Consider the following 72,089-nt stretch of genomic DNA (forward strand, 5'->3'; position numbering starts at 1 on the left):
CTGCTGACCTTCATTCCTCTTCTCTCTAGAGCATATCTCCACCTCTCCAGGGTCTCTTCAACCTGTTGCCTACTCTCACTACAAATCACAATGTCATCTGCAAACATCATAGTCCACGTGGACTCCTGTCTGATCTCGTCTGTCAACCTGTCCATCACCACTGCAAATAAGAAAGGGCTCAGATCTGATCTCGTCTGTCAACCTGTCCATCACTATTGCAAATAAGAAAGGGGTCAGAGCTAATCCTTGATGGAATCCCACCTCCACCTTGAATACATCCATCACTCCTACTGCAGACATCACCACTGCCACACTGCCCTCATACATATCCTGTACCACTCTTACATACTTCTCTGCCACTCTCGTCTTCCTCATACAATACCATAAATCCTCTCTAGGCACCCTGTCATATACTTTCTCTAAGTCCACAAAGACACAATGTAATTCCTTCTGACCTTCTCTATACTTCTCCATCAACACCATTGGAGCAAACATTGCATCTGTAGTGCTCTTTCCTGACATGAAACCATACTTCTGCTCACTAATCATCACCTCCCTTCCTAACCTAGCTTCCACTACTCTTCCCATAACTTCATACTGTGGCTGATTAGTTTTATCCCTCTGTAGTTACTACAGCTCTGACTGACTGCCTATGGTGAGTTAACCCTTTCCTTTTCAACATTACTTTATAGTTCTCTCTGTTATTCATTACAGGTGAACTGCAAGCATTTAATCATACTTGCCAACAATACTCTTTCCAATCCAACTCATCTTCAGCATCCAATCTTACATTATAATTAATAACCTGATCTATAACAGAAAATTTAAAACATACTTTATTTCCTTCATTTTTATGCACCTGACCAACATATTTTGATAAACCGTTACGTAACTCCATTTTTTGTATAGCTTGTAAATGCTCATAAACTCTCATGTGAAACTCCCTTATGGTTCTACCTATATAAAATGCAGAACAAAGTCCATACAGGGCAATATAAACAACCAACTTTGATTTACAATTATATGTATGAAATAATGTAATTTCATATTTTCTTGTTGCTACCCATATTTTGTCTCCCTCTAAAATATATTTGCAAAAATTGCAATTGGTACATTTAGCTGAATTTATTAGACTGGAAAATAATTTGTTGAAGTTAAAAATTATTCACTGGGACATTATGTTTTTTGAAGCACGTTTGGCAGTAAAAAGGGTTCCTAGAGGATTGAGAGTACTCAGAATACCAGCAGGTGAACAGTTTTCCAGTGATTTAGTAGAAGCATGGAAAGCTTTAAATGAAGCCAGAGGTCTGCAGTATGTTAAGCTGTTAATGGAAGAGCATAAATGGACCTTAGCATATTTAAATAATGCAGTGGTTACTTCCTATAATAATTTAAAAAGGTCTTAATTCAATGAACAATTCTGAAGTTAAGTTTGAAAGAATTTCAGACCAAGTCTCAGTAGAAAATACTATTCAAAAGAAATAGAAAATGAAAAAGTTTTTAAGAGATAAGAAAGATTATGAAGAAGGGTCCAATTTTGTTTTAACTCAGTGTAGCAGTCCTAGGGGGAATGTAGGAGGAGAAAGACAAGAAGTATCTTCTAAGTGTGTGAACCTTCTGATGAGTGATGTTTTCAGTGTTGATGACAACAATAGAACAGAGAAAAGGATGAGAATGAGTTCTAGGGAAGTCTCGGATAACCCTTGAGAGAAGGATGCACTAGGTCAACAAAGGCAAATGAGACAAGGTTTTCACTACAATAACTCTCAACAAAGAAATCAACAGTTTTCCAACAGGGTTTTTATAAGTTTATCAGGACGGAGGGACAGGAACAATGACTTGGGAGTAGGTAACAGTGCAAACTCCATAATGCCAGAATCAGAAGTTAAAAGGAAATAAGTTTTGGTATCAGATATCAAAAGAAATAAGTTCTTCTTTTCCAACAGAAGGTACTGTAACTAATTCCTTTAAAATCATTAATCTGTCCAGTATGGTCCTAAATAAAGACCATTTAAATGTTGTAAGTAAAGGTTTGACTTTTGTGTCTTCAGGCAGGACAGATTTAATAACTACTATTAATGGTTTGAGAGAATATGTTAGAAAGTTAAATTTAAAATATTATAATTATGGTAATAGTACATATAAATGTGAGCAGCTTAAAAAAAACAAGTGTGTTTAACCCTCCCTTAAGGTCTGAATTAGAAGCATTTTTATTACCATGTGAAAATGATGTTAGAGGCATGTTGGGTAAGAAGACTAGTTCAATTTATTACAATCTGACTAAAAATGAAAAAGATACTCTTCTAGATTTGAAATATAGTAAAGAATTATATATTACTAAAGCAGATAAAGGGAATGCAGTAGTTATGGATGTAGATTTTTATTCTGAATAGCTGAAGATAATTTTGAGCAATGAAAAATTTTATAAAAAAGTGACATGGCCAGATGTTATAAAATCTTATAATATGATTGATTCATGTATTGAAGAATGGCTGATAGAAGGACTTACTGATGTTAATACTGCAGAATATTTTAGAATTTGGAAACCAAAACTTGGGAGAATTTTTGGTCTACCCAAAGTTCACAAGAATTTGGATGTGCCTACTTTTAGACCTATAGTGGTCAGACAAGGGAACAAAACAGAATCTATGGCCATTTATGTGAATACATTTTTGCAAGTTTTAGATAGTTAAAGTGATTCATATGTAAAAGATACCTTCAAATTTAGAAATTGTATTTCTGAGGTAAAAATTTAAGATTCCATGATATTAGTTACTCCATGTGTCATATCTGTATACACAGTCATTCTGAATGAGGAAGGGCTGGAAATTGTGAATAGAGAGATGCATATGTCAGGCCTTTTTACGATGGAACAAGTAGGGTTGTTCACTAAAATATTAGATGTGATTCTGGCTTATAACTATTTTGGTTTTGATAATGAAATTTAGAAGCAGGTTAATGGTGTAGCGATGGGGGCAGCTATGCCTCCCAGTTATGTCAATATTATCATGATGGGCTAGAAAACAGAATATATTCATAAATCAGAATTTTTTTAATATGTTGTAGTATATAAACATTTTACAGATTATTTATTTATTTTATGGGATGGGACTGAAGAATTATTACTTGAGATTATGGCTTACCTGAATAATGTGACTGAGTATTTGAACTTTATGTACAAAATAGGAAAGGAAAGTATCAGTTTTTTGGATTTAATGATTTACAAATCTGCCAACAAATTAAAGGTAAGAATTTATAAGAAGGATCTACAAAGTAATGGTTATCTTCATTTTAACAGTATACATAATTTAAGTCTTAAAAGAAATATAGTAAAAGGGCAATTTTTAAGCTTGAGTTAAGTTAACAGAAGACCCACATTTCTTTAATATGGAATGTGAAGCTTTGAAAATTAGGTTTTATGAAAGACAATACCTGACTGTAATTGTTAATAGTTTAATGAATGATGTGAAAGAGGAAAGCAATCAGGGTATTACAGGACATAACCGAAAGTAAAACAAGAAGAGTGAACAGAAATGAGAAAGATTATTCTTTAGTTTGTTTATCGGAAAATTCAGTTGATGAAAATAACATTAGAAAGGTTGTGAGAAATAATAGGAGATTACTTAAGAATTTCCAAGACTTGAAAGGTAGTATAGGAAAAAGCCCTGTTTTTGTATCTAAAAGGGGTAAAACATTTAAAAGAATATTTTATAGGAGTAGTTTTAAGAAAAAAACACAATGAAGAACAAAATAAGGTAATGCTAAAAAGTACCAGTTGCATTTTTTTGCAAATATATTTTAGAGGGAGACAAAATATAAGTAGCAGCAAGAAAATATGACATTAGATTATTTCATACATATAATTGTAAATCAAAGTTTATTGTTTATATTACCCTGTGTGGACTTGGTTCTGCGGTTTATGTAGATATTACTATGAGGGAGTTTCACATGAGAGTTTATGAGCATTTATGAGTATACAAAAAATAGAGTTAAGTAACAGTTTATCAAAATATGTTGGTCAGATGCATACAAATGAAGGAAATAAAGTATGTTTCAAATTTTCTGTTATAGATCAGGTTATTGATCATAATGTAAGACTGGATGCCGGAGATGAGTTGGATTAGAAAGAGTATTGTTGGCAAGTGCGATTAAATGGTTGTAGTTCTCTTGGAATGAATGACAGAGAGAACTACAAAGTAGTATTGAAAAGGAAGGGGTTAATTCATCATCATCAGTCAGTCATGTGATTTTTAGAATTTATTTAAGTGGCTTTTAATTTGTTGCAACGTATTCTGATGAAGTTCTACGCATGAAATGAAAATGCTTGCCAATTGTTATTTTGTTGTTTTTATGTATTGAAAATTAGAAGTCAGTTTTAACCATTCATGTATTTATTTAAATAGAAAATAAATAACTGGAAAATTGGTTTGGCTCTCTGTCAGAAATGCATGTCTGAAAACTCTAGTTATGAAAAGTACAAAAAATAAACTGTGATTTTTAAAATTAGTCTTGGAATTTGCTGTTACAATATTAAGGTATCTTTGCAGGGGGAATTTACCTTTTGCACTCCCCTGCCATGGGTGAATTTGACCTATCACACCCATGGTACTTATATTTTAACTGTGTGATAACTGTATCTTGCAGTAGGAGAGGTATATAAGAAGACATTTACCTTTAGCCTTGGGCTTTTGCCTCCATTCACATTTCTAGTTCTGCTGAACCAAGGACTATAGTAACCAGAATGGTTATTGTTATTTCAATAAGCATCTAAGGATTTTACACAACTTAAAAGAACTAATCCACATTGTCCAAAATATACTGCATATCTGCCTGTTGATCATGTCTCCCATAATCTCTTCCCATCCAATTTTTCAGTACAAAGTTGCATTCCTCATTTCGTTATATTCCATAAGATGCATAATTGTATCTCTTTGATCTAGATCATCCATTTCTATGTCTGCATGCTGTAGATTAAATGTGACCTAAACTGTACATAGAACACATGCCATTATAATGCACATCTCTTGTACAGTCTCATTCACAATCACCATTTCTGTACATCACATATCCTAAAACTACATTTAGTCTTTATGTTCACTTTTATTTATTTACTTATTTACACTTGTTTCCTGGGTAAGTGAACTGGTCCAGAGAATGGACCACCTTCACACATGACCCAGGCTACAGGAAAGACACAAACATTAATGCATTAATAATTGTAAAATGAGTATAAGTCTACATAAAACTGTGGAACATCCATATGGTTGTTAATTGTATAAATAAACAATAATAATTGAGTAAAATGTAGTTGCAAATCAATCATTTTGTACCATAGACTAAAGTGAAGGATACAAAAGTAGCATGTTCTTATATACCAATATCAAAGTTATATGCTACATTTCTACTATATATTTTTTAACTTTGTAATATTTGTAATATGTGGCACAGGTAAAAGCTGCATTGTCCAAAGCTAAGAATACAGCATCCATGGGACCTGATAATATCCCTGGCTGCATCCTACGTGAGATACAACATGAACTGGCACCACATCTGTGTGCCCTGTTCAGTTACAGCCTTACCTCAGGGTATGTCCCTAATGAATGGTGTACTGCTACAGGCATCTCACTCCATAAACGGGGAGCAACTACAGACCCTGGGAATGATCGCCCCATTAGCCTGACAAGTCTAGTATGCAAAGCTATGGAGCGCATCATCATGGATCTGCTTAACAAAGATATAGGCAATCTCCAAACTCTTGACAACACACAGCTTGTCTTTGTCAAGGGGAGATCCTGCCTGCTGAACTTGGTTGACTTCTTCGAGGCAGTCACCAAGGCTGTGGATGAGGGCAAGGCAGTGCATACAGCCTACCTCAACCTGGCCAAGGCCTTTGATACCATTCTACACTCAGGTATCATTGATAAACTAGGATCATAAAACAAAAAAACAAACTGCAAAAAACAAACAAAGAAGCAATGTGGTATGCCAGACCTTCCAAATTTATTGTTAGCGCTTTCAGGCGTAACAAATGTATGACCTTTTTCAGACAAAAAACATGAAAGAAAGAACTTTTTTGGTTTAAATAAACCACCAACAGTGACATCATCAAGTCATCAATTCAAAATTAAATAAACATTTACACATAACTAAAACATAATATGTATGTATATATAAAAACACACACACACACACACACACACATACACACACACATATATATATATATATATATATATATATATATATATATATATATATATTTTTATGTTTATATAAATAAACACCTTCTCTAGAACATATAATTATAAACATTAAAAATGAATTTAACTACAATATGAAAATATTATATCTGTCTCCATGGGAAAGTTAAAAAGCAGGTTCTTATCAAATTAACATCTTTCTAAAGATTTTAATCTTAATAAAGATTTTAAAGAGTATGACTCATTTAATCCTAGGTACATATAAGCATTGGTTAAAACTTGCCACCAAAATTCTCTTTGCTCTAATAACAAATGCCATGGCCCACCCCTGATATTTTCTTTAACCTGCTCTATAACAAGGAATAAGAAGGAATGTCCTGGATATTCATTTACATGCTTTGCTAATGCATTATTGCAATCCTTCTTATGTACGCTGTACTGATGTTCATAAATTTGTTGCTTCAGTTGTCTTTTGTTTTTTTCTATATAAAACCGTGGGCAGCTTTGGCACTCAGCTGAATAAACCACTCCAGGACTGATGCAATTATATCCGGTGCTTATATGTACCCGGGATTAAATGAGTCATGCTCTTTAAAATATTTATTAAGATTAAAATCTTTAGAAAGACGTTAATTTGACAAGAACCTACTTTTTAACTTTGCCATGGAGACAGATATAAGATTTTCATATTGTAGTTAAATTCATTTTTAATGTTTATAATTATATGTTCTAGAGAGGGTGTTTATTTATATAAACATAATATATATATATATATATATATATATATATATATATATATATATATATATATATATATATATATATATATATATATATATATATGTGTGTGTGTTTATATATACATACATATTATGTTTTAGTTATTTGTAAATGTTTCTTTAATTTTGAATTGATGACTTGATGATGTCACTCTAGGTGATTTATTTAAACCAAGAAAGTTCTTTCTTTCATGTTTTTTTGTCTGAAGAAGGTCGTACATTATTACACCCAAAAGTGCTAACAATAAATTTGGAAGGTCTGGTATACCATGTTGCTTCTTTGTTTGTTTTTTGCAGTTTGTTTTTTTGTTTTATGATACTGGTTTTAACATGGCAAGTGGTTTTGACCCAGACTCATATTTTCCGTTCTCTCAGGACAAGTCAAATTTTCAATCTGAATGTGGAACAAGCTCCATTGGGAACCTGACACTACTAATTCAAAACCTGACATCTCGTGTGGATGAGCTATTGGTGAGAACAATTTCTGCTACACAACATCTCATGTGGCAGAATCTGCTGTTTCAGAAACTAGGGATAACTTGACTTTATCCAATATTTCTCCTGAACCTCTTCCTTTAACTGTTACTACTGGATTACCTAATGCTTCTGCTCCATCTACAATTAGGCACCAGGAAAAAATTCAAGTTCAGGGAACTAATGATACAGCCCATAGTACTTTACCCTCTCTTATGGACTGCTTGAATTCAACTATTCATCTTACCTATAGTGCTGCAATATCAAATGATATCATGCACACTAATAACCAACTTACTGTTCATAATATTGTTGAAAAACTAAAGCAATTTGATCTGAAACTGTTTAAATTCAAAAAACTACAACTTGAAATCACTTATTTATGTGAATGTGTTTCCTGTTCACATATACCAAAGGGGCTACAACAGTGGCGTTTTCCTTCTAGACTGGTTCATAATTTATCTTTTTACAAAGAACTACTTAGTCTTTTTGACAGGCAGGGATGTGAGTTCTTAACTTTGCTTATTACTAATTGATCCCTGCAGTCAGATGCATTAAAGAATTAATTAATGGACCTAGAAAGAAATATTAAAGAAGATACTGATTTTCTCAGGTATAAATATGATTATATCTGTATTTATACTAGCATTGAGCAGACACTGGATAAAGTGAAGGTTGTGAAAAATAAAAAACTCCAGCGTGATCAGAGGGAGTATACCAATGGCACAGCCTATCCACCTCCCCCCCTTGGCTGGTGCCATTATCAACCATTCATTTGTTGAATCTGATTCGCTGAATAACTTAGGGATTCCAGTCAAGCATTCACCCCTTCCGGCTTAACAGCCGACATGCACTGAATACACCAGAATCTGCATCTGTTCTTTCACTTAGATGCAGTCAACGTATTTTAAATCAACAAGGGACTAATTCTCATAATTCCCATACTTCGGGTTTTCAGAACCACCGGAATGTGAACAATTTGGTGGCTGCAACAATATTTTTCATTGCAACAAGAAGAACAACAGATGCCGGAGATGATTCCTGTGCCACTACTAAGTTCTACTGTTACTGGTGGCGAGGGACTTTACCCTCAAATTCTTTTAAACCAAACAGGTGAATTTAAAATCTATAATTTCACTGAATTTGATATACCTAATGAAGTTATAGACATTTTAGCTATGGAACTATCATTTGTGCCTCCTAAGCATATGAGTCTTGCTAATACCTTGTTAAATTTGTTTGTTCATAAATTGAATTTAAACATATTATTAGGTAACAGCATTAATCCTATTGCTAACCATTGTATTTCTAGTATATTTAACCCCCCCCCCCTTCACAATTCACTGTTGTTGTTTGAAAAACTGTATGAACCTGACTTTAGGAATGTTATGCAGGGACAACTTTATAGCAATAAGAATACCATATTAGAGAACCAGCTAAATGCTCTTGATTTTTTTTGAGCAACTTTAATATTAAGATTCTTAAGCCAGATAAAGGTGGTGGTATTGATGTTAATGACTGAGGAAGATTATTCTAATAGAATGTCAAGTATTTTGAGCTCTGAAAATTATGAAAAAGCATCTGTTAACCAACTTCATGGAGCTTATCAACGTATTAGGGCATTATTAAATGACCTATTTATTGATTGTATGGTAGATATAGATACATATAACTACTTGACTATACCAGCTCCAGTTACACTCACCATATTTGGGCTCCCTAAGTTACATAAGAACTTAAATAACCCACCGCTCCAGCCTATTGTTGATGGTCATAATAGAATTAAGTATGTATGTGCTAAAATAGTTGATGCTAAATTGAATAAACACCTTAAGGGTCAGTCACAAATTTGTCATGTCTTGTGGGATTTCCTTAAAAACATCAATGACCTGGACTTTAATACTGAATATAACTTTTAACCATAGATGTCTGGGACTTATATAAAGTAATCCCACAAACTTTAGGAATCATGTGGACCTGAGAATTTTTATATAAACTAGGTGTTGTAGGTGAGGAGTTAAACCTGATTGAATATCTGCTAGATATTATTTTGACTAATAATTACATCTTATTTGGGGTGATATATACCTTCAAAAATCAGGGATAGCTATGGGATCCCCCTGTGGGGGGAGCTTTGCTAATTGTGTCATGGCATATTGGAAAAATGAAATATTATTCTGCCATAACTATTTTAAACAGCATGTTATATGGTATACATGCTATCTAGCTATATTTGTCGTGTTTAATGGTGATGAAATTCATGGTTCTGAATTTGTTCTGATATTGTCAGAGATGACCAGCTTTTTAAAATTTACATTTGAATTTAACAGTGATGTTATAGCATTTTGGATGTGTTATTAACTAGTCAATGTTACTCTGCAAGAATATATCATAAACCCACATATTCAAACTGTTTTTTACATTTCGAAAGTACTCATCCATACTACCAAAAGCAGTGTGTTGTAAAAGGACAACTTGTATGGGCAGCCCAGATGACCACACTAGAACAAGATTTTTTTAGATGAGTGTTTTTGCTTAAAGAAATGTTTCTAGCCCGTGGGTGCCCACTAAAATTAATTGATGAATTGATATCTGAGGTTACCCACAAGCGCATATCAGGTTGGTTTAGACCTATATTATGTAGTCTTGCACAAGTAGAAGAAGAAAGGCTAGGCAACTTAACACTATCTAACAGTTTTCAAACTGATAAAAATTATTGTAATTTTACATTAAACTTTAGTACCCAATTTTCACTTGATGCAAAACAAGTAACAAATATTTTATGTAAAAAAATTGGGCCGTGCTTATTGATGATGCCAAATTAGAGACAAAGTCCCAAAAGTACCTAAAATAATTTATAAAAGAGGCTTTAATCTTAAAAACTTTTATTGAGAGGGACTTACATAGTAATTATAGAACTGTGGGTATGTTGAAATGTGGAAGTTGCAATTATTGTAAATTCATTAAAACTTCGATCAGGTTTTCAATAAGAAATTTTACCTATTCTATTAGTGATAGCTATAACTGCAACAGTCCTGGAGTGTTTTTTTTAGCTGAGTGCCAAAGCTGCCCACGGTTTTATATAGGAAAAACCAAAAGACAACTGAAGCAGTGAATTTATGAACATCAGCACAGCATGCATAAGAAGGATTGCAATAATGCATTAGCAAAGCATGTAAATGAATATCCAGGGCATTCCTTCTTATTCCTTGTTATAGAGCAGGTTAAAGAAAATAGCAGGGGTGGGCCATGGCATTTGTTACTAGAGCAAAGAAAATTTTGATGGCAAGTTTTAACCAATGCTTATATGTACCCAGGATTAAATGAGTCATGCTCTTTAAAATCTTTATCAAGATTAAAATATTTAGAAATACATTAATTTGATAAGGGCCTACTTTTTAACTTTGCCATGGAGACAGATATAAGATTTTTCATATTGTAGTTAAATTCATTTTTACTGTTTATAATTATATGTTCTAGAGAGGGTGTTTATTTATATAAACATATATATATATATATATATATATATATATATATATATATATATATATATATATATCTGTGTGTGTTTGTGTGTTTATATATATATATATATATATATATATATATATATATATATACATATTATGTTTTAGTTATGTGTAAATGTTTCTTTAATTTTGAATTGCTGACTTGATGATGTCACTGTTAGTGGTTTATTTAAACCAAGAAAGTTCTTTCTTTCATGTTTTTTGTCTGAAGAAAGTCATACATTGTTACGCCCAAAAGCGCTAATAATAAGTTTGGAAGGTCTGGTATACCAGGTTGCCTCTTTGTTTGTTTTTTGTAGATCATTGATAAACTCACCAAGCTAGGCATCAATCCTTACATCACTGGGTGGATTGCAAATTGTCTCACAGACAGGACCCACAGAGTGAAAGTTGTGGATTCCAAATCAGACTGCCAACCAGTCATGAGTGGAGTCCCACAGGGCTTGGTCCTGGGCCCCCTCCTGTTTGGCATCTAATTTTCAGAAGTCCAGGCCAACACAGAAGGACTTTGGCTGACCAAGTTCACTGATGACTGCAAGCTAGGAGTCATTATCAACTCCCCAAGTGATGCAGACATCCTACAAAAGGCCCTCTCTGAGACCAACGACTGGTGTCATAACCATGGCCTGAAGCTTAATGCCAAAAAAATGCGTTACCTCCCCCTTTGGAAAAAAAATCAGTTCCCATGAATTTCCACGTTGGTGGGAGCCCACTGAAGACTGAAGGGGCCATAAGAGATCTGGGCACCCAGGTCAACAGCTACCTCACCTTCGACCACAACATTGCCACTGTGGTCAGAAAGTCCTTCTATTTGGCCCATCTTATAACCAAAGGTTTTGCATCCAGGAAGAAAGAAGTCACCATCCCTCTCTACTCATACCTTGTTAGACCAGTCATCGAATATAACTTCCAGTTTGGCATGTACCTGACCAGAAACTTACAGCAGCTGGAGAGGCCACAAAAGTACCTCACAAAAAGGATTCTAGGCCTTAAACACATGTCCTTCATGGACAGACTCAAGAAACTTAAGCTGTTCTAAGTCTCTTATCGTCTACTTAGAGGTGATCTCTGCTTGACTTACAAAGCCATGTCTGACCCAGCCCTACTTGAAATGCTACACCTAAAGAAATCCCAATCCCCCTGAGCTACACGCTCCAGAGATCACAACCTCATTACCACAATTAACAGAACATACTGGAGGGACAGGTTCATCTTCCAAAGACTCACATACTCTGAAATAAGCTTCCCATTCATGTCAGGCAGAGCACCTTGCAGGCCCTCTTCAAGAGAAATCTTGACGAGTGGATGGGTAACAAAAAGTTCACCCCAGGGATCATTCCAGTTGCTCTACTGAATAAGGGCACTGTGAACTAACATCAGGTGGCACGGTGCCTGGGCAATTTTTTTGGGCTAGGCTTGTAAAGGCCCCAGGGCCATTAGCTTAGTTCACACCTATGAACCCACGAACCTATACCCAGCATCATCCTTCTCCTGGCTTCTTACTAACTGTATCCCACCCACCAGTTCTCTCTCTCTCTCTCTCTCTCTCACTGTCCTGAGGATAGCAACACCACCACTTTCTTGCAAATTTAAAAGTCTGTATGTTTTGACTTTATTGTTTTTAAATCTTCACTGTAGACAGCAAGCTTCCCTATTGTTTCACCAAGAAGAAAAATGTTGAAGATTCAACTAGCAGAAACAAACAAGTTAAAGTTTCAGTTCTTATTACAGCATTTAATTGGATAGTCTTCTTCTTCTTCTTTTGGCTTTTCCTGGTTAGGGGTCGCCACAGCAGATCACCTGTCCGCTCATGATTGGCAGTGGAGTTTTACAGTGTTGAGTTGCCAGCCCAGCACCCAACCTTCCACAGAAGGCACACACTCACACCTAGGGCCAATTTAGAGTGTCCAATCCACCTACAGCATGTCTTTGGGATGTGGGAGGAAACTGGAGCACCCAGAGGAAACCCACGCAACCACAGTGAGGATATGCAGACTCCGCACAGAAGGCACCCTAGCCAAGGATTGAACCGGAGAACCTCTTGCTGTGAGGCAGTAATGCTAACCACTGCACTACTGTGGCTGCCCATTTAATTGGATAGTAATGTCCATAAATTTAATTCTGCAATTGCTTAATAGTTTTCCGTATATTGGGAGCCTCAAACTCAAATGACCTTGAGGAATGTATGAGGACTAGTACACATAGCCAATGGTCACAAGCTTCAAAACTAAAAGTAAGGTGCATGTCAGAATGAAGTAGAATAGCTTCCAGGTGGATAGTAGTTGAGGATCAAGGGCCACAAGCTTGAGATCACTGCCCTATATAAATACATTGCATAATGTTGCATATACTACATTTTTTGAACAATGCATACATATTTCAGGTTATTGATAAGATCTACTGGTAGCATCATTTTAAAAATACAGGCTGTCATAAATAAATCTGTATTTATAACAATTAAATCACATATACATCTCATTTTATTTTTACTTCTTGGAATGCTGACACAAATTTTTCAAAATGGTCTTACGAATTAGAATGCTTTTTTGTAACAAATGCGGCATAATCTCCTAACACCTTTTTATCAAAAGGGTAACCATGCAACATCTTCCAGTTATTCTAAACAGTATTCTTAATAGCGTCAATATCTATTAAAACTCATGGTTGATATGACATTTTCTTAAAGCTGAAACATGATTTACAGTTTTTTCTATAAGAGAAACAGAGTAAACTCTTGTAAAAATGTATTTTCAAATGTCTCGTTCCATTCTCAGGAAATTCAGTATCTGCTGTTGATGTTCTAATTTGAACTGCTTGTGCATGCACTATATTATTTTTGTTGCCAGTATAGTGTGGGGGTATGCTGCTATAGAGCAAAATTGTGTTGCTAACAATTAATTTTCTATATATTCCTGTCATTAACATGTTTTTTGTGCCATCTTACATACACATACATAGAGAAGATCTATTTATTGAATGTGGTTCATCAGAGTAAATGTTTAAATAGTGAATTATCTGTCCAGTATTCTATGAATAGCTTCAAGTCATACAAGGTAACACTCCAGAAGAAGAAAACATTGCTATTAATTAAACAATATCCAGTTGTATTTCTAGCCAATCATTTAAATTACTGCAGTCTGCTCCCAATAACTCATTACAAGATCTCATAGTTAGGCACCATGGTAGCACCCATACACATGCCTTACTTCTGTTTGCAAATATTACCATACACAATATTTATTTAGTAAAACGATGTCTAAACATTCAACTATCAATTTCACTTTTTCCAATAAAATTACATTAAAGAAGCATATATAAAATCCTTCCTTAGCCACTTTTTATGAAATAAAAGTATACAGAGACTCATCATCTACTGTTATTAAAATTCCCTGTTTAGTTGACACTAATATTTTTAACATCTACTGTTATTAAAATTCTCTGTTTAGCTGACACTAATATTTTTAATCTTCTGAACAGAATCAATAACAAAAGATTCAGTTGACATGACAACTTAATTTACCATCTATTCAATAAATATTGACATACTCTCTGCAACAGAGTTTCCTGATGCAACTATTAGTCTTACAGATAGGCTACCAACCTTTTAGTGCCCTTTTGACATACCAAATAGTCTTCAGTTTAGGAAAATCCACCATAAAATATTCTGCCAACCTACTGCCAATGCAATCAGCATCTTTTGAAATGAATGAATGTTCCTACAGAATTTTGGCACTTCTTTTGTAGTCACTCTTTCATGGGTTGATATATTATCCAACAACTCTTACCTGGTTATGACAGAGAATAGCGTCCATAAAAATATACCACATTGCTTGTCCATTTTCATCATTCTGGTATTTTTATTAGACTTAACTTGTACATGCTAAATTTTGAGTTTCAATTAGATTACAAAAGCATTCATGGATGCTGTCAATAAATTCCTAAGCTATGTGTTTTAGCTTTTTTTTGAAATCCTATAAGGCAGTGGTATGAAATAGGATTAAACATATTTGTATTTTTGCATGTAGTTGAAATGTGAAAATATAGAGTACTAAGAATGCCTGATGTTCTGGAAGGCTTAATTCAAGGAAAATTATTAACGTAAAACTGGATACTGAAGCAGAATGAAGCATTTCTTCAGAATCTACATTAAAGCACTGATGTTGCAAGGAGTAGAACTGAATCAACATTTATTTACTGTCATATTCTAGGTATAAAGTGAAGAACATGGGTCAAGGTTTGCTTTCTTGTGAGTACAAGCTTAAGAAGTACAAAATCACAGTTCAAGCTTTGTTGATGGAAATACAGTAAATTAGCCACATATAATAGATCACTTAAGATGTGAGAAGTTTGATATGGTAGAAAAAAATACAGATGCAGGGTAGTTTTTGTGTCACCAGGCATGATGAACACAGATGTTTCCACAACAAGCATTAGGAATATTAACCTGAATATTTCTTCTAGGTGGTTCCATAAAGTTCCCACTAAGGCTATTCATGTAGACACTATGAACAAAGCTATGAACTGTGTAACTGGAAACGCAGCATATGTCATAAATGAATTTCTTAAAAAGCAGTGGAAATGTCTGGTTCGATAGGAAAAATATCTGCATGTTTTTTCACTCATTGCCCCATAGAGACTATGAATAATATTATAATCTACAAGTGGGAAAGTAACATTTATTACAAGCAAATGACATGAAAAGCAGTGGAAATTTATTTAGAATTAGAGTTGCAACTGACTCATGTTAGCTCAAATAACAGCAATAAAGCAAGTGAGTAAAAACTGGGAAAAATGTGACTGTTTCAACCTTGTATGATAAAATGGTGAGATGCCTCTTAGATTGGTAATAAATTAATTGCATTTTAAAGTGTGAAAATATGCATTTGGGTAGAAATAAATTGCCAGAGCATATGAGCATTGGTATAGCCTGCACGGGGGATACTGCAGTATTCTAAAGGAGGGGTTATGATAAATGAAATTGCGTGAGTAGCTGGTGTGAGCATCAGGACAAATTGAAAGCAAGTGATAAAGAAATTTTTTTGATGGATAAATGGTAAATATTGCTATCTGTAATAAAAGTATTAAAGTATGTAGCCAGAATTTGAAAATTGTGCTAATTTGGCGATTTTGAAGTGTTAAAAGTATATTTTACATTCGGAAAAGATATAGTGAGAGTGAAATATATTCAAAAATGATGTGCCTAGAATCACAGTAAAAGAATTTATTAAGACTTTAAGAAAACAAGCTCTCATGCTTTACCATAGGTGGCTGTGGTGGTGCAGTGGTTAGCACTGTCAATTCACAGCAAGAGGTTCTCCAGTTCGATTATTGGCTGGGGTGCCTTCTGTGTGGATTCTGCATGTCCTCCCTGTGGTCACATGGTTTTCCTCCAGGTGCTCTGATTTCCTCCCACATTCCAAGACATGCAGTAGGTGGATTGGGCACTCTAACCTGGCTGTAGGTGAGACTGTGTGTGTGAGTGGTAGGAATGAACTACCATGGCAGGGCTAGCCACCCGGTAGTGTAAACCTTGGCTCGAGATGATTGTCACTGTGGAAGTGACACCCCAACCCCATGGGAAAAGGGGTTGAGGATGAATGGATGCTTTATCATATCTAACCTGGAGTGAATAGATTGAAACTGTGCTGGAAAAATGCAGATTTTATTTCATTGCAGTGAGATGGAAAATGGTATGGTGTTTTTAGATTGTTAAATATTGCTGTTTACTAGAAACAGGGACATTTGTTAGGCAATTTATAGGGCATGGAATGTTACATAGATCTTGCATATAAATGTAACCAGAAGGGGAATAACTTATTCTGGGGATGTCTTTAACAAATTACTCTAAAACCAACCTGCAATAATCCCATGTATTTTGACAATGGGCAGTAGTAAATCAAATGGTAATTGCAACAACCAAACTGAAGTAAATAAAGATGGATGTTATTCCCCTAGTGTGCAATTATGATGTTATTACAATAAAATGCGGTGGTGTTTTAGACTATTAAATATTGTTGTTTATTAAAAATTGGGACAACATTTATGTAATCTACAAGAAATAAAGCTTGAAATATATCTTAAGTAAGAGAAAGAGTAGGTCAATATTTAAGGCATCTTATCAGAGGTAAACTAAGAGATGATGCAGTGTGATAAGGCAGTAGAGTCAGCAGGAAGTAGCCCTAGGGAAAGAGGAGGAAGCTTGTCTCCAAGGGTTCAAAGAGTCACAGCCACCCAATGGGGGAACTAGGAGACAAACGATCTATGCAACAATGGGACAAATGCCCCCACCTTGGAAGGTTAAAAATGTTTATTTGCATGTAGTGTCTATTGCTTATTAAAGAAGGTGTTAAAAGCTAAATGGGAGGACAAGGATCCTATACAAGATACACATGGAGGAAAAGTGGAGCATAATAGAATGGTTTAGTCAAGGTATCATAAGAGCAGTTTTGTTGCTGAGTTTTATTCAAAAGAAAATATTTAGGAAGGGAGGAGTTGAGGATAAGGACAGCCAGATGTCAAGGTAGAGTGTAGTTAGGGATATAAAATGAACACAGTAATGGAAAGAAGACAATTACAGGCAATATCATGTGGTGTAAATGGACTGAAGACTCCTGTCAAGAGGGTCAGAGTACTAAACATGGTGAGAAAGTAAGGAGCAAATATAGGGTTAATCCCAAAGATGCATTTAAATAGAGTGAAGTATGATAAACTGATGAGAAAAGGACTGGTCTACCTGACTTATGCATGAACCAAAATAGATTGCAGTTTTAGAAGATAGAAGTACCCTTATGGAGGAGAGAAGACTTTATTGAAGGAAATTATGGCTGCCTTATGGGTTGGAAGTGTGAGAACCTGGCACAAAAGTTGCCAGTGGTTTCCATATATGCCTCCTCAAGACTAATATATGACAACTTAGGACAAGGGTGAGGTTAGTGATTCATTTTCAGGAAGCCGTAAATATATTAACTGGAGAATGGAACATAGTTTTTTGAAGACCCAATGTGGCTGAGAGGAAGGAGCATGTACTGTATAGAAATTGTCTATAGTAGAAAGAGTGAGCGATATTCTACATCTCCCCTAGCCCAAACCCTTACTAACTCTAACCACTCCATTATCTAACAGTCTATAATATAATTACTACTTTGCAATCTCTAACTATCTGATTATTCTCTACCCCTCTCCACTGCTGTCTCTATCTCCCATAGATACTTCTATTACCTGGACCTCCTCAATTCTCTTTCATAATTTGTAATAGTTTTCATTCTATAATTCCTTCACTGTCTCATACTTAGTATCTAATTACAGCTGATTCTTTTTTGAAAATAACTAAAATCTGTATTCTTGTTTTGATTAATTGTCATATCATTACTATTCTATGTATAAACATGCATTATATAAATATTTTATAACTGTCTTCTACTCATTCTGTAAAATGGAGCATTTCTCCCTGGGTCTCAGCTGAAAATGGGGCTTGTGCCCACTCAGATTTTCCTGGTAAACAAAAGGAATGAATAAAGAAATAAACTGTTTAATTGGGATACTAGGCTTAGCACGCATATGGGGAAATGACAAAGGATTCACCTACTGTTGCCAGAGCTGGAATAGCTGGCTGGGATTAGATAAAATTATGGTTACAGATGAACACATGGAATGCTTTGTAGATATAGATGGGGGACCACTCTTGATCATGCTTTTGTAAAGGCCCACATGCTATCATATAGCATAAGACCTTGGGACTATCACTCAAGGTTCCCTGCTTATAGAATGGAACTTCCCACATACGTGGAATGGGTAAAGAGACAGTTATCAAGGATGACCTGGGTGGGTGAATGGACTTATGCCAGGTAGGAAAAAAGTTAAACATGACTTAACAAAGGTTGTACAGGATGATTCATATATGAAGGGAAGGAAGGAAGGAAATGACATGAAGCAGATGATGCAGGAATTAAGGGAGAAAGTTCATGTAGGAAAGTGGAGCTTAACCTCAGAGGAAATGATAGAGCGAGAAAATTAAAGGAAGAAATACATAAATGGGAGGATGAGGGAATATTAGTGCAGAAAGTGGCTGAATGAGAGATGTATTATACAAATGACAGTGGTGCAACTGAGTCTTAGCAGCAAGTTTAAGGTAAAAGGAGACAGAGGGACACTTTTTAAACTGTAGGATCAAAATCACAGAATAGTGGAAGGGCACAAAATATACTGGAACATTTTCACAATGGTATGCATGCCTCTATAAATTCAAAAACCTATCGGAGGATACATGCAAGGCTATAAGCAATTATCTCCAGGCAGTTGTTCTCTCTAGTTTGTTATTCCCGCAAAAGGGAAGACTAGATAGGAAAATAGCAGAGGAAGAAATTAGTGGGGTAGTAAGTAGGTAGAAGACTGGTTAACTTCCAGGTAAAAATGGAATTCCTATAGAAGAATTGAAAGTGGGAGGAGATGTAATATTAAAGATCTGGAAAGACATTTTTAATTAGGTTGGAGTGTTGCAGCAGGTGCCCCCTACTTGGAAGCATGAGATAATAGTGGTCATCCCTAAAGAAGGTTGGGGTTAATTAAAGGTCATTCCAGTTCCCCTAATTTCCATACTAAGCCATCACTGTAAGGTTTTTATGATTATCTGGGCAAAGAGACTAGGTCTCATAGTTGGGAAATTGATAGAGGGGGACTAGTGTTGATTTGTGGGAGAGTAGAGAATGCTTGATAACATATTCAGGATGCTCATGATTATACAGCATGTTACTAACAAGCAAAAGGATTGTTCTACTGGAAAACCCACTTGAAAGGAATCTTGGACGCTGCTTTAGATTGAAAACTTTTCGTTCTTTAATTAATACAAACACAAAGAACTTCTTCTGAATATAAAACATGAAATATACTAAGCTGTTTTAAAATGGTTAGTCAAAGGAAATCCAGGATGAAAGCAAGGATGCTTGCTTTCATCCTGGATTTCCTTTGACTGTTTATTTTTGAGGTTGTTCGTACTTTTTTGGATATTTCAATAGGTGTTTTAAAATGGTGCCAAAAATCACATGATTGATGAACAACCAATACAATTATAATTAAAAGAAGGTGTTCTGTTGAAGAAACAGTGCTAACATTTGCAACAAAATAACTATACATACAATTCCTGTGCTGAATAATTTAAATAGAAAAATCATATAAATGTTGAATTAAAATAGTCAAAGCTTCTGGGCTAAAAGAAAACACTTGATGTTGACAGATTCATGGAGGCCAGGTGTTTTATCAGTTCTCAATTTAATCTTCCACAATGATTCATGGCATTCTAAAAGGACTTTAAAGTTCCCAGAGAAATTGTCATAGTTAACTGAATTTAACACAAAAAATAAAACTTTTTGAAGTCTAAACATGTCCGGGAGTGCTTAGCTAAAGCAATAGTATCAGTTTTTTTTCTGATGGCAAGAGTGTGTACATAGATTGCCTTTGATAGTCTTCTGATGGTCTTGCCAATGCAAAACTTGGGCAAGATGCACGTCACCAAATAGACCACACACCCAGAGTCAGAGTCATATCTCCTTTTTGCCCATATATCTAGGTCTAAGGAAGGAATGAATGCATGAGATGTGTTACTTATATAGTGGCATTGGTTGCACTTGGCACATTTATAAGTCCCAGGAGTTGTAAGTGAAGATGGAGGATCAACAGTTGGACGTTCAAGAAATTACTTGATGTTATAAGTTTTTTTGTAAAGTGAACATCCAAAATGTTAGCCAACTAAGTATTCCCCAAAATAATCTTCCAATTGTCCCTGCTAAGCATGTCTCCGATTAGGGACATGTCAGTATTAATAGGAAGGGGAAGGCTCCTTGGTAACAAATCACATTGGTCTGTTGGACTGCAAATGTGTCACAGACAACCAGTGAAGAAACTGAAGAGCTGCGGTGGAAGAAAGGTCTAACACAGCCATTTCTGAGTAATATAACTTCCTGTTTAATTTCAGTTAGCCAATCATACTGGTAGCCTTTGTGCTGGAAAAAGGACTTCAGAATGGCCATCTCCTTTAGGAAGATTTGATTGTCACTGGTCCACTTACTCAGCCATATATACTGTCCCTTAATAACTCCCATCTTCATCTGATAAAGATGCTGGCTGTCTCTGTGAGGATACTGGTTCACAAAAGTGTCTTTGCAGAAGATCCTGCTGAGAAAATGCCCATGGACATTGTCAATGGAAAGACTGAGGTTTAAAAAGTTGATATTCTTCCCAAGCCCACTCAACACAAACTTAAGGAAAGAGATACTCTCATTGAGAAAAGAGAAGGACAGGTCAAATTCTTCAGAGGTACCATTCCAAACAAAAATCAAATCAACTGTGCACCTCTTGTAGAACACTAGCTTATTAAAGAAGTGGTGGGTTTTCAAGTATGCCTATTCCCACCAGCTTATGACTAAACTGGCAAAAACAGATGCCACCTTTGCACCCATCACTACACCAGTGATCTGTTTGAAATATCTTCTTAAAAAGACAAAAAGAATTGTTGTCCAAGATGATCTCCAACATTGTGTACACACTGTTTATCAGACAATTGTTGAAATCTGTGAACCTGCTGAGGTATCTTTTTACAAAGCTGATGCCAGTTTCCTGTTCAATGCAAGTGTAGAGTGACACTATATCTGCGAAGACCCATTCTTCTCAAATGTTCCAATAAATGCCATGAATCATGATGGTAAAACTCAGAAGTCTGCACCACAGGGTTTAAAAGATGGTCAAGGAAGATAGAAATTGGTTCAGTCTTATAATACCATGCAAAGGCAATTGGTTGAAAGGGAGAATTATGCTAATCTTTGTGCACTTTAGAGATACCAAAGATTTTAACCATTTTCAGAAAATCAATTTGCAAAAACGTACAGGTGTCGTGATCAATATTGCCTTGATGTAGGTCAAAGAGCATGCTATCTATCTCGGAAAACACCTCTGAATTCTGTCAATGGTCACCTTTTCATAACAACTTTGGTCACTAAGTAAAAGAAAGATGGCTTGGTTATAATCACATACATCCGTAAGTGCTATCATCTCACCCTTGTCTACCTTCATAACTCAGACATTCTTGTTTTCTGATACATCCTTTAAGGCAGACATCTCTGCTACAGTGAGCTTACAGAACTTTGGTTTAGTTCCCAAACTCATCTTTGCAGAGGTCATGAAAGATGTGCAATATATTGTGAAGGGTGGGATTATAAGTGCTTCCTTTGGTTGGTAATGTTTTTTTCCCTGGAAAAATGCAGAATGTCATGTAAAATATATTGAAGGTCTAACTAGTGGACATATAGCTTGAAGTCAACCGAGACAGTTGTGATGTTAGCTGACCTAGAAGGAATAAAGGAGAATCCTTTAGACAAAACAGGGGTGTTCAATTCATTCAGAGTTAGATTACTCAGGTTAAGAATATTGATACAACAGCTCAGTTTTTCTTTTTGTTCTTCCCCCTCTTCCCCCTTTTCCTAGATATATTCCTACATTCCCAAGTTACTAGTTCCTACATTCCTACATTCCTAGATGTTACTAGTTTAAAAACAGAGGTAGCAATATTTTCCCCTGATGCAGAGAGGACATTTGATAAGGTGGAATGGGCTTAATTGTTTAAATGTTAATGTGAATGGAGTTTCTGGAATAAGTCATGTCAATGTTATAGGAAATTTTTAAGTGAACAGAAGCACAGAGTAAAATAATGGGAGAGATGTCAAAAATCGTACCATTACTGAAAGGTACATACCAAGGGTGTCTCCTCTTGAAATTATTATTTGCATTGCATTTTGAGACCCTGGCAATGGGTATCAGGCAATCAGCACTGAGAGAGAATATCAGTTGGGAGACTTAAAACTGAAAATTGCATTATATGCTGATGATACCATATTAACACTGAGAATCCAAGTGAGGACTTGGAAAAAGTTTTTGCTATGCTAGGTCACAGTGATGCAGTGGTTAAAGTTGTTGCCTCACAGCAAGAGGTTCAATTCTCGGCTAGGATGCCTTCTGTGTGGAATTTGCATGTTCTCCCTGTGTTTGCGTGGGTTTCCTCCCACAATTCAAAGACATGTGTCTGGAGCATTTCTCCCCGGGCCTCCACTGAAAATAGGCTCTTTCCTAGTTGGACTTTCCCAGTCAACAAATGATAAATAAAATAAAAATAAATAAAATATGTCAAGTTTGAGAGTCTCTCTGGATATAAAGTAAATCAGGACAAAACTAGAGCAATAGGGATGCATTTGGCTTGTCTTTAAGGTTTATGGGATTCCTATCCTTACATGTGGGAGACAAGAGAAAAGATGCATTAAAATGCATGGGGGTCTGACTAATGTATACATATGAAGAGTTGCTAAAATGTTCTTATGAAAACTTCTGAATAAGATGTAACATAATCTCCAGCAGTCATCCCACTTAGACTGAGATCTAGGCCAAAGGGATCAAGTGGTGCATTAGCGTATATTACCTTATATGCTGTAGTTAGAGCAGTCATTTGGACTGAACCAGATCCTAGGTACTTAGGGAAGATAAAAGACTCAGTGAGACTCTAATATGGGGAAAGTAGGCTGAGAGAAACTGTGAGTGGTTGCGGTACCCAAAACATCAGTGAGGAGTAGGAGTTTCTGACATCCCACTATACTACAGGGCCTTGCAGAGATGCTTCTGGGCTTTGTGTCTGTGATGTCCCCCCTCGGGGCCAGTAATCAAGGATCCTGAGTCCTCTCTACTGACACTGGAGAGGGATATTCACTTGGAACAAAAATAGATACACACAATATTTCCAGATGCAGCTCTCTGCATCAAGCACAATTTCTCCTAAAAGCACACAGGGAACACACTCTGTCTGGAGTCTGGGTTTTCCTATCACTCTCTCTCTCTCCAGGCACCCAGTAAGACTCTCCACTGGCACAGCTGTGAAGCTGAGTCCTCAGCTGAGTGTACCAGTCTTCGTGTCCCCATTCCAAGCAGCTGACACACACACTCTTTGAGATTTGATTTTTACACACACACACACACACACACACACACACACACACACACACACACACACTGGGAAAGACTGGCACAGACCTACTAGTTATGGCCCCTTCTACCCAGACTATAAGGTAGTTATTTACTGCCAAGGGTAAGCAATTATACTAAGTGAAACTAATATTAATATCAATGGTAGTGTTTGGCCAATGCAGTAAGGCTTTCAGGAGTGGCTACAGAGTGACCAAATAGATATAAGTACTCTCAAAGGTTAAAATATTCTCTAAAGAACCAGCCACAATGAAACGTTTAAATATATTTAATAATGAATAATAAAAGAACATGAAAATATAGAATATCTATTTACAATAAACACCACAGTTTCAATCACAGGAAATATTAAAATAACACAGATGCATAGATTCATACAGATACCGAAAAACAGTACTTAACTAATTTCACTATATTTTCCTGACTAATCTAAAGAATTACTATTCCCTGGTCACTTACTAGAGCAAGGCAACATAAAGCAGATGAGGGGTCTTTCTTTGTCAGGTTTCAAAAACAGACTACTATGGGACTTCTATCTCATCTAGTATTAAAATATCACTACAGAGCTGGCTTACAGAATGGCATTGCACACATCTGGTCACATGACTTCTGGTTCCCATACTACCCCCTTGGCCAAAAGCTGAACCATAATCTCACACATATGTGTTAACATGCACACAGCTAGAGCTTTCCTAAGATGTATTATAGCATCTGGAAACCATAACACCATTTCAACACTTCCACTCTTCCAGGGTAGCAATCAGCTCACAACTATGGATAATACAAAAGGATTCCTAGTCCTTGTTTTCACAGAACTTTAAGATACTATCTTTATGGCCTACCAGCGAATTAATTTCAAACTATTTTTCAAAGTTAGCTGGACTGAAATTAACCTCTTCTCTTCTAGTATCCTCTGTTACAGCAGTTACCATATAGTCTCACATACACATGCATTTCTTTGTCTGTCCAGCAGGACACACAAGCAGCTTTACAAATACATTTTGAACACAAGCATCTATGCAAAGTTTGATATACAAATGACATATCATTATTTACAAAACTCCAGCGAGCTGTACTGGCATATGTTATACATCCACTGCCCTACTTCTCCTGGCATAGTTGGCAATACCTCACATCATCACAGTGTCATTTGGAAACTTATCAAAAAATGGAAAGATATGTTAACAGAAAAATATAGATGGCTGAGGATTGGATTAAATCAAAATACAGTAGGGAAGCTCAAAGGATGGGTTCCCCAGTATTGGATATAGCCACTAGAGAGGTTGGTTCATAGGTTCATAGGTAGGTACTAGGCTATTAGCCCTAGGGCCTATATAAGCCTAGCCAAAAAGGTACCCTGGCTTTCGCCATCCAAGAAAACTATTTTCCTGTGCTCCTGTCATGCAGAGCCACAGAAGTGATCCCCGGGATGAATTTTCTATTTCCCCATCCAATCATTAAGATTTTTCTTGAAGAGTGCTAATGATGATCTTTGTTTGATATAGATAGGTAGTTTGCTCCAGAGTATGGGAAGTCTGTTTGACAGGAATATATCCCTCCAGCATGTTCTGTTTATTGTAGAGACAAGGTTTAGGTCCCTAGAACATGTAGCTCGGAGGGATTGGGATTTCTTTAAGTGTAGCATGTCCAACAGCTCTGGGTTTGACATAGCTTTGTATGTTAGGCAGAGATGATCACCTCTGAGTAGGTGATATGTGATGGAGTAAAGCTGGAGTTTTTTGAGACAGTCTGCATAGGGCATCTGTTTGAGGCTGGTAATCCTCTTTGTGAGGTATTTCTGTGGCCTTTCCAGTTGTTGTAGATGTCTTGTGAGGTACATACCAAAAGGGGCGTTGTACTCTATAATGGGTCTAATGAGTGATGAGTAGAGGGGAACAATGACCTCTTTTTTCCTGGATGAGAAACCTTTTGTGATGAGGTGTGCCACATAGAAGGATTTCCTGACTACTGTGGCAATGTGATTGTCAAAGGAGAGACTACTGTCCACCTGTGTCCCAAGATCTCTTATCACACTTTCAGTGTTAAGCAGACTACCACCTATGTGATAGCTCATGGGTACAGAGTTTTTACCAAAGGGGATGACAATGCTCTTTCTGGCACTGAGGTTGAGGCCATGGCTTTGACACCAGGCATCTGTCTCCATGAGGCCCTTTTGTAGGATGTCCACATCGTTAGGAGTTTCAATTATGGCTTCTAGCATGCAGTCATCTGTGAACTTCATTAGCCAAAGACCTTCTGTGTTAGCCTGTACTTCAGAAAAGTAGATACCAAATAGGAGAGGTCCCAGGACTAAACCCTGTGGTACTCCACTTGTCACTGGTTTGAAGTCGGATTTGGAGTCCACTACTTTTACAGTGTGGGTTCTGTCAGTGAGCCAGTTGGCAACCCATCTTGTGACATAGGGATTTATACCTAGTTTAGTGAGTTTATCTATAATTCCAGAGTGGGGATGGTGTCAAAAGCCTTGGCGATATCTAGATAGGCTGTGTGAACCACCTTACCCTTGTCTACGGCTTTGGTGACTGCTTCAAAGAAGTCTATTAGGTTTAGGAGACATGATCTACCTTTTACAAACCTGAACTCACTGGGGTCCAGTGTCTTTGTGTATAAGATCCATGATGATACATTCCATGGCCTTGCAGACCAGGCTCGTAAGGCTAATGGGATGGTAGTACCTGGGGTCCGTGGTGGCTCCCCCTTTGTGGAGTGGGATAACCATTGCTGTGTGCCATTCAGTGGGCACAAAGCCTGAGGTGAGGCTATGCTTGAACATGGTGCTTAGGCGGGGTGCCAGTTCATTCTGCAGTTCATGCATAATGCAGCCTGGGATGTTGTCAGGTCAATAAGAAAAAAACAACGAACAGCAGGTCCCATGGATGCTGTGTTCTTGGTTTTGGAGAGTGTGGTTTTACCTGTGCAGCTGTGATTACAGGAACTTTGCATTCTTCCATTTTAGAGATGGGCCTTTTAGGGGGTGAGAGGGGCATAAAGTTAGCACTGAACCTATCTGCCAGGATGTTGACAATATCAATTGGTTCTGTATATTTAGTGCCATTGTGCTGTAACTCAGAGCAGATCTGAGTGTTGTCATTGAGTTCTTGACAAAGCTATAGAATGCTTTGTGGTCGTCTTTAGAATCAGTGGCAATTTTGTATTCGTAACTAGCTTTGGAGGATTTTATGAGGGATCTCATCTTCTTACTGAGGCTGACCAGGGAGTTCCTCTAATCATGGAATTTTACTCTTTTTTTGCAACAGTTTCTTTCTTCTGTTGTAGAGTTTGTTTATGGCAGGGGACCACCAGATTGGCTTCCTTTCTTTGGAGGATAGCATCTTGGTTCTGTTAGGGATAGCATGATCCATGCACTCGTGTAAGTGCTTATAACGTGCATTTGTGTAGGATTCAGCAGTCATACCTCTATTGTACATCTGCATGTGTGTTGTGAAGTTTGCCACTTCTGTCTTAAGAAGCGTGAAGTTGGCTATGGAGAAATTTTTTACGGTGGTTTCCCTAACTGGGGGTGGGGGTGGGATGTGGATGTCTAGGGTGATTAGCTTGTGGTTGGATCTGACCAACGAGGAATTGACCTTTAGTGTGGAACACCGGTCACCCATGTTGGTAATGACCAGGTCTAGGATATTGCTGCCCCTGGTGGGGGTGTGAATAAGTTGATCCAAGGCACTGGAATTTATGAATTCCAGAAAACGTTGAGCAAAAGAGTTGTTACATGAGTAGTTTTCCCAGTTAATGGTGGGGTAGCTGAAATCGCCCATTATTAGGGCGTTGGGTTGTACTCTAATTTTCCAGTGTATCAAGAAATGAGGAGTAGGAATCCTGGGGCATGGTGGGGGATCTGTAGCAAATTACAATTTGGGTTGTGGTCTTGCCCAGAGTTAGTTGCACTTGGATAATTTCGGATGCATTATGCTGAGCAACTAGCCTGGAGGTGTGGATATCCTTAATGAATATGGAAACACCTCCACCTTTAGTGTTTCGATCCAGGTTAGGAGGTCGAAAGTTATGGTATGAATTATAGACTGATAATGCAGGGGTGCTCTCTGGAGCCTTGAACCAGGTCTCTGTCACTGCACAGATGTCGATGTTCTCCATTTTAAGGACTGCCTCAAGTGAATGCATTTTGAGGTTTGGACTTCTAGCATTGAGTAGCATTACCCTCAGATTTTGCTTGTACCTGTTAAGGTGGTGAATTTGTCATTTGAACCTTGCCTAAAAAAGGCACTATAGGGGTGGCAAGAGCCTTAGCCAGTATCCAGAATTCCAAGGGCAACAGGTGCAGGCCATCTCTGGCAAAGCATTGTGGTTTGTTAATCATGTCATCCCAGGCAGGCAGATACTGGATCCCCTTAGAATGACACCAGAAGCTTAGTCAACTGTTGAAGTCAATCATTTTGTCCTTGTACTGTGGTATCATTCTGGCTGATGGCTCTCCCTCAGGGCTAGGGTCATACCTTCCTGGGCTACAAGATCAGAAAGCTCCTCCATGTCTCTTTTCATGTCATCCAGGGAGGTACGTCTCAGGTCATTCACACCAACATGGACAATGACAGAGTCATATTTGTACTTGTTGTGAAGTGACCTGAGTGCTTGCATTATGTGGCGGATCCTGGCACCCGACAGGCAGCTGACAGTAACTTTCTCCTTGTTTAGCCTAGTGAGTGGAACTTCAGTGTGCCTAACTATAGAGTTACCTATGGAGTGTTGGGTACGTTGTTATGCCTTGTGGGCTGTGGTTGAGTGGCACACTGAGTTTGTGGGCTATGTGTCATTTGGGTTGCATTGGGAGGTGGAGGTTGCTTGCGTTTTTGCATTGGAGGTCTCTCTTGCTTGAGCAGATTTTTATTGAGAGCCTCCACAAATGTAGATGTGTGTTTCATGTTTCTATGTGTGTGTTTTGGTGGTGTAGGTTTTGAGGGACTATGTGTTGAGTGTGGTGTGGTGCAAGTGTTTACCTTCTCCTCTTGACTGTTTAGTCCAGTCATGGGTGAAGAGAGCTTTGCTTCCAGTTTGGCTATATAAGTGCATCTCTCACAGGTTGTAGTGTTGGGTGGCAGGAGGAGGGGGTTCTCTGTGTACATGAGGCAATTGCTGCATTCCCCCAAGATGCCCAGATTCATAAGGTAGACAGGAGAAAACACTGGTAGCTGACCCTTAGACATGCCTGGAAAGCTATTTCAGGGAGAAACATTACAAGAATGGAAGCAGGATTTGCTCTCATTAGGAAAGAGATTCAGAGATACAGGGGGTATGACACCGTCTGAGACAGAGAAGTTTAAGAACAGGTTTAAAACTGAGGAAACAGATAGTTGTAGGATAAAGAGTACTAATTTGGGAGGCGGTAAGAGAGAAATGTAGTCCTCCCTGGGTGTACAACTAACATATCAAGCCTTGCAAATAGAAGCAAGAGACATACAGACTTTTTTAGGTTGGAACAGGAATAATAATCTGGTTCATGCAGATTAGAAAGTTCCAGTGTATAGAAAGGGGTATAGTGGTAAAAGTGGGAAGATTTTTGCTGAAGAAAGAACAGAAATTGGCACAAAGATTATGAGTTGGTTGGACTGGGATAGTAGGGAAGGTAAGTTTTGAAACCAGTGCTTGCATGATGCCTCGGGGAGCTATAAGGTCAAGAAAGTTTAAAATATTTGAGTGGAAATGCCTTCACAAGTATTTTCATACTGTCACTAAGGGTTAGCAAAAATATTTCCGGAAAATTATGAAGGTTGTTGGAGGTATGAAACTGTGATAAAAGGGGATTGGTGAATATTTTCTAGGCCAATGTGAAGTTACAAAGCTACAAACAAGACTTAGTGAAAATGGTGCAAAGTATTGGCAATAATGTTAAAATGCTAACAATGAGAGGTATTTCTTAGGGACTGAAGATGGGGGTAATGAGAATCATTTAGGGTAGAAGAACTAAACTGGATAATCCTGCTTGTAGCAAAGAAAGTGGAAGAGTAGATACCTCTCCTATAACATTTGAGTTACAAAAACTGATAGACGAGGTCAAGAGAATGGAAGAAAGTGTAAGGGGCAAATAAGATGAAACATGACAGTCAGTAGTTCTTGTGGTTACAATAGAGGGAAAGGTGTCTGAACAAAGACCATTGATAAGATGCTGTTATGTATTTGACATCAGAATACATTGTCAAATGAATAACAAACTAATCTGCCTTCCTCATTGAATATGCAAAGGTACACAAAGCACATATTTGCATGCCTAGCCTTACTCATAGCTACAGAATGGTGAGTTTTTAACTACTCCCATCTTAAAGCTGTAAATAAAGGGTATTTACTGGGTATTCCATACATGAAAGCACAGTAAAAGCAGAATGAATGAATGAATAAATAAATTAATTAATAAATAAAAACAGAATAAACAATTAGCTTATTGGTAAAGTGTCTGCTTGGTTCTCAGTCCCCCAGCTGCTGTGCATTCAGCTCTTATAGCATTAACTACTTGTAGGGTAACTCTCAAAAGGTTATTATGTTAGTTAAAAACTCCATGCTCAAAACAATCAAAGGTATTGGTGTCCATCAAAACAAATGTAGCATCCAGAAGTTTTATTTTAAATCATAGCCTACTAAAAATCAAACTGTTAATTACATTTAGCTAGACAAATTGGACTCCAGTGTGTGCCTTCTCCATCCAGACTTATTAGGAGACTTCTCCATTCCCATGACAAGAACAGATACAGGCAGCATTTAAATTGTGGTTTGTAGCAATAATTATTGATAAAAAATGCTTCAATATAGCAAATTTGTATTATGTGTAGCATTGGTGTTTGTACAGCTGAACCAAGAACAGGTAAAGTCATTATTTGTATACTATGTTTTATATTTGTCTTCCAAGCACCTATTTGTGTTTCATGTGCTCATCAATAGATATTTGAAAAATATAATCTAGTCTGAGTTTTGCTGTGGGTAGTAACTGATCTCACTTGGGAAGAATAAATGAAAGAAAATAAACTAGCATAACCTTTATGAGAACTATTGTATTTCACCTGGATTACTAAATTAAGTTGCACATTGATTCTTATAGCACGACAGTTGATATTAAAACGTGTTGCACCTTTGCAGTGCTAGCTGCTGCTATTTTTGTTATGCTGTTACATAATTAGAAACCAAACTCATCAGCAATAGCACAGTATAGCTCATTGCCTTCCTGGTAACTTTTTCTTTTGAAAATAATTGATTTATCATTGAAAGAGTTCAGACTTAAGAATGACAGGTCTATTTTTAACTAGAGCCTGGGCTAACAGGGGGAAGAGTGATCCGTTTGTTAACAATAAGCTTGAAACAATTACTCATCCATCATAGCATGACTAAGGGTTACTGCAGAAAGCACAGTGAAAAACCAGCATGTGTTGCCTTGGAAAAGAAAAAGCCAAAGGAAAGCCAGCAGGAAGTGTTGGAATAAAGCATCATTAAAAACACACTCAGAATTTAGTCAGATTCTTAAGTTACTATGGAATTATAATGAATCAAGAATATATGCTCTGTAGCATTTATGTTCACACAAAAAGAAAATGCAAGAAGTATTGTTCATTACACTGCACACTGTGAAAGAAATCAACAAGACATCTTTCTAGTCAATAAAGGAAAATGCAGGCTTCATACTAATTTAAATATAATCACAGGCTGAAACAATTGTAAAAGATTAGTAAAGTCATCTCAAAGACCAGCCCTTTTGTACCAAAACTGATAAAATGTAATAATAGTGTGCAGTATGAATATGGAAAAGTTATGAACTAGTTTAACAAGAGCACACATTCTATTTATTTATTAAAATCTGTAAAAAGTAAATGGCACCAACATGTGCTCTACAGCAGGCAGATTCTAGAGCATGGTAATGACTTATGAATAAATATACATTAGAGCTTCAGTCAGTAAATAGAAAATAATACACAACTTAAACTTCTCTTCAAATGTTTTAAGATTATCATTTCTTTTTATTAGCAAAGGCATCGGTTTTGTATCCACATAATTTCTATTGCAGGAAATTCACCTGATAACTTAATATCACTGCACTTTTCAAAATACTTTCAGTGATACAATAATACATATGATAGTAATATACGACTATGTTTTGTAACATTCTGGCAGTACTGAACATTCAGCATTGAGCATGAAGTAATATACATGGTAGTAGTATTAGACTATTTTATCACAACTATCAGGAATGTTCAGAATGGGCAGCCACGGTGGTGCAGCGGTTAGCCACCTCACAGCAAGAGGTTCTCTGGTTCGATCCTCGGCTGGGGTGCCTTCTGTGTGGAGTCTGCATGTCCTCCCTGTGGTTGTGTGGGTTTCCTCTGGGTGCTCTTGTTCCCTCTCACATCCCAAACACATGCTGTAGGTGGATTGGACACACTAAATTGGCCCTAGGTGTGAGTGTGTGCATGTGTGTGCCTTCTGTGGAAGGTTGGGCGCCGGGCTGGTAGCTCGGCACTGTAAAACTCCACTGCCAAACATGAGCGGATGGTGATCCGCTGTGGCGACCCCTAACCGGGAAAAGCTGAAAGAAGAAGAAGATGAAGAAGATCAGGAATGTTCAGAATGTAGATTTGAGTTTTGAACTTGTATCAGCATTACATTCCTTTGTCACATGAAACAGTCACAGTGGCAGATGGGTTTAATACCATATCTGAAGGCTTGATATATGATTTATAATGCAATAAACAATTATCTCATAAAAGGGAAAAAGCCTGTCTTAATTTTCTGTACACTTTCAAATTTCCTCTGGAGGCAATCAACCTTCCATTGTAGTCACTCTCATAATCTTATCCCATTTATTCTCTATTTTCTTGTTGTCTTGCATTCATTTTTCCTCTTTGGATTATCAGATCTGCTTTTTAGTGGTATTAATTTCTATTACTTTCCTAGTAATTGTCCTATCCTATATAGGGACACATAAAGAGATGTAACCTATCCAAGCATCCAAAGGGCATTAGGCATGGGATTTATCTTAGATGAAATGGCAGTCCATTGGAGATATGCAAACTACACACACGCACACACACACGCACACACACACACACACACACACACACACACACACACACACACACACACACACACACACACACACACACACACACACACACACCTACCTACAGGCATTTTAGTGGGAGACATTCCATAAAGTCAAACATTTATAATATTGAACATTTTAAGGCCATCAGAAGTGATTAAAAAGTCATATGATCACTTCTGCTAACATTACTTTGTGGGAGGCCACAAAATACAGGGAGGGGGAATTTGCCCATTCCTTTATGTTGTGTGATCTCAGAGTTAGCATATATAATTAACAGGGGGTGTGGGGGAGCAGGGGGGCTTGCCTCCTGCAAAATGTGAGTTTTTTTTTCATTATTTTGAGTTTCAGTCCTTTGGGAGCAATGTTTTGCCATTCACTATTTTTGTACTTCAGTATTTCAAAGTGCATCCATTTAGTGTATCTCCAGTCCATTTACCAGTACATATTGGGCTTATGAATGTGGAAAGAAATCGGACATACAATCAAAACCCCACTTAGACAAAGGAAGAACATGAAACCTCTATGCAGAAGGCTCTTCATCTGGGAACCAGCCTGGAGAACCAAGTATTTTGACTCATAGTACTAAATGCTGCACCATTGTGCCAGTTCAGAAACTTTGAATACTTGCATATGCTGCCACTTTTCCCATTGTGCCAGTTCAGAAACTTTGAATACTTGCATATGCTGCCACTTTTCCCATTGTGCATGAAGTCCTTGACGGTTTGTTTTTCTTCAGGTCTACTCTGAAAAAAAGAAAGAATTGTTATGTTGTTTTTTACAGAATGTCCTGGTTACAAAAGTGCAATAACAAATGAATAATGAATGCTCTGCTCCTCTGATCATGTACATCTTGTGATCTGAGTAAACAGTATGGCAATGTTCTAATTAGCAGGTTGCTGTGCATGCAGTGCAGTATTAGGTATAGTTGTTGTTTGTCTTTTCGGCTTTTCCCGGTTAGGGGTCGCCACAGCGGAACTCCGGTCCGCTAATGATTGGCAGTAGATTTTTATGGTGCCGAGTTGTCAGCCCAACGCCCAACCTTCAACGAAGGCAAGCCCATTCACACATGTCTTTCGAAGGCCACTCGACCGCGGGTGACATGCCATATTGACCCCGGGAGTTTATCTAATTCTGAACATTAAAATAGCCCGGTGAACACCCTATTCTTTATTAAGACTTCCATTTACTTACTTTTATAATTTTTCTATTTCGCTTTGTTTGCCAGGGTAATGGACTGATTCAAGACCCATTTCAGGCACAGCCTGGGAGAAACAACTTGAATAATAGAATACAATGTATATAGGCAGGCATGCCAGCAAGGATGACAGAATTCTCCAAATTACAGAAAAAAGTTAACTAAGTAGCAGATGGTATTAGTTAATGACTTGTTATTTTAAGTACTAATGTGAAATACCTTCACTGTCAAATCCATCCATCCACAACCCTTTCTACCATTTTTACACATGGGGTTGTGTGTCACTTCAGTTGTGGTAATCATCTAGAGCCAAGGTTTACACATTTATTTACAAAATAACAGGAAACAAATAGGAAGAAGCATGTGTACTTTTACCTTTTAATTCCACAACAGACTGCCAGCGAATTGCAGCCTGTAGCATTTTATTACATTTAACTAACAACTTTTTAAATAATGACTGTTATCATTGATAGAAGCTGAGTTTGTTGTAGCATAAATTCAAAAATGGCTGTTTGCAGTTCTTATACAAGGGTTGCTCAAATCAGAGTCAGTTACTCCTTCTGGCAATTAGCAACTGCAGTAATCTCATTAACAAATGACCTGCTGTAGAAGGATCCGTGTGATTCATGGCATGGGTAACTGTGTAAACACATGTAAGTACTGTAGAATGGACTGTGTACAGACAGGGCTGTATCAGGAACTGAGGTGGTAGATGCTGTCAAGTCACATCAAAAACGACTGTTGTCCTTCGCATCTCATGTCTGCCATGCAAAAACACCAATACTTCCTGAGAAGTGATACATTTTGCAGGTTATAAATCATGGATCAGCTCAATGTTATCCTAGGCAATGTTTAAATACCACTTAGAAGTGCTTAAGTGGCACGATTCACTCATTGGAATGTGGCTACATGTGTAAAGGCAGATTTTGACTCTACGTTCCATTATAGAACCAGACAGGAATGCAAGGGAGTCTGGAGGCTATTCAAGAAATGGAGGGTTGATGACTAAACTGATTTGGGCACAAGTGGGAGGTAGTTTTCTTCCTTATTCAGAACACCAGATACATAAAAACGTGGCAGGAGGAATGAGTGTTCTTTTTTAAGACAGAGTATAAAATACTAAAATGTATGTAATGGAGGTGGTACAGCAGATGTCCTGAAAACAATGTGACAGAAAGATGAGCAGAGGTTTTTTTCAAAAAAGTGAGCACTGAGACATGAGAATAAAGGAGCATGTAGGTGGGGTTTTGTACATTAAAGGAAGTGCCAAAGAAAAGATAGCAAAGAGTGAAAAATGGAGGGAGTGATTTAACAAACTAGATCACCAAGGCTGAATTACACACATGGAGATGGAAGGTGGAGTTATTTAGTAATGGTCTAGGGGAGACATGGCAAATAAGTGCAGAAGGGAGAAAGGATTTACTAATAATGAGCTGTGTGCCTTGGAAATCAGAACAAGGGATGGTGGGAGGTGGGTGTTCTTCTGCTTCTATGCCATTGCACTTAACGACCTTACTATTGCCCTTACTGTGTGCAGCTAAAATTTATTTCTCCTGCTTGAGAACAAATGTGTAGAAGATAATACAGAGTATAACATTTATCAAGGAATAAAACATAGCAAGAAGTATAATTTCCTGGCAAACATTATTAGAGTACTCATCTGCTTGAAGGTTGCAGGTTTATTTATTTGCTTATACTTATGTGCATTCACTGTAATATTGTCTGAATGTGCACTTTGCTTTAAATGCAATTAAGCTGTTTTATTTGCATTACTAAAGCAGCATAACACAATTTATGATATAGGCAAAGCAGTATAACACAATAATATTTTGATATTTTTGTTACATAGGCTGTTGCAGTGTCTTACTTTAATATAAAAAACACACTTACTACTTTTTGTTTTAGCTTCAGAAGGGAAATTGAAACAGTTTCATTTACTTGTCCTGAGTTATACCTTTTGAAATATAAAGTTTTGTAGTATAATTAATAATTAATACATTATTTTAAGTCATTCTTACTATTAACATAAATCGGATGGAATGCTAATATCAAATAAAAGGATGTTCTACAAGTGCTGAAGTCCCAAGTGCTTGAGGCCTGCTGTCTCAAAGCCAGGGACTAAAAATTCTTGTTAGGCTGATGCTCATCTAATGCTCAAACTCATATGACTTTAAGCAAACCACTGCTGCAGCTTATCCAAACACATTACTAGAGTTTGAGTGAGGTACATATGGCAGCCATTGTGAGAGAGTAGGAGGGGTGGATGGTTGGATTCGGATAATCATTAGGAAGGGAGATTTAGGTTAGAGGAAGGGGATTTTAGGTTTAGGGAGCAGGAGGGGAGATTTTAGCTTTGGGGAGTGGGAATGGAGTTTAAGGTTAGGAAGCATCAAAGGAGTCTTAGGATTAAGGCGCAGGAACAGAATTTTAAGTTTAGGGAGAAGAAAGGGTTTTAGGGTTAGGGAGTGAACAGAGTACTTATGGTTATAGAAAGGGGTTTCTTAGGGCTATGTAGTTTACTAGGATAAAGTGTTGGGCAGACTAAATAGTTATGAGAGATCAAATCAGTGGGATTTAGAGCACTTGCCTTTTTGAACAAATAGCAATGAGGAAGTGTGTCATGAGCAAACAGCATGTGAGCACTCGTAGATTCAAATAAAACTATAGCATTTATGAGGCAGAGTAATGTTCCTCTTTTCTGCAGAAAACTGACACTTTCCCGCATAAAAAAATTATCTTAGGTCACAGTCCATCAAATATGGCCAAGTGAAAAACACAAATTCCTGAAAACAGATTAGTAGGCTGTATCCCTTCTATTAAACATGTCTGCAATACCTGCACAAAGAAAATCTCCCAAGTGCACTACTGCGGGAGAAAGAGCTTTGTCCCCTTTTATGTCACTTCTGAGTAAATATACCAGCTCAAATATTAGCATAACATTATCCCAAGGTGCTGTACAGCTACACTGGGTAGCATTGTGTCCCCCAGCAGACTGCCTTTTTAGTGCACTTGTATCAGAACTGTCTGTTAATTTGTTATATTCCTCAGATTCTTTTTCAGGATTTTTTTTTGTCAATGCTATTAATGAATGAAACATTTTTTTCAAGAAATAGTCTTACTTCCAATATATCTGTGTATATATTTACATTTATCCTTAATAGCCTTCCTGTTTCAGCTTTTGATCATTTTAACTCAAGACTTTATGCAACATTTTGACTTCACAATATATTGAATTTTATCATTTATAATATTTTGAGTGTTAACATAGTATGATACAACATTCAGCTATAAACCTTTGTTTCTTATTTCTACATCATATACAGTAAAATATTGCATACAGCAAAGCAAGGGAAGCTGTGTATTGTTTCTTGCACGTATGCCTAATGAAAATGTTCTTGAAAAAAGCAGATACAGCAATGTATTAACTACAATAGCTGGTTGTCAGCTGACATGGTATTCTTCTGTTGAATATTTTGTAAAATAGCTGACATTTGCAGGGGCATTTTCAACACTTCATTTTAAACAGAATGTTAACTCCTCCTATCTGCACTTACTATATTAGATCCAAGGCTAAGCATCTGGAGGTTTTTACAGAAACTTTTGTAGGCTTTCTGAGGCAGGAAATGTTTATCTATTCATTTTTTTATGAGTTAAGGTTAACATTTAATTATTTTATTTCAGCTTCTACATTAAGTATAATAACAATACCACTATTCATCTGTTTAATTATTCTGGAGGATTTTGCACAGACCTTGTATTAATTTAAGTATGGACAGAGCACACACAATTTGCTTGTCCATAGAATTGTTCTTGTGTGGATGTGCTACTTAACTAAAGAGGCTAATATTAGGATGTCCAGAACATGACCTGAGGTTTCTAGACTTCATAAAGGCCAATATAATCAGTCATCTGCTTTCAGGGATTACGTCAAAATCAATCTTTTTAAATAATTGTATTGATAATCACAAATGGTACAGGACCCTAGCACACCTTGCACCTGAGTTTGATGCCTACCCCTTTGAAATTTAGCACTCAGCGCACCTTGTATGTAAGGTTGCTGCCTAACCTTTGAATTCTAGCACCCAGCATACCATTGATGCCTGCTCCTTTGAATTGTAGCACCTCAGCCCATCTTCTACCTGAGGCTGCAGCCTGCTCTTTTGAATTGTAGCACCCCAGCACACCTTGTACCTGAAGTTGCTGCCTGGTCCTTTGAATTGTAACACCCCAGCATGCCTTGTACCTGAGGGTGCTGCCTACACTTTTGATTTGTAGCATCCCAGCATACCTTGTGCCTAAAGTTGCTGTCTACTCCTTTGAATTGTAGCACTACAGTACATTTATACCTGAAACTGCTACCTTGTCCTTTGAAATGTAGCACCCAGCACACCTTGTACCTAAGATTGCTGCGCAACCTTTGAATTCTAGCACCCAGCATACCATTGATGCCTTCTCCTTTGATTGTATTATCCCACCGCACACACCTTGTACCTGAGGCTACTGCTTAATCCTTTGAATTGGAGCACCCCAGCACACCTTGTACCTGAGGCTGCTGCCTAATCCTTTGAATTGGAGCACCTCAACCCATCTTGTACCTGAGGCTGCTGCCTGCTCTTTTGAATTGTAGCACCCCAGCACACCTTGTACATGAGGGTGCTGCCTACTCCTTGAACTCTAGCAACACAGCACACCTTGTACCTGAAGTTGCTGCCTGATCTTTTGAACTGTAGCACCCCAGCACACCTTGTACCTGAGGGTGTTGCCTGTTCCTTTGAATTGTAGAACCACAGCACACTTTGTCTCTGAGGGTGCTGCCTACACCTTTGATTTGTAGCACCCCAGCACACTTTGTACCTGAGGCTGCTGCCTGCTCTTTTGAATTGCTGTCCCTCTTGGAAAGATGTAGTGAGGCATCTGTGCAAGTATGATATGCATGTAGTGGCAAGTATAAAATCAAACACATTTGGTGGAACTACTACATCAACAAGCTGTACAGGAGGAACAAGACTAAGCAAAACTCCTCACCATCTCTAAAGGACTCAATCATTAAAAAATGGATTTAAAACTGGTTAAGTCCCTCAAACATACCATTAGGAAATGCAAGTCTGACTATGAACTTAGAGTTGCAAATAATTCAAAAGACAACCATAAGGTATTTTTCTGCTCCACTGGGAAGTTTAGAAGTACTAACAATTTTGCACTATGCTGACCTGTAATGGTACTTCCTTCTCTGACTCCAAGGACATTGCTAATATTCTTATAGCGAAATTCTCTTCTAGCTTCATTCCATCCACCATCCCTCCAATCTAGGACCTATTCACCCTTGCACCTTCCCTTCTCAAATACTTTAGGACCAAACCATTTTGATACTTTCCAAAACTAAAAATACCAGTTTCATGGATCCAGAAAATCTCCATGGATGTCTGCTTAGAAGTGTTAAGTCCCATCTAGCAAAACCAATCCATCAGCTCATCAACCCAAGTCTGTCTTCTGGCTGCATCACCAAAGTGTGAAGAACAGCTGTTGTGCTGCCCTTACATAAAGGTGGTCCTTCCACTGAGCTTGAGACTTATAGTTAGGCCTATTAGTCTTAGTGCTATTGTTTACAATATTATGGAATGCATTATAGCTGAAATAACAAACAACGATATAGGGGGCCATCTATCCATGGCTACACACCAGTTTGGCTTTGTAAGGAAGATCATGCTTACTTTGGTCGAGTTCTTTAAAAGAGTTTCTGAGTTACTGATGTCATAGATAAGGGGCATGCAGTCCATGCTACCTACTTACATAAATCTGGCCAAGACCTTTGACACTATTCCTCATGCTGGGATTATTCGTAGACTCTCCCAATATACACAGTTCATTGGAGAGGTAATTTGCTGTCTGACAAAACTCAAATCATTCAGGTCTAGGAGTGTCACCAGCAGTATCCCTCAAGGCTTTGTCCTGAGCTGTCTCCTCTTTTCTATATACTTCTCTCTCATGAAAGCTGAAATCAACATAGTATGGCTCACCATGTTTGCTGAAGATTGTAAACTGAGGCAGTTATGAAATCTTGTTCTGATACTCAAATTCTCCATCAGGGTCTAGAGCTTGCCCTCAACACAGAGAAATGTAGTATAGTTTCCTTTTGTAAATCCAACATCACTACCACTTATCACATAGATAATACTTTACTGACAATCATTAAGGACTTGGCTACCTATGTTGTTAAACACTATTTGTTTGACCACCATGTCCCTGTCTATGATGGTTAGAACATCCTTCTACCTTGCACATTGTAGTCATTGTGGTATCTTCTCAAGGTTCATAGACATTACAGACCCGTTTTATTCCTCCTTTACTAGGTCCATCATTGAATACAATGCCTACTTTGGCATAAATCTCGCTAAACCAGATTGACAGTCCTCAATGTTTCCTCAGCAAAAGTATCTTAGATCTCAGTACCCTTAGCTAATCTGATTTCCAAAAAGCTTATCCTTCTGTGCTGTGACTGACCTACCCCTCTCTGACTTCCTGTAAATAAATAGGACCAGTGGTAAACCAAACACCGACTCTAGAGATCTAAGCATGTACCACCCCATCAACAACACTGGGGGGGGGGGGTCTGACAGATGTCTAACCCATCATATGCTCTGTTTCTGCAATAGGATGCCCTTGATTATCAAGCAGAGTATTTCCCTAACAACCCATAAAACCAGTCTGAATGATTGGCAGGATAATTATAAATTTTCACTTGGCACACTCGGAAGAAATCTATTTAATGGATGATATTGTTAGTTTCCATCCAGTACTTGATAATGTGGCTGAGCTTCTCTATATTTTCCTTGGACATATGCTTAGTAAGAACCAATGAATTTATGAACTTACATATGTCCTGGAATTATGAACAATCGTGTAGGCTTCATCCTTAGCCTACGCAATGTTTATGTGCAAGTGCTATGAACAGCAGAGCTACTCGCATATGCATACTAGTCATCATGCTAACATGAATACAAGTTGCTGGCCAAGAAATCATGTTGAGCAGGACAAGCACCCAGTGTAAACAAACTCATCTGTCTATGGACAAACCTGTAAAGTGAGCTTGCACAGACAGCACAAAGAGCTACATAAGGGAAATAATGCAAATATACACAGGAAGAGAAAGTGTAATGAGCACACTGTGCATAGAAATGAAACATATGAATACAAAATAAGTTAGAGGGAATGTGAAATGGCAAGGACAGCAACAATACATGGATTACCAGACAGGAAAAGTGTACTGAGGGCAATGTGCACAGAAATCAAAGACATATATACAAAAAGATGTCAGAGAGGAGGGTAAATGTTCCAAATCTAGACGGTAATTGATGTGAAGGTTTTTAATGTGACAAAGACAACTTTGTAATTATAAAATATCACAATATGTATGTCAGAATAAATAATAGTGGTCACTATTCTTGAGCAAATGTAGACAAAAGTAGGCATGATATAACAGAATGTGACATTTACACAAAATCGGATTGTAACAGAGAGGAATTACATGACCTATGAATGTCACTGACATGCTGAGTTGAGATAATAGTTCACAAGGATAGTACATGCATAATGGAATATCTACACAGCATGTATGTCCATATGACATGAAGGAAAATAGGAATGCTACAGAAGCCACAGTCATCTTTTACAAGAATTGAACCCATAGTATCAATGTCAACACTGACTTGTGTATTAACTGTGTACACCACATAAAAAGGCCTAACACATGTATAGTGGATATAAAAAGTTTACACACCCCTGTTAAAATGCCCGTTTTTTTGTGATATAAAAAAAAATGAGACCACAATAAATCATTTCAAAACTTTTCCTACCTTTAATGTGACCTATAACCTGTTCAATTCAACTGAAACACAAAAAAATCTGTTAGGGGAAAAAATATAAAAATAAAAAACATACAATACGCTGGTTGCATAAGTGTGCACACTCTTAAACTAATAATTTGTTGTGTGTGCACACCCTTAAACTAATACTTTGTTGAGGCATCTTTTGATTTAATTACAGCATTCAGTCTTTTTGAGTAGGAGTCTATCGGCATGGCACATCTTGACTTGCAATATTTGGCCACTCTTCCTTGCAAAAGCACTCCAAATCTGTCAGATTGCAAGGGCATCTCTTCTGCACAGCCCTCTTCAGGTCATTTCACAGATTTTCTATTGGATTTGGGTCTAGGATCTGACTGGGCCATTCAAAACTTTAATTTTCTTCTGGTGAAGCCATTCATTTGTTGATTTGGATGTATGCTTGGGGTCATTATTGTGTTGAAAGGTGAAATTCCTCTTCATCTTCAGCTTTCTAGGAGACATCTGAAGGTTTTGGGCCAAAAGTAACTGGTATTTGGAACTGTTCATAATTCCCTCCACCTTGACTAAAGCCCCAGTACCAGCTGAAGAAAAGCAACCCCAAAGCATGATACTGCCACCACCATGCTTCACAATGGAGATGGTGTTCTTTTGGTGATGCAAAGTATTATTTTTGCTCCAAACGTACCTTTTGTAATTGTGGCCAAAAAGTTCAACCTTGGTCCCATCAGACCATAACACATTTTCCCACATGCTTTTAGGAGACTTGATGTATTGTTTTGCAAATTGTAGCTGGGCCTGGATGTTTTTCTGTGTAAGAAAAGGCTTCCATGTTGCAACCCTACCCCATAGTCCAGACATATGGAGAATACGGGAGATTGTTTTCACATGTAGTACACAACCAGTACTTGCTAGAAATTTCTTCAGCTCCTTCAGTGCTGCTGTAGCCAGCCGGCCTTAGGCATAGGCCAACTAGGTGGCCGCCTAGGGCGCCACTTTAGTAGTGGCACTTTTCCAGTATTTATTTGGTGTAGGGAGACCAGGATGGGGGCACTGGGAGGTATGGTGGGGGGTGCCATGGTGCCCTTTTGCCTAGGGTACCACTTGACCTAAGGCTACTTGTAGGTCTCTTGGCAGCCTCCCTGACCAGTTTTTGTCTTGTCTTTTTATCAATTTTGGAGTGACGTCCAGTTCTTTGCAAAGGCACTGTTGTCCCATATTTTTTCCACTTTTTGATGACTGTCTTCATTGTGTTCCATGGTATATCCAATGCTGTGGAAATTTGTTTGTAACCTTCTCCTGACTGATACAGTTCAACAATGAGATCCCTTTGATGCTTTGTAAGCTCTCTGTGAACCATGGCTTTTGCTGTATCAGGCAACTGAGTAAATGTCAAGAAAATCCTACTAGGACAGCTGAACTGTATTTGGGGTTAATCAGAGTCTCTTTAATTGATGTCAGGTGTGTACCCAAGAAGAATTAATTTTGTAATTAAATCAAAAGGTGCTTCTATTAACAATTCTTCATTTAAAGAAATACCTAAATTTATAAAATACATATATGAAATCATATATAATGACATTGACATGGGAAACAGTATTTCAACATTTTACAAAATATTGATAAACTATAAAACAACACACAGAACCTCATATTGGAAATATATAACAAAAGACAAAAGGGCACTCAATACAGTTAAGCCGTGGTGGTGCAGCAGTAGCATTGTCGCCTCACAGCAAGAGGTTCTCCCATTCGATTCTCGGCTGGAGCGCCTTCTGTGTGGAGTCTGCATGTCCTCCCTTCATTCGAAAGACATGCGTAAATGGGTGTGCCTTTGTTGAAGGTTGGGCATTGGGCTGGCACCTTGGCACTGTAAAAATCGACTGCCAATCATTAGTGGACCAGAGTTCCGCTGTGGTGACCACTAACCGGGAAAAGCTGAAAGGAAAACAACAACACTCAATACAGTTAACTGAAGATATTAAAACAAATATCTTATTATTGATAAAAAAAAGAATACAACACCCCATTTGGTATGTACCTCTCAAGACATCTGCAACAACTAGAAAGGCCACAGAAATACCTCACTAAAAGAATCACAGGCCTAAAGCTAATGCCCTATGTTGACCGCCTTAAAAAACTCCAGCTATACTCTGTCGCATATCGTCTACTCAGAGACGATCTCTGCTTAACATACAAGGCCATGTCAAAACCAGATCTGTTGGACATGCTACACTTAAAGAAATCCCAATCCCTCAGAGCCACATGCTCCAGGGATCTAAACCTTGTCATCACAATGAACAAAACATGCTGGAGGGATAGGTTCCTGACCCAGAGACTCCCCAGACTCTGGAATAGATTGTCCGTACATAGGTTCATAGGTTCATAGGTTTATACTAGGCTATCTGCCCTAAGGCATTTATAAGACTAGCCCAAATTTTTGTGGCTTACGCCACCCCTTATATGAAAAAATACTGTGCCCATTAGTTTGTTGTGCCTCTGTCCAGCAGTGACACAGAGATGATTCCCGGGGTAAACCTACGATCTCCCATCCACAGGTCTAGATTTCTCTTGAACAGAGTCAGCGAGGTGCTCTGCCTCACATGGACCGGGATTTTATTCCACAGCATAGGGAGTCTCTGAGTGATAAATCTATCCCTCCAGCACGTCCTATTTATATCCGTGCTAAGGTTTAATTCGCTTGCTCTAGTGGTTTTGGTGGATTTGGATTTTTTGAGGTGGAGCATGTCCATTAATTCCGGGTTGGACATGGCCTTGTATGTCAGACACATGTCACCTCTGAGCAGACGGTATGCGACTGAATAGAGCTGGAGTTTCTTCAATCTGGCAGCATATGACAGATTTTGGAGTCCCTTTATCCTTTTGGTGAGGAACTTTTGGGGTCTCTCCAATTGCTGCAGATGTCGGGTGAGATACATCCTGAATGGGGCATTGTACTCGATCATTGGTCTGATAAGTGAAGAGTACAGGGGAACAATAACCTCACTAGATCTGGATGTGAATCCCTTCATGATCAGGTGGGCAATGTAGAAGGTCTTTCTAACCACTTTAGCAATGTGAGTGTCAAAAGAAAGGCCACTGTCAACCTGGGTCCCCAGGTCCCAGATAACCTCTTCTGTGCTTAGTGGATTGCCACCTATATGGTAGCTTGGGGTTACCTTGTTTTTCCCGAAGGGTATGACTATACATTTTTTGGTGTTTAACTTCAGGCCATGGCTCTGGCACCAGCTATCTGTTTCCGTGAGTCCCTTCTGAAGGATATCCGTGTCTGATGCACTTTCCACTATGGCGCCCAGTTTGCAGTCGTCTGCAAACTTTGTCAGCCAAAGTCCTCCTATGTTGGCCTGTACTTCTGAGAAGTAGATGCCAAACAATAGGGGGCCAAGGACCGAGCTCTGTGGGACACCACTTGTGACCGGCTTGGAGTCTGACACAGCACCAGCAACTCTAACCCTGTGGGTTCTGTCCTTAAGCCAGTTTGCAACCCATCTTGTGACATATGGGTTTACATTTAAGCTGGTAAGTTTTTCTACAATACCTGAGTGGGGTATTGTGTCGAAAGCCTTTGCAAGGTCAAGGTAGGCTGTATGGACTGCCTTTCCCTCATCAATGGCCTTGGTGACTGTTTCGAAGAAGTCGACCAAGTTCAAAAGGCATGATCTTCCCTTGACAAAGCCAAACTGGGTCGGGTCCAATGTCTGCAAGTCCCCTATATCTTTGTTTATGAGCTCCATTATGATCCTCTCCATAGCTTTGCAGACTAGACTTGTTAAGCTTATGGGGCGGTAATTACCAGGGTCCGTAGAGGCGCCGCCTTTGTGGAGTGGGACAACATGTCAAGCAGAGTACCTCTTTGGCCCTCTTCAAAAGGAACCTTGACGATTGGATGGGAGAAAGGAAATTCACCCCGGGAATCATGTCAATCAACCTGGTAGACAGGGGTCCAGGGAAGTAAATAGTGTGGAAAGAAATAGCCAGGGAATTGTTATGGCTAGGCTTGTATAGGCCCTAGGGCTGATAGCCTAGTACCAACCTATGAACCTATGAAATATACATCCATTACACAATACTGGAAAGTTTTTAATTGGAAATGCTTGTACAGAGCATTCTTAACTCCAGACAGAATAAGTAAAACTAGTTCTTCCATAAAAGGAATATGTTGGAGATGTGAGCAAGTACACAGTGCAGATTGGAACCACATTTTCATTGATTGGGTTAAAATTAAGCCATAAATACTATGGAATTCTTTCAAATGTATTTGAAAAAAAAAATGTTTGAGGAAAAAAAGGTGCTTCTACAAAGTATTAGTTTAAGGGTGTGCACACACAACAAAGTATTAGTTTAAGGGTGTGCACACTTATGCAACCAACATATTGTACGTTTTTTATTTTTTATATTTTTTCCTCTAACATATTTGTTTGTTTTTCAATTGAACTGTACAGGTTATAGGTTACGTTATAGGTGGGAAAAGTTTTGGAATTATTTATTGTGGTCTCATTTTTTTATATCACAAAAATCTGGCATTTTAACAGGAGTGTGTAAACTTTTTATATCCACTGTATGAGGAGGATCACCCTTGAAGGTAATTATGCATCTCAATATTATAATAATTATCCATCCCATATGTAGGTATGTGTGTGATGTTAGAAATCTGGGAGCAGAGTGTCACATATGTAATACTCGTACATAAGGCAGTCCTGCCTGACAAAGTTATTGTGCTGACAGATAACAACAGATGCAAACCCCACACCATGATGCAATGTATTCTCCAGAGCTGTGTAGCGTTGGCATCTGCCACAGGAGGTAGCAATGAATATTGTGACAAGTAAATGAAATTAATGTGTCAATTAAGAAAGGATACCTGATAATGAATGCCATATCAGCATGTTAGACTGATGGTAATTAAATGAGTATGCTCATGTGCACACTAATGTGATCAGTCATATATCAATGTTCCATAGTCAAGGATGGCACTCCGTATGCCTGTACACATACCACCCAAGAACTGGAGGACATACATGTACACCATAGTACTCAATGTATGTGCCAAGGTAGCACTCTCATCATGACATCGGCAGAACAAATGTATAATTTCAGGAAATCCAAAGCTATGTTCACACGTGTTTGTGTAACATATCAAGGGATAACACTGATGTGATGTAATGGTTGTTGTGTGACTTTAGTACGTTTGCACAAAATGAATCCTCATGATAGAATTGAGCATCAAATTGTATAACTCCTCCAACTAAAAATACAGTGATTAATCACATTCGCCACAGTGGAAATGTTAACAAAGCTGTTGAACTCCACCTATTTGAAGTCATTCAATCAGCTGTACTTTATCTGTTAAAATTTAATGGGGGAGACCTCTGACACTTTATATGTACAAAGTTTAATTGGGGGAACATTTTTCCTGCAGAACAGTTATGGACACAAATTATTACAGTCACTCAATGTTGGTTTGGAACACTTGCCTAAGCAATGAGAAAATCGGCACCATAATAAGATCAATGAATGTGCCGTGGTATAAGTGCATCGCCAATTGTCATGTGTGTGGTTGTGTGAAAGCATTACATCATGTGTATGAATCAAAGAATATGTGTCCCAGTAATTACTGAGAAACAATCTTGCTGTATGTCAGACAACATTGCCTGATAATAGGTATACCCAAACACACATGTAGCCCCCTGCTGTTGTCACTGTGATGTTAGAACAATTATGCCCAATATGGATATAGTCCCATATGGGAACACATTTCTTACTTAAGTAAAAGCAAACTTTATATCATCTTATGTCATCAGTCATGGGGATGCATTTCACTACAATTATGAAGTAACAACAGTCCATTCAAATGACAGCATCACTTTTCAATACAACCTTTCCAAAGGAAGAATAAATTCTTGTAACAAGAAACAGCATCTACATCTGAACATAGCACATGTGGGTGACAACACTGTTAAAAACATGTACATTGACTGTAAACAGTGGCACTGAGAGTTTAACTATGCAGTTAACATCACAGGCAAATGAGGGTTTGCTGAAACACAAGGGCAGCTATGGATTTATTTGATGACTGTGACATTGCACATTTCAATAGATGACATCACCATTGTGTATTACAGTAAATTCTCAGTTAACTGGAGCTCAAATAATCAGCATTCTCAAGCAACCAGCTAAAAAATATTGAAGAAATACAGTACAATTGTCATGTGTTGCACTTTCTGCCCCCCCCCCCGCAGAAACATACCTTACGTTTTTAGAGTTTTAGAGTTTTAAAAAGGAAGATAGGAATAAATTCCCTCTCTCCCCAACCTGAGAACAAGTCAAACCAAGCAATAGCATAGGGCACAGTATTAGTCAGGCCTATTTTTAATAGTGAACTCTCAAGCAACCAGAAACTGCAATTATCCGACATCTACCAATCCCCATGGCTGCCGGTTAACTGAGAGTTTACTGTACTTTCATGTTTCCGCTAAAAAGTGGTCACACAACACTGTATAGATATACCACATATATGTATTTGCAGCATGTTCTGCACAGTAAGAGGAAGAAACACATGATAACTGTCATTCCTGATTCTAAATCCCTACTCATGTACTTAAACAACCTACACACAAATGTATTGTATGCACACGCCATAGGAGAAATTTGATTGCATGTGCGCCATACTACATCTTTAAAAGGGTAACATCAACTGTGTCATGCAAAGATATGTGTGCAAAAATAACTTCTACAGATATGTGGAATTCTAAATCTTGTCAATACTTTGAAGTGTAACACACTACTGCATCTATTATATTCACATACACAATCAGAAAGTCTCATTGTTGTATTCAAACTTTCTACCTATTGACTGACACAATCTCCACACAAGTGTATTATACACACATACCACAGGAGTGATCTGGATTTTATGGTGTGAGAGTGCATTTATAGGTTCATATGTGTTTACTAGGCTAACGATCACAATGGCCTTTTTTTAAGCTTAGCCATGCATCCCAAATCTCTGACAAGTTCTGTAGCTTGGTAGATGAAACATTTACAAGCAGATGCCTGGGAGATGAACCATTTATCAGTTGCCTGTGTCCATTAGAGACATAGGTGCCAAGCCAGGGATGAATTTCCTGTTCCCATACAATTGTCCAAATTGCACTTGAATTGCATTAGGTAGGAAATCTGCTTCACATGGATGGGGATCCTGTTCCAGAGATGGGATAGTCTCTGGGATACATACCTGTCTCTCCAGCAGGTCCTATTTATATAACAGGCAAGGTTTAAGTCTTTAGAATGGGTAATTATGGTGTTGGCTGGTTTGTAGATATGCAGGTGGTCTGTCAGAGTGGGGTCTGACAATGCCCTGTAGCCCTGTATGCCAGGCAGAGATCTCCCCTCAACAGCCTATAGGAGACAGAATACATGGATAGAGCCTTGAGGTGGTCTGCACAGGACATTTTACTTATGCCTTGTATTCTTTTAGTAAAGAACCTCTGTGGACTTTCCAACTGTTGAATATGCCTGGTTAGGTACATACCAAAGGTGCATTGTACTCAACGATAGGTTTGATGAATGCAAAATACAGTGGAACAATGATTTCCTTGCACCTAGATGCCATATCTTTGTTTATAAGTTACTCATCATGGAATTATTTCCTCACTACTGTAGACACCTGATGGTCAAAGGCTAGATTGCTGTCTATGTGTGTCCCTAAGTCCCTGACTACTGGGTCAAGAGTAAGGGGTGCGTTGTCAATATTATAGTTACCAGGAGTGGATGACTTCCTGAAGGATACTATTACACATTTTTTGGCATTTAGTTTTAGTCCATGGCTCTAACAACAGTTTTTTGTCTGTGTCAGTCCTTCCTGGAGAACATTTGTGTCAGTGTGGGATTCAATGATAGATAATAATTTACAATCATCTTCAAATTTAGACAGCCAGAGATCATTGACATTGGCCTTTGCTTCACAGAAGTAAATGCTAAATAGGAGTTGTCCAAAAACCTATCCCTGAGAGGATCTGTTATGAATGGCCTCTTTGAAGAGGTGGACTCTCCAGTTCTAACTTCCTGGGTCCTGGCTGTGAGCCAGCTGGCTATCTACTGGGTGACATATGGGTTTGTACCTAACCTCATGAGTTTGTCAACAATGCCTGAGTCAGGTATTATGCCAAATGCTTTGGCCAGGTCAAGGTAGGCAGTGTGAACCATTTTGTGCTCATCCATTGCTTTGGTGATCTTTTCAAAAAAGTCCACAAGGTTGAGCAGGCATGACCTGCCCTTGGTGAAACCAAGCTGAGTTGGGTCCATTGTCTGGAGGTTTACTATGTCACTGTTCATCATTTCCATTATAATTCTTTCCATGGCTTTGCATATAAGACTAGTGAGACTTATGGGTCTGTAGATGACCCACCTTTGTGCAGAGAGATGACTGTTGCTGTTCTCCATTCATGAGGCATGAAGGCTGTTTGGAGGCTACAGCTGAATAACAATTCCAGAGAGCCTGATATGTCATGTTTCATGCTATTTAGAAGGCATCCTGAGATATTGTCTCAGGCCATTGATGCAGTGTTTTTTGGCTTTAGAGAGATCATTAAGGACTTGTTCCTAGTGACAGCAGGAGAAGTTATATTTGATGGTATTTCCTGAGAGAAGGTTGAGGGGGAAAGACGGGGAAAGTTGGACATGAATTTGTTGGCTAGTAGGTTTGCTATATCTTCTGGCTCAGTATAGGTGGATCCATTTACAATGAGCTCTGCACACAATTGTGTATTGCCTTTGAGGTTGTGGGTGTAGCTAAAGAAATGCCTTGTGGTTGTCCTTGGTCTGGGAGGCCAAATTTACCTCAAATTTGGATTTTATAGACTTTATTTGTCCTCTGAGTTGTTTGTTTAGTTTGATGAGAGTGCTTTTATCCTGCTGGGTGCTGCACCTCCTAATTTTGCCATGATTTTCTTCCTTCTGTTATACAGCTACTGATTTCATGATTCCATCAGGCTGTCTTGTTTTTTGAGTTCTGTACTTTTTCCTGGTGGGTACAGCTGCCTCTATGCAGTTATTAGCATGCTTGTATATGGTTTCTGTGAACAGTTCTACATAGGCAGCAGTGTTCTCTGGGTTTATGGGGGCTTGAAATGTTGCCAAGTTATCACTTAACAGCAGGAATGTAGCATTAAAGTAGTTCCTGAATATTCCAGGTTTAGCAGGGAGCTCCAGGTTTTATTTTTACTTCAAAGGAGACCATTTTGTGGTCTGACCTTACCAGGAAAGACTTTACACTAGGGAGTGTGCAGCACTCTCCCAAGTTAGTGAGGATCAGATCCAGTATGGTTGCACCCCTGGTTGGTGTTTTGACAATCTGGTCCAAAGAGTTTGTGTTTACAAAATCAGGAATCTCTGTGCCTGTAAATTAGGTGTCGTATAGGATTCCCCATTAATAGTGGGATAATTAAAGTCACCCATGAATACGGTATTAGGTTGGATGGTGAATGTTTCCAGTAAGTTTAAATACATGGTATGGGCTTCCTGGGTCACAGAGGGTGACTTATAACTTGCAAGGAAATTATATTGAATTTTGCCTATAGTAATTTGAGCATGGAGTAGGTCAAGTGCATTTTCTTGTTTGAACAGTCTTGAGGTATATTTACTTTTGATTTAAATCGAGACACCTTCACCTTTAGTCCCTGTCTGTGTAGTAGCTGGTCTAAATGTGTGAAAAGCATTATAACCTTGCAATGTGGGTGTACTCTCTATGGCTTTGAGCCATGTTTCAGTGACCATACAGATGTCAGCATTCTCTAGGGTCAAGAGAGCTTCTAGGGAGTGGGTATATATGTCTACTTTGGAATGTGTGTGATGAGTGCAGTGTGTGCACAACTGACAACCTTATTGACATTAGGAGTACCTTTATGTGAGAGCTTTGCCTCCAGTGACATTGTATAAATACATCTCTCACATACCATATCATTTTGAAAATTAACTCATCAGTAAACATGAGGCAATTTCTACATTGCTTCAGGATGCCCATATCCACCAAGCTGGTAATGGAGACAGTGGGAAAGTTCATGTCCTTGACAACATACCTTTTTTATTGATTAAACAGTTGGAGTGAGAATATAAAGCAATGTCAGGAGTATCTGGTTTGCAATTATGGGGACAGTACTTTTCACTGCAAACTAGTTGTCCTGTGTGCAACTAGGTAATGTGGAAACTACAATTGTACTTTTACAGGAAAAATGTCACTCAAGATGTTTGTGTGTACACAGAGAACTGTCAAACACCTGAGGGGAAACTAATAAGTAGACCCTGAAAATTTAAGGATGAAGTATTTAAGCAGATATTCTGAAGTTAGAAACAAATCAAACAGTAATTACCGAAAACCAAGAATTAGCTTGTCAAGAATGATGAAAAGGGGGAGTCGCATGAATGGCTACTGCCTGGCTACTACTAGTGCTAGTCTCACTACAGCTTCATTCTGCTGGGATGCAATTCTCCATTGCTTCTTCTCTCACCAGAAGCAAAACATTAGCATCAATCCCAAGATGAGAAGCAGAACACAGTCTGTTTGGTGATCCACAGTCTTGTCCCAGATAATGCAAGGGTCTATATGATTGTTGTAGCCTTTTCCTGGCAAATGCCTTGAATAGAAACCAGACCAATCTGGAACATCAAGCACAGACACTCACTGACCAACCAGAAACAGTCAGGAATCAATGCATTCTGCTCCTGATCCATGTGTTGCAGACAGTATGAGATTGTGGACAGAGTGAAAAGGGGATGTGGGACTGATATCACCATGTAAATGTTTCTCATGAGTTGGAGTCATATGAGAACACCTGCTGAAATAATTCTACAGTGATCCAATAGACCAACATTCACACATAAAATTTGAGTGTTGTGATTAGAACTCCCTACCTATACAGTTATACAATCTAGAATGCACAGTACTTAACGCAAGCACCACTGCAGAAGTCTGGCTTATACAAAGTGGCAGTGCTCTTTATAGAGGATGACATCAGCATTGTGCTGTTGAGATGAAGATGTTGGGAGAATGTTATGACATTGATGGGGACATACCCTGCAATGTAAAATTAATGCCAGACTACACCCTGCAGTGTAAAATTAATGCCAGACTGCTATTTTATCAAGGCCAGTAGTAGTTAAGGTCATAGTTGTACAACTCCATTTACATACAAATTAATTTCCATGAGATAAGAACCCCCTACCTATCTAGTTATTCAAGCTAGAGGACACAGTACTTAATGCAAGTGCCACTGCAGATGATACCGCAAAAGTCTGACTTATACAATGTGATAGTGCACTTTATAGAGGACGACGTCAGTGTTGTGTTGCTGAAAAGATGAGGTGGGGAGAAGGGTCTAACATTGATGTGGACACACCCTGCAGTGTAAAATTAACAACAGGCTACTGTTTTAATAAGGCCAGCACTAGTTACTGTCAGATTTAGACAACTCCATACACACACACAACACAAGTTGAACGACATGAGATTAGGATCACCTTTCTATCTAGCTATGCAACTTAGAGAATGCAGTACTTAACACAAGTGCCACCATAGACATCTGATTATATAGTATGAGAGTGCACTTTATATAGAATGACATCACTGTGGTTTAGCAGAGAAGATGATGTGGTGAGAAGGGTCAGAAACTGATGTGGACTCAGTATTGTAGACAGCAGTAGCTTGATCATATCTACACAATACCATATGCGCACACACACACACACACACACACACATATGCACACACACACACACACACACACACATATGCGCACACACACACACACACACACACACACACACACACACACACACACACACACAGACATACACACACACCCACATGCACACATTGACTGTCACGAGATTAGAACACCCTACCTATTTAGCTATGCAATCAGAACCCCATTACTTATTTAGCTATGTAGTCTAGAAGACGCAGTACTGAATGCAAGCATGACAGCAGACATCTGCCTTTACAATCTGATAGTGCAGTGTAGATAAGATTAACATTTCATTCTGTGTCAGAGGTGATATTGTAATGTTGAAGGTTTTGTGCAAATCCATATTTGTTGTTATGATGGAGTAAGGTCAATGTTATGCCCAATAATGCATTCTACATACTGCTGACCTATATCAGCTAAGCTGTCATTAATGTATACTGCAGAACTGACAATGACGCACCTACCTGTCTTGTGTATATGAGATACACACACTTGTGAAAAACGGGATAGACAATGAATCATTCATGGATCATCAGATTATGATGATGGTATGTAAATAAAAATGAACTGTTACAGATATTAACTATGGTATGTGCTTGGGCAATGTGGCCAGTCAATACCGAGAATACTTAATGTTCCAGTGCAGGAAGGATAAAACATGATGACTTCAGTATGTCAAGGCTGTATGTGGTTATATATCATTCGTAAGTGTTAGTGCTGCAAAGCCAACTGTCCAGAATGAAGTGGTGAATTACCACACAGTTCACTGCATTTCATATCAGTACATTACACAATTTCCATGTAATTAAGTCATATCATCCAGTTGCAATATTTATTTTGTTACAAATCACTTCTGAAAATACAATGTTGAGAAACATATTTGTGAGAAGGTTGGCAGTTATTCACAGCCACTTGGCATTGGTGCAAGATGCCAATGTCTATGCTGAGGGAAAAAAGTGAAGGCTTTTTATGGGCCATTTCTGGCAATGTGTGTGGTGTGTGGTTCTACTTTTTAATCAGATTACATGTGTGAAAATCGGGTTGATAGGAAAGTGGGGGAGCAAGCAGATGGGAGAACACAAGGGAAAGAATAGCAGAATTTTCAGGAAGGTACTGGAGAACACCATAGCTATCCACTTCTTATCCACAGCTTCACAACATAAATGTAGAGCTGTATCCAGAATTTGCTGATTTTGGGCTGTCACCACACCAAGGGTAGATGACAGAAATAGAATAATGTAGTACACGCAATAGTACTAAATCACATGTGTCAACAAGGTAGGTAAGAGAAATAGAATAATGGTGTATAGCCAATTGTACCAAATCAAGTGTGTCAACAAGGTAGGTGACAGAAAAAATAATGTTGTACACCCAACTGTACAAAATCAAGTGAGTCAACAAGGTAGGTGACAGAAATAGAATAATGTTGTACACCCAATAGTACCAAATCAAGTGTGTCAGCAAGGTAGATGACAGAAATAGAATAATGTCGTACACCCAATAGTACCAAATCAAGTGTGTCAGCAAGGTAGGTGACAGAAACAGAATAATGTTGTACAGCCAGTTGTACCAAATCAAGTGTGTCAACAAGGTAGGTGACAGAAATAGAATAATGTTGTACATCCAATAGTACCAAATCAAGTGTGTCAACAAGGTAGGTGACCGAAAACATAATGCTGTACACCCAACTGTGCCAAATCAAGTGGGTCAACAAGGTAGGTGACAGAAATAGAATAATGTTGTACACCCAATAGTACCAAATCAAGTGTGTCAGCAAGGTAGGTGACAGAAATAGAATAATGCTGTACACCCAACAGTACCAAATTAAGTGTGTCAGCAAGTTAGGTGACAGAAATAGAATAATGTTGTACAGCCAATTGTATCAAATCAAGTGTGTCAACAAGGTAGGTGACAGAAATATAATAATGTTGTACACCCAATAGTAGCAAATAAGTGTGTCAGCAATGTAGGTGACAGAAATAGAATAATGTTGTACAGCCAATTGTACCAAATCAAGTGTGTTAACAAGGCAGATAGGTGAAGTGGAAAGCTATGTATGGGTCATTATTTATTTATTTATTTATTTATTTTTGTTGAACAAGTCCGCATTTTTTTTTCTTTCAAAGAGAGAGAAATGTTGGGGAAGGTGCTTAGAAATGTGATGGTCTGGTAGAAAGGTAAGGCTAGGAAGTGGGTGCAGATATACAGGACAAACTAGACAGACAAGTATGGTGATGGACACAAAAGGTTAGGGGACACCATGACTGGGAATAGATAGGGGGCATCAGAGGTGCACTACTTCAAGCCTGAGACCAGTGAGAATCTAGTCTCACCTTCAGAACTGTCATTACTGTCTCCTGCCTGTTTCATGTGTCAGTGCTTGATGTGGCATCATCTTCACAATGTGACAAAGCACCTTTTTCACATGGCTGATTCAGGAACTAAGGCCCCTTTTCATAATACCCTCCACCAGCCCTGTCATCTCTTGGCAGGTAACAAAACCACCACCTTCACTAATACTACTCCCGGGGAGTAACAGTGCATCAGCTGCCAGCACAGAGCTAACTGATGTGGATAGGCTATCTAGGGTCAGGTTTGTGCAGGCAGCACTGACAGCTTGGAACCCTGAAGTGTTGGGTGTCAGTGCTGTAACCTGTGGAGGGATGGGGGGCCAATTTGCAGTGCTCGATCTACCTCTCTGTGCTGCATGCTAGGTCTTGGAAGCAGAAATGTGTGACAACAGAATATTGTTTTAAACAGATACAATATTCCTCCCCCAAACAAACAAGAGAAAGAGAGAGAGAGAGAAGGAGTAGGATGAGACAAAAAAAAAGAGAGAAAATCAGCTCCATGGCATATCGCATGACTATGTAATTTCAGCCAATGGGCATTTATGATTATCCAGTCTATGCACCTTTGCCACATCCAGATATGATGGAAAGGTTTTACTCTGTTGTGCTACTAATCAATTGCACTTCTCTGATATCATAAATACCACTGTTAATTACAGTATTGCCACATTGTATACAGTTACAATAGATATTAGGCTTACACTAACACCTGAAGCATAAGTAACCCTTGCCTCTCTGAGGTGAGTTAACCTCTCTTGGTGCACCTCATGGTTCACTGCAATGTCTTCAGCAGCTGTACAAAAGAGAAGACATGAAGGGACATGAAAGCATATTGAATAACAGTCTTGCCTGAGTACTGTATTCTATATCATTTAATACAGATAGGTCAGTATACTTACACAACTGTAGGATGTCAGCAGTTTTAAACTCATTCTCCCATCAGCTACGGAGGGCCTTCTTGTACTGTTTCAGGTCATTATAGTGGTGACAGCAATTCATTCTAGTGTTTGGGATGCCAGCTGCACTGGAGACAGTCTTGGCTACTTTGTTCCAAACCTCAGTCTTATTCTGAGATCTAGTGTAGTCCCCCTGCAGTAGCCTAGAGCTGTAATGCTTCACAAGGAGTGCCACAAAAATCCTAGACTCTTCCACACCCCATCTCTTTGCTCTAAATTTAGTACCATCATTTCTCAAACCAGCCATAGTACCTGCAGAAATCAAGCAGCAACTCTTACAATGAACTGGCAGCAAACTTCACTCTCACATTTAAAAGCTAGTTCACAAACATGCACTACCATGCCACCTACATCTGCATGATGGTAAGCACAGAGAGGTACTTGTAAGCAAGGCAGAAGGCATTTTATCAAATAGCAATGAATATGTGAGACAAAGCAGTGAGATTTGGCATGTGTGGTGCTGAACATATTCATACTTTTTCAGATGGTCAGCACTGACAGCCTCAATGGCTTGGCTTAATCCTTAAATTGGATGACTTGGCACACAACCTTCTGGAATTACACACTACAAAAGGTTAGTTGACCAATGCGGGAATCAAACCTAAGAAATAAAAAACTGAATAAATTTAAAGCAGGCTGAGTATTTGTCAGTGCTATAGAATAACTTCATTTCAATCATGTTTATTACAGACAAACTGCATTTAGTGTGGATGGGGATATATTTCAGATAGATGTGCATGTGTGTGACTTTAAGAAGTCCTGTTAAAAGCATTACCACAAAAGAGCCATTATTACTATTTGTAAATGAAAGTGAGGTGGATAGACTTTCATGATCTGACTAACAGAGGTTGGGGTGTGATACATACATACTTCACTACACATACTGTCCTAAACACAGAGTTGGGCTATGTGCACAGAGAAGATACTTTTCATTTAAGTGTTCTGCCCATCATAGATATGCAAGTGCATTTTTAATTCATTATTATAATTATTCTGCTTAAATAATTATATGCACATTAATCTGTTTTTTATAAGTAAATCATTTCAGACATATGCTACTTAGAAAAAAATATCTATCATGGCATTAATGAGACGTTTCTTGCAATAAACATAATTATGATACCCATTTGTATGTAGTGTTACCTTCTTAATCAAAGTGTTGTAAGAAATTGCATTCTGGCACCCTATTTAAAAAAGTGTTATTTGGATTTCAGCCCTGAATCACCTGTGTGATATTTATAGTCAGTGCACTTATTCTTTATGCCACAGAGAAAGACAGATTAAGACAGATTAAGAGGTGGATTTTCTCCTCTAAGTACTGTCCAAAGCGCTGACAGACACACTTCAAAACTAAGCCTGTTTGCTCTACAGAAGGTTGCACAAATTACAATGTTCACTTTTTTCCTTAAGCAGGTAAGCTTGATTGCTCACTGCTGAGCCAAGGCAAGAAACAGAAAAAAAAACATATAAATTTATGATGTAAGTGATTCTTACATCTGGAGTAATGATTTCCACAGTCCCTTCAAAGTATATGGATTTGAACCTCAGAAAAAACATGTAAAGGGGACAAAGTCACTGCATTTACAGCTGCTGCCACAGAAACAGGTATGCAAAATGTGCACATCACACACTCATTAGAAATACAGCACATCGGTGCCAAACATGTTTGCACTAATGCAGATTACAGAAATGAAATTGTTCAGCCTCCTTCAACTGTGAGCCTTGCTTGCACTCTTCTAAGCAGTGCTGGCATTGCACAGTCATAAGAACAATGTAACAATTTGTATTCCGCACAACAATTTCTTCTTACTGCTGCTCAGAGTGCTGTAGTAAAGTGCACCTATGTGAATATGTAGTGTAACAGTGATGGCAAGACCAGTTCCATTTCTCAATGCATACCTTGGGCAGTGGACTCTGATTCACTGCCTCGAAATGCTACCAATCAACAGTGTCCTCTGATAAATGCATGCAAATAAGAAAAACAAGAAAGAAAATAAAAGTAACAGGCTATTTTCAATAGCAACCAGGGGTGTGGCCAGAACATTTCAGTTTGTATCCACAAACTATTTTTCTGCCCCAGGAATTTAAAAATGGATGCATCTTTCAAAATGTTGCCTCTCCTAAATAAATTTACACAGCATTTTCAGTGGTCCCCTCTAAAAGTGTTAAAGATATTGTTTTTGATTAGCAGTTCTCTCTCTAAGCAAATTGTGTACCTGTTGTTAGAAGCATCACTTAAGACAGTTGTAGACATAATAGAGCCTGAAAAGCCACAACATTTCTGAGTGATGCCAAGAAAAAATGTATTTTGTAGAGTACAAACAGTGTGCCCAGCTACATCCTTGGTAGTAACACATATTGGGTAACAAATATGAAAAGGCAGGATTGTAAAGTTTCCTAGGTCTGCGTGGGGTACAACCTGCTCATATGCTCAGAAAATATGCAGCAACTCTTGTCAGACACACTATCTGGAATTGAACTGTTAACTCTGTACAATAACAGCATACACTCAGTGATGTTTCTTATCCCTCTTTGCTACTAATACAGCACTAGAAAATGTTACTTTCTCATTTCCTTAAATATGTCTAGAGCAACACCATATTGACCTACACTTTACAGTAATAACGGGCAACACCATTTTAATGTCAGGTTGCCAACACTGCCAGCTACTTCTTCTCTTTATTTTCTGAACATCTTTCCATCCTCTCAGCTTAACTATGGAAATGCAATGTCATGGTCATTTATTTGCATTTTTGTTTCTATGTGTAATATAGCTGATCAGCATTTTAGAGAAATTTTAAGCAGAGGATATACGGTGTTCTCTTACTACAAGGATGTCATTGTTGGGTGTTCTTATAGCTCTCAAGGTGCTTACACCTTTTTATTGTAAGTCTATTTTGCAAGATACAGATACTTCATAGAGCACAGTCACTTCATTATTGCTTGCTGTTGTCAGAGCAATCAGAAACATCTGCAAGCCACTAGTAGCTAACAATTGTTGCTGCTCCTCCCTGCAGTACTAAGGTGTGTGCATGTAATCATGTAGCCACCTACACAATGTTTACATCCCCTACACCAAGTAATTTTTTTTTTTTGGTTTTCAGGAATGCTAATGATTTCATACCTTATTTACATCTCAGAGGGTTGGATCTACCCTATAGAAAGGTAATGATGTAGCTATGGAAGTGGAAGGAAGGGAGTCTGATTAGATACAGACAGATAATAACTGCTAGTTACTTGGAGGAGAATCTTTTACAAACCAGTATACTATTTCATAAGTTATGTTTGTCCTCTGGAGACACTGTTTACATGTTCATATTTGGAATATATTTCAATATCCAATGAGAAAAAAAATTGTGATGTATGCAATTTTGAAATTTCACTGCTGCTATATATATATATATATATATATATATATATATATATATATATATATATATATATATATATATATATATATATATATATATACATCTAATTTCATATGATCAAGACCATATGATCAATGTTTTGGAATATTGAGATTCTGAAACAAATCCAAAATAAAAAAAAAATCTTTTTAAATGTTTATGCAGGGGGGCAAGCCAACCTGCACCCCCACATCCCCTTCTACTTAAATATACCAACTCCGAGATTGCACTACAGCGAGGAAAATGGAAATCTCCTGTTCTGTGCTGTATGCAGATCTCCATTCAGAATTTTGAAGTTCTAAAACTTCGATCATATAATGATGATGACTGTGCCATGGGCTTTGTTAATTTCTGTTTAATTTAAGGTTGCATATATGTGGCAGAGTGGATAAGTATGACACTGATAGTATGCAGGTAGTTTATCTGTTTGCACATGTGTTCATGTACTACAGGTTCCACACTTACCTTGACATTACTGCAGTTAAGAGTCGTATGCTTTGGGGCTGTCTCTGTCTGATGCTATCTGTACACAGACATTACATGAGTAAGTAATATTTGTGGACATCAGATGGCATCATTTTTAATATTTGCATGTGCTTAAGTTGTTATGTTTATTACTTCGCTGGTGAGTGTGTGTGTGTGTGTGTGTGTGTGTGTGTGTGTGTGTGTGTGTGTGTGTGTGTGTGTGTGTGTGCTCTCATTTGCCTTTGAGTTGCTGGGTGTGTGCACTGACTTTTTAATCTTAGGTGGTGAGTGTTTGTGCTATCCTTTGCCTCTTAGTCAAGCTAAGGGCATATTGTGCCTCCTACATCTGCTATCAACCTCTACAGCTGGAGGTCTCCCCTCAGATTTCTCATCTGTATGTGTAGGAGGTGCTGGCCCTGCTTGTGGTCCATGAATGTGTTGTTCTGGTTTTCACTGTCCCTGTTGCAGATGATTCCAAAGATGATATTGTGCAACATGGCACAGACTGTGAGAATTTCTGCAGAGGTGCCCTGGGTCATACTGCAGACCACCCCCTGATGTGTCTAGACAGCAGAAACATGACTTCAGTATGCCAAACACATGCTCTATGATGTTTCTAGTTTGATCACTGACATCATTGTATCCTTTCTCTGTGGGTGTATGTGCATTTCTGCTGGGTGTTGCAAGCAACGGTTCTAACCTGCATCACCCAGTAAAATGCCTTGTAGAACATCACCCCTAACAATCTTTGTGTAAAGCCATGAGATGCGCCATATGTGTGAGTCATGATAACTGTCTGGGTTGCCTGATTTGAGGATGATCACTCAAGCATTACAGGCAACCTGCCAGTTGACTGAGTGGAACCCCGTCTAGTTGATGTATGTCCTTCCCTGTTCAGCAGGTGGGGCTTTTATTTCTATGTAAGTGCAGTCTATGAGATGCATGTTGTAGACTAGCATTTAGATACTGATGAAATATTCTGGAAGCTGAGGACTATGACACCCCTAGTATATCTCCTGTTGTTCTCTGGAATGTACCAGCTGCTAATATCCTTAATACTACACATACCTTAGTTTACAATAGCATAGGTTCTCCTTGATTTTCTGTTTGCAGCATCAGCAGCATAGATTTGAGCCTGTTGCACATACACATGCAAAAGAGCAGCAGCAGCCCCTAATATTGTTTTTTTATCTAATAGTGATGGTGGCTGTATTCCAATAAGATTTGGTGTTCATAGCCAAGGGCTACACCATCTCTACACAGTTACTTTATAGCTTCCTAAATGGCTCTGCCATATTGGATTGGTTCATTTGCATGTAATTCAGCCCCTTATGCTTTAATTAGCATACTGTGCTGTTTACCTTTGCTTAGCGGTTCTATGTGATGTGTAGAACAGTTTAATGAATACAAAATGGTGCACTATTGTGCATGATGTACACACAGTAACAGGGTGGAAAAAAGTTATTCATGAATCCAGCCCATGGTCTAAACATATATTCCTTTATTTTTGCCTGTGGGAGATCACTCACAAAAACTGAGCATTTTCCAAGTAAAAAAAGTACATTTCTGTATGATATAGGTTTTCAATGATCTCCACAGATTATGCATTGCTAGCCATGGACAACTTTCAATTGCTATCCTGCCTATCCTTGGAGCATTGTGGTACTTTATGCTATGTGTTTGCATTGCAACAATTTAATGATTATCATTATTATTATTATTTATAAAAAGAGAAGATAAATAAATGAATAAATAAATGTGTACATGCATAAAATACATACAGCACTACATGCTTTTTTGTTTTTAGTGACAATCTTTCATGTCTGAAATACAATTTTCAGAGCTGAACTCACATGCCTAATACACCAGCTTTATAACACATCTACCCCAACAGTGTTTTTTTTAAGTAAGGTCCATTTCCTCAAACTACCTGCATAGCTAATCATAAAGATAGCACTGCTAAATGAGAGAAGCCCATAAAAGAAGTTACACTCCTTACAGGCATTTGTAATGTTTGAAAATATAGTTACTTCCATGGTTACTGAAAAACAGTTTCAGAACAGCAGTAGCACCCACACAGTGCAGGGTTTCAGTGCCTACCTCTCTTTCAGACCCAATGTGGAAAAAATGGTGATGTTACTGGAGAGGGTAAATTATTATTTCTAATAAGCCATCTCACCTCCAGATTTTTAAGCCAGACAATGGCCTTGAACTTATCCACATCCTTTTCATGATAACTAGAACTCCATACCATGTCATAGTCAATTACCATACCCTCCACCATGTCACCTGCAGCCCATAAGGTATGTCTAAACAAATTGACATCCCTCCCTATTAAACCTCACACTACTCTCTTGAGAGACTTCAACTATCCCTCCGTTAACTGCGAGACTTACACTATCTCAAATAAATACGCACAGAGATTCCTGGACTTTGTTAACACTAGGTTTTTTGTTAATGTTAGCTCTCTAGATGAACTAGGTCAAATCCCAACTAGGAATACAGAAGTACTGGACTTGGTTCTCACAAATGTTGTCAGCCTGGGTCTATATTGGGTCGCTGAAATGTTATTCCGGTGAACATCTATTCATCAACCCGTAATCAATGAAAATCGCTTCAGTGATTCACTGAATTACTAAGGGCAATGAAATAGTTGCCAAAAGCACAACAGACAACTACAGAACTTTGTCCTTTTCTCCACTGTCGAACAAGAAATAAGAAGCTTCCGGCCAAAAAACCACCTCGTAGTAGATAAAACAGTCTTGGAGTTTATTCGATGCCAACCGCTATTGCAGATAAAAAACACACAAATACAAAGTAGAAACTTGTGTACCATAAAGCGCTTTTCGTCAACCTAGATAGGGTGACTTCTTCAGATAAAACACACAGTTCAGCCTCCAGCTTATATAATGCATTGAATCATGGATCCGTTTGTAATAGCATAATTAACTTAATTACCACTGTTCCTAATCAAGTCAAATGTACTTGAAGTTTAAATGGGCAATAATGTTTGCTAGCTGCTAATGTGTAACATATACTTGACCATAATGTTAACGGATATTCTTAGTATATTCTACTTATTCAACCATTTCACCCTTTACCAAGTGTGCTTTGAAGTATGAATTTTAAATAATCTCCACTTGAAGGTTGTTTACAAGTGAGAGTTTTAACCTTTTGAGACCATTGTGTTAAATTATTATTCATAAGTAAACAGAAAGTGCCTTACACCTCTCCAGAAGTCTTTTTCTCCCTCTTTTTTATTTTTGAAATATATATATCCCACATCCTTAAAAGGAAGTGCTCTCTTTACATCTTGTGTATTATATATTTAACTTAATTTATCTTATGATATTTATAAATTTGTGGTTAAATGTATATCCTTCATGATCTTTTTAAAACCACAAATTCAAACTATACTGTGAATCTTAGAAAGGTCCATAACCCAAGTGTTCTTGGACAGTGCCCAATAATTGTTTTTAGTAAATGGATACTTAAAAAGAGAGAATATAGGTTAGGTAAGAAAGTAGGGGTCCTGGTTGAAAGAGGTATTATCTATTTAAGCTTCTTAGCTTCAAGAGGCATTGAATGTTACAGTGCTCGTTCAGTCCCGGTTCCATAAAGGCATTTGTTCTAAATTGCCATGATAGTTCATGCTCTTCCAATAATAAGTTATAAGGTCCCCTTCTACTGTCTAGTTTAATTTGATCAAGTCCTATAAATTTAAAGTTGTGGTCAGGGAAGGCAGAAATATGTTTACTTAGGGCATTATCAGGTTTCAGGTTCGAGATGGCATTAACATGTTCGTATATCCTATCTCGTAGCCTCCTTTCTGTCTTCCCTATATAGAAACATGCACATACTGTGCATAACGCCCCGTATACCACCATTCTAGAGTTACAGTCTAATTTGGTATTTAAAGTATATGTCTTACTGTTAATTACATGCTTATTCCCTTTCTTAATGTATTTGCAATATTTGCAACAACCACAACCGAAAGTCCCTTTATCTTTAATGTTGTAAGCTCTTCTTTCAAGGAGTGCTTTTAAATTTTTCCCTTTTCTATAAGTTGTTTTTGGAGGGCTACTAGCCCCCAAAGGGCATCTTTTGTCGTTTAGGAATATAGTCCAATTCTTATCCATTAACTTTCTAATTATGTTACTTTCCAAGCTAAAAGTTGTAATAAACCTAGGGTTTTCTTCTCCACTACTAACTATGCTGTTACTTACTCGTGGATTTGTCTCGTAATGAGTTAAACCTCTTTCGAGGTTGTTAGTCGTCTCAGGACTTAAATTAATCCTGTCTATAATCTCCACTTCTCCGTTATACGTGGATCTATCTTTTAACAAGGGCCTAATGATCCCATTAGCTCTCTTGTTTATTACTTCATCAAAGATATCTTTAAGAAATTGCCTAGGGTACCCTCTATGGTGGAACATGTCTTCAATTACTCTACACTCCGTCATAAAGTCATCGTCCCTTGTTACCATTCTAGCTACTCTAATTGCCTGGCCCTTGACTATTGCCTTTTTCTGCCAATAGGGGTGTAGACTTGAAAAGTGTAGAAAGGAATTACTATACGTAGTTTTTCTATGTATCTTTGCTATAAATTGTCGATTTATTAAATCTTTAGTCAGTTCAATATCTAAATAATTAATTACATTCTCTTGAAAATTAAAAGTAAATCTAAGGAAATTTGTTGATTTATTCATGTATTCTACTAAGTCCTTTGCTGTATTTAAGTTCCCTTTGAAACATATGAAAATGTCGTCGAGAAATCTAGTATAGTAATGAAATTTCTCTCTCCACTGGTCTGAGTTCAAAATGTATTCATTCTCCCAGTAGGCCATAACTGTGTTTGCAAAGCTGGCTCCTACTGGGGAACCCATGGCTACTCCACATTTCTGGAGATAAAAATTGTTGTCAAAAAGAAAGAAATTATTTGACAAAATTATGTCAAGCAATGATGTAACTAAATAGATTTCGCTAGATGAGGCACCTTTTTTTACCAGGTACATATTAACCCATTCCACCCCTATATCATGGGGTATCATGGTGTACAGGTCGATAACGTCTACAGTGAGAAAATTTAGTTCTTCGCTGAAGACGGTGTCATTTATTTTTGTTAAAAAGGCCCACGAATCCTTGCTAATTTGGATTTCATTTACTAAGTATTTTTTCAGGATGTTGTCCACTAACTTAGCACTTGCATAGGTGAAGGAGTTCCTTCCATCTATCAAGGGTCTGAAAGGCGGGTTGGATAAATCCTTATGTAATTTGGGGGTAGCAAAAAATATTGGGATTTTAGGCCATTCACATTTAATATAGTTATACATGTCTATATCTATGTAACCTTCAATAAAGAGGTCACTGAAATAGCTCTTTACTAGTCTGTGTGCACGATTCATTTCATTTATGCTGACTTTCAAGTAAGTGTCATTTCCAAACATTTTGGCCACTCTAGAAATATAGTCACAGTGGTCAAATAAAGCCAACCCCCCACCCTTATCAGGTTTAATGGCCCTCACATTAAGGTTTCTGAATAAATTCAGAAAGTCAATTTCTTCTAGAGTAGTGTTGGATTTCTTATATTTATTATTTTTATTATTATTATTAATATTAAAGACCTTATTATCCTTATTAGCCAGGGCCCTCAAATCCAATTCCATAATCTCTTCGAATGTCTTTAAAGTTGGATCCAAGGGTGGGTTGTAATCGCTCGGAATGTAAAAAGTAGACCTTTCATGCTCAGATTTCCCTAGAAGCAAGTGTAAATTCAGCTTCCTTACAAAAAGTTTAAGGTCTTTAATACTTTCTACAAGGTCCATATGCTGGTCTGGTATGAATGTGTAACCTTTGGCTAACAGTTCCACAAAACAGGGTTCTATAGTTAAGCTGGAATAATTATATATTTTAAAGTCCCCTGTTTTATTTGTGATGATCTTGGGAAGGTCGACCCCCTCCATTATCTCCTCGGTCTGGTTAATGGTCGCTGGTTGTTTTTTTGGTTGTTCTGGTTGGGGAAAGTTTTTTTGGGAATAGTTCCTTGGTAGTTATAGGAGGAATTTTCTTCTTCATCATCGTAAAAATTGGAATTATTGCCATCTCTCCCTCTATTTCTCCTCAAACGTTGCGACCAGCTGTTAGCTCCAGGGTCTGAATCGTTGCCTCCAGTAATATTAGAGTCAGTCACCCTCCTATTAAAGTTCAAGTCATCAGTCTCTGCATTATTCTCGTTGACATGTGTACTATTTACTGTTCCCATATTGGTTTGGGATAGGGGTGGCTTAGGATAAGCTGAGTTATTCCTATAGGCAATTCTATCCCTTGTCATTTTCTTGTTTTTGTTTATTTTTAATCTCATTAAAAGTTGGTCTATGGTAGCAAAAGACCTATCATACTCATATTTGTAACGGGAGAATTCAGAGCTGGAGAGTATGTCATCGTTCAGTTCTTTGGTTTCTTTTGACAAATCAATAATTTGCAGGTTGTAGTGTTTGACCATGATCTTTAATAGGCCGAATCCTTGTTCGTCAAAAAAGGTAAGTAATTCTCTATGAAATGGTGACCCTGATACTAGCCCCGTAGGGTATACATGGAAACGCAACCCTTTAGGTACTAGTTTTTCGTTAATGCATTCATTCAAGTAATTTACCTCGAGTTGCAGTTTCTTAATCTTTACCATTTTCTGGTCAAGAAGTTTAAGTTTGTTGTTTAAAGACAAGTCACTAACCTGCTCTATATGAGCGTCGTTTGCCGGAAGACCCGTTTCACTAGTTCTGTGGAATTTCATGGCGCTGGTGTCGTTGAGCCATTTATCAAATCCGGGAGTTCCAATAAGCTCTCGACTGCCCCTTCCATCTTCATGGGTTGTTCCTGTTAACCGTACTCTGTCCTGGTTCGAGTCTGTATTGAAAGTTGTTCCTATATGCAGGTTAGTGTTGTTTTCACTCACTCCAGTCGCAGCATGCTGACGTTGTGCCGGTGTTATGAGATCTTCAGATTCATTGCTAGAAGCTAAGGAGGCTGTATTGTTAAAATTGCTAGATTCAAATCTAGCTGTTAAATTGTCCACCCGTTGTGTCAGGGCTAAAATCAATGCAGTCAAATTACCATCACTGCTGGCGTCTTCAGGTTGTTCCGTTGGTAACGGACTGTTATTGAAGAGGTTTCCTGACGTGTTTAAGTTTTCCGTGGCCATGAAGCTCCGGTTTCAGAAACCACAAAAAACAAAGTAAGCTTTCCAAAAACTAGCGAACAAGAAATAAGAAGCTTCCGGCCAAAAAACCACCTCGTAGTAGATAAAACAGTCTTGGAGTTTATTCGATGCCAACCGCTATTGCAGATAAAAAACACACAAATACAAAGTAGAAACTTGTGTACCATAAAGCGCTTTTCGTCAACCTAGATAGGGTGACTTCTTCAGATAAAACACACAGTTCAGCCTCCAGCTTATATAATGCATTGAATCATGGATCCGTTTGTAATAGCATAATTAACTTAATTACCACTGTTCCTAATCAAGTCAAATGTACTTGAAGTTTAAATGGGCAATAATGTTTGCTAGCTGCTAATGTGTAACATATACTTGACCATAATGTTAACGGATATTCTTAGTATATTCTACTTATTCAACCATTTCATCCTTTACCAAGTGTGCTTTGAAGTATGAATTTTAAATAATCTCCACTTGAAGGTTGTTTACAAGTGAGAGTTTTAACCTTTTGAGACCATTGTGTTAAATTATTATTTATAAGTAAACAGAAAGTGCCTTACACCTCTCCAGAAGTCTTTTTCTCCCTCTTTTTTATATTTTTGAAATAATATATATATCCCCCATCCTTAAAAGGAAGTGCTCTCTTTACATCTTGTGTATTATATGTTTAACTTAATTTATCTTATGATATTTATAAATTTGTGGTTAAAGGTATGTCCTTCATGATCTTTTTAAAACCACAAATTCAAACTATACTGTGAATCTTAGAAAGGTCCATAACCCAAGTGTTCTTGGACAGTGCCCAATAATTGTTTTTAGTAAATGGATACTTAAAAAGAGAGAATATAGGTTAGGTAAGAAAGTAGGGGTCCTGGTTGAAAGAGGTATTATCTATTTAAGCTTCTTAGCTTCAAGAGGCATTGAATGTTACAGTGCTCGTTCAGTCCCGGTTCCATAAAGGCATTTGTTCTAAATTGCCATGATAGTTCATGCTCTTCCAATAATAAGTTATAAGGTCCCCTTCTACTGTCTAGTTTAATTTTCTCCACTGTAGTGAGAGCTGGAAGTTTGGTATATATAGTTGGGGTGGCAAAGCCCCTCACTTGGGTGGATTTGAGTCAACTACAAGTTGGTCCATTGTGCTTTGGGCAACTATTTCATTGCCCTTAGTAAATTCAGTGAATCGCTGATGTGATTTTCAGTGATTAGGGTCAATGAATAGGTGTTCGCCTGAATAACTTTTTGGCGAACGAATATAGACCCGTCACCCTATGCTCACCACCTACAGTTACTATGTCACCGGTCAAATCTGACCACAGTTCGATAACACTCACTATGATGGTAAGATCTGACTTACCAAAAAACCCTTCAGTCTTTAGAAACTACTCTAATGCCATCTAACTAATGACCTGATGAAATGTAAGCATGCTCCTCACCTCGATGACCTCATCTCATATGCTGTCATTATTAGTAACGAGAAATAAGAGATGGATTTCAGAAGTAATAGAAAATGTAAATATATTGCTAAGTAAATTAGGTTTAATGATAGGGAAAGAAAAAAACAGTTAGATGGGAGTTAATCTGAATATAAGAGGTGTGATATTTTCTATGAATAAGATATGGAAGGAAAGAGGTGATTAGAGAACAACTGGAAAAAGGAGAAACTGGCTAAAGAAGATTACTCATTGGTGAAAATTACTGTGGATGTCTTTTAGAAAGAAGGTAAAGATTATTCAGTATTATCAGGCAAAACAGGATATTTAGGAAGGGTATATATATATATATATATATTATATATATATATATATATATATATATATATATATATATATATAATGTGGAATCTGCATGTCCTCCCTGCGGTTGGGTGGGCGTTCAAAAGACATGCGTAAATGGGCGTGCCTTCATTGAAGGTTGAACGTCGAGCTGGCACCTTGGCGTTCGTCAAAATCTACTGCCAATCATTAGCGGACCGGAGTTCCGCTGTGGCAACCCCTAACCGGGAAAATCCGAAAGACAACAACAAGAACAACAACACACATATACATATATGAGTCATCTTCAGATGATCAAAGTTTCAAAACTTTGAACATTATATGGCATCTAATAAAAAAACAAAAACAAAAAAGTGCTGTTACATTTTTTGCAGGGGGGCAACCCCTGACTCCCCCCACACCCCCCACTACTGAAATATGCCAACTCTGAGATCACACTGCAGTGAGGAAAATGGTAAATTTTCCATTCCATGCTGTATAGAGATCTCCATTCAGAATGTTCAAAGTGTTAAACCTTCGATCATGTGGTCCTTGGCCATATGATGTTCAAAGTTTTGAAACTTTGTTCATCTGAAGGAGACCCAGATAGATAGATAGACAGATATTTAGATAGATAGATAGATAGATAGATAGATAGATAGATAGATAGATGGATAGATAATGTGACACCGAGTGATGAAAAAGACTTATTATAATATTTTTATGGAATGTGGGTCTCAAGATTAAATCCAGTTAAGATAGGTACAATATACAATAAAGAAGAGAAAGGAGGATTACGTTTGATAATCAAGTAGTGCATGCAGCTTCTTTGAATTTACTTGGGGAAGTTAACAAAATAAAAGAAAGAAAAGAAAACATAATAGGTTAGTTAATATGACAAAAGTGTATGAATATTTGGGAGAATATGGAAAAAAGAAAAAGTGAGAAGTATAGAAAATATGCAAATAAAAGAATGTCAGAATACAAGAATTATATGGAAGATAAATGCTGAGGAAGCGAAAAGCTTAACAAGGGTATGGTATGAGAAAATTATGGAAAATGGTATTATATTGATCCATGAGAGAATATGGAGGAGGGAATTAAAATAGCAATAAACAAAAGAAAAAAAGACAATTTCAAAATATGTATACAGGACTTTTTATGGATATTAAGTTTAGATAGGCTTCCTGTGAAAGGGCAAATGTTTTGAGCAAAAAGTTATGCTATAAATGTAATGATGCTGAGATAGCAGAATGTGTATTTTTGAAATGTGATAGACTTAGTAAAATTTGGGTATGGGCAAAGAAAAATGTTTTGAGAAAAAAATTATAGAATTGATATGGAGCTGATGTATTGATATCATAGAATTATGGAAAAGAGAGAGCTAGAAATTATGGATAAAAAAGATATTTGGAATTATATGGGAAATTTGGAGAGCAAGAACATATTTTGTTTAATTAAAAGTGAGTGTTTTTGGAAGTGATAGGATGTGTTAAAAAGAAGTTATGAAGAAAGGAGTGGGGTAATATCCTAAAGTGAATACTAAAAGAAAAGGTTATGGTTATACATTTAAATATATCAGTTTTTGTACAGAAGCAAAAAAAAATGAGGTTATGATTCGTATATTATTATTTGAGTAATAAAATGCAGTGAACCACTACTGTTTCTGATATGTGATATTGGGTTCTTTTACATCTACCTGAGCCATCACCAACTCAACCAGATGCAAACTCAGTTTAAAATCTCTTCTGAAGGACAGCATACTCAGGAGTATAAAACCTCCATTATCTTGCACTACAGTGTCATCAGTCTGTCTAACTGGTGTGGGAAGAGAACACACAACCTTCTGCACAAAAAGGTGAGTGTGCAACCTGTTGTGCCACTGACACTACTGGGCATGGGGCCATCTGTCCACATAAAAGATAAATACAATGCCAAATTCAGAAATAAGCCCATAAAGTGAAACAATAGTATAAACAAATTATAAAATAATAAAAAGAAACACACAGCCTATAAAAGCAAACTTAATACCTCCATCATCTAGAAATGAACTCAAAAAGAACACAGAA

This window comes from Protopterus annectens, chromosome 6.part1 (genome assembly GCF_019279795.1).
Source record: "Protopterus annectens isolate FY-2018-M chromosome 6.part1, PAN1.0, whole genome shotgun sequence".
In the NCBI taxonomy this organism is placed as follows: Eukaryota; Metazoa; Chordata; order Ceratodontiformes; family Protopteridae; genus Protopterus; species Protopterus annectens.